Below are 71,501 nucleotides of genomic sequence, written 5' to 3'. Positions count from 1 at the left end.
ACACCATAGTGTGGTGGTGTGTCCGAACATCATAACTGCACCCTATTGGATATGGTGCATTCCATGATGTTTCTTATCGAATTACCACTATCGTTTATGGGTTAGGCATTAGAGATAACCGCATTCACTTTAAAAGGGGCACCACGCAATTCCGTTGAGACGACACCGTTTAGAGAAACCTAAGTTGTCGTTTCTTAAAAGTTTGGGGTTGCGATGCTTATGTGAAAAAGTTTCAGGCTGATAAGCTCGAACCCAAAGCGGATAAATGCGTCTTCATAGAATACCCAAAAACAGTTGGGTATACCTCCTATTTCAGATCTGGAAGCAAAAGTAATTGCTTCTAGTAATAGGGTCCTTTCTCGAGGAAAAGTTTCTCTCGAAAGAATTGAGTGGGAGGATGGTGGAGACTTGATAAGGTTATTGAACCGTCACTTCAACTAGTGTGTAGCAGGGCATAGGAAGTTGTTCCTGTGGCACCTACACCAATTGAAGTGGAAGCTTATGATAGTGCTCATGAAACTTCGGATCAAGTCACTACCAAACCTCGTAGGACGACGAGGAGGCGTGCTACTTCAGAGTGGTACGTGATCCTGTCTGAGATATCATGTTGTTGGACAATACTGAACCTACGAGCTATGGAGAAGCGATGGTGGGCCCATATTCCGACAAATGGTTAGAAGCCATGAAATCCGAGATAAATGGATCTTTGAGAAGAAGACGGACGTGGACGGTAATGTTACCGTCTATGAAGCTCGACTTGTGGCAAAGAGTATTTCCACAAGTTCAAGGAGTTGACTACGATGAGATTTTCTCATCCGTAGCGATGCTTAAGTCCATCAGAATCATGTTAGCATTAGCTGCATTTATGAAATCTGGCAGATGGATGTCAAAACAAGTTTCCTTACCAGTTTTCGTACGGAAAGGTTGTATGTGATACAATCAGAAAGGTTTTGTCGATCCTAAGGATGCTAAAAGGTATGCTAGCTCCAGCGATCCTTCCATGGACTAGAGCAAGCATCTCAGAGTCAGAATATACACTTTGATGGGGTGATCAAAGTTTTTGGGTTTATACAAAGTTTGTTAGAAACTTGTATTTACAATAAAGTGAGTGGGAGCGCTACAACATTTCTGATAAGTATATGTGAATGACATATTGTTGATCTGAAATGATGTAAAATTTCTGGAAAGCATAAAGGGTTGTTTGAAAGGAGTTTTTCAAAGGAAGACCTGGATAAAAGCTGCTTACATATTGGGCATCAAGATCTATAGAGATAGATCAAGACGCCCGATCATACTTTCAAAGAACGCACCCCTTGACATGATTTTGAAAGAGTTCAAAATAGATCAGCAAAGAAGGAGTTCTTGGCTGTGTTACAAGGTGTGAGTATTGAGTAAGACTCAAGACCTGACCACAGCAGAAGAGAGAGAAAGGACGAAGGTCGTCCCCTATGCTTTAGACGTAGGCTCTACAGTATGCTATGCTGTGTACCGCACATAAAGTGTGCCTTGCCATGAGTTGGTCAAGGGGTACAATAGTGATCCGGGAATGGATCACATGACAGCGGTCGAACTTATCCTTAGTATCTAGTGGACTAGGGAATTTTCTCGATTATGGAGGTGAAAAGGGGTTCGTCGTAAAGGGTTACGTCGATGCGAACTTTGACACTAATCCGGATGACTCTGAGTAGTAAACCGGATTCGTATAGTACAGCAATTATTTGAAATGGCTCCAAGTAGCGCGTGGTAGCATCCACAAGATGACATAATATTCGTAAAGCACACACGGATCTGAAAGGTTCAGACCCATTGACTAATAACCTCTCTCACAAGCATAACATGATCAAACCAGAACTCATTGAGTGTTAATCACATAGTGATGTGAACTAGATTGTTGACTCTAGTAAACTCTTTGGATGTTGGTCACATGGTGATGTGACCTCATGGTGATGTGGACTAGATTATTGACTCTAGTGCAAGTGGGAGACTGTTGGAAATATGCCCTAGAGGCAATAATAAATAGGTTATTATTATATTTCCTTGTTCATGATAATCGTTTATTATCCATGCTAGAATTGTATTGATAGGAAACTCAGATACATGTGTGGATACATAGACAACACCATGTCCCTAGTAAGCCTCTAGTTGACTAGCTCGTTGATCAATAGATGGTTACGGTTTCCTGACCATGGACATTGGATGTCGTTGATAATGGGATCACATCATTAGGAGAATGATGTGATGGACAAGACCCAATCCTAAGCCTAGCACAAGATCGTGTAGTTCGTTTGCTCAGAGCTTTTCTAATGTCAAGTATCATTTCCTTAGACCATGAGATTGTGCAACTCCCGGATACCGTAGGAATGCTTTGGGTGTACCAAACGTCACAACGTAACTGGGTGGCTATAAAGGTGCACTACAGGTATCTCCGAAAGTGTCTGTTGGGTTGGCACGAATCGAGACTGGGATTTGTCACTCCGTGTAAACGGAGAGGTATCTCTCGGCCCACTCGGTAGGACATCATCATAATGTGCACAGTGTGACCAAGGAGTTGATCACGGGATGATGTGAGTTACGGAACGAGTAAAGAGACTTGCCGGTAACGAGATTGAACAAGGTATCGGGATACCGACGATCGAATCTCGGGCAAGTAACATACCGATAGACAAAGGGAATTGAATACGGGATTGATTGAATCCCCGACATCGTGGTTCATCCGATGAGATCATCGTGGAACATGTGGGAGCCAACATGGGTATCCAGATCCCGCTGTTGGTTATTGACCGGAGAACGTCTTGGTCAAGTCTGCATGGTTCCCGAACCCGTAGGGTCTACACACTTAAGGTTCGATGACGCTAGGGTTATAGGGAAAGTATGTACGTGGTTACCGAATGTTGTTCGGAGTCCCGGATGAGATCCCGGACGTCACGAGGAGTTTCGGAATGGTCCGGAGGTAAAGATTTATATATGGGAAGTCCTGTTTTGGTCACCGGAAAAGTTTCGGGTGCTATCGGTAATGTACCGGGACCACCGGGAGGGTCCCGGGGGTCCACCAGGTGGGGCCACCGGCCCCAGAGGGCTGCCTGGGCCAAGTGTGGGAGAGGACCAGCCCCAGGTGGGCTGGTGCGCCCCCCACAAGAGGCCCAGGGCGCAGGAAGGGGGGAAGGGGGAAACCCTAGGCTTAGATGGGCCTAAGGCCCATCTAGTGGGGCGCCCCCCTCTCTTCCCCCCTTGGCCGCCCCCCCAAACCCCATCTAGGGCTGGCCGCACCCCTTTGGGGGGAACCCTAGATGGGGGCGCAGCCCCTCCCCTCCCCTATATATACTTGAGGTTTTGGGCTGCCATACACATGAGACAATCTCCCTCATAGCGCAGCCCTACCCCTCTCCCTTCTCCTCTCCCGCGGTGCTTGGCGAAGCCCTGCAGGATTGCCACACTCCTCCATCACCACCACGCCGTCGTGCTGCTACTGGACGGAGTCTTCCCCAACCTCTCCCTCTCCCCTTGCTGGATCAAGGCGTGGGAGACGTCACCGGGCTGCACGTGTGTTGAACGCGGAGGCGCCGTGGTTCGGCGCTTAGATCGGAACCAACCGCGATCTGAATCACTACGAGTACGGCTCCCTCATCCGCGTTCTTGCAACGCTTCCGCATTGCGATCTACAATGGTATGTAGATGCACTCCCCTTCCCCTCGTTGCTAGATTACTCCATAGATTGATCTTGGTGATGCGTAGAAAATTTTGAATTTCTGCTACGTTCCCCAACAATAGTTAACCGACCTCAATAGACGGCAGAAATGCCAGCCCGCCGCACTTTGATAGATACAAGGAGGGAGAAGCGATACAGGCTGCTGGATTACTAGAGATAGGTGTCGCACGGAAGCCAAGAAATATGGTGATAGCGTGGGTTAGCCATGTACTAGTATGATGTAACTACACTGGGCTGCCGTGTTTCGTACTCTTCCAGTCCACTGTGGAGATGATTGGTTAATTTTATATCACTGAATAATATTTAATATTATGAGTGCAGACACTCCACCACGAGGTTCATTGCTCCTTCTCGGTCGTCCGGAATCTATGTTCTTCCACTCTATTTTTTTACGTGAGCTTTGTTCATCCTTTTGCCAACACGCGAGACATCTAGCATCAAGGTGCATGTGTTATGCAAGGATCGTTCCATCTATATGAAGAACACGTGGGACTGGAACTACGAGACGGACATGTACCCAGGAGTGGACGTACGAACCTGAGTAATGTAGCGCAATAAGTGAAGTAGAAAGGCACAAATGGTATGAACATGCGTGGTATATAGGGTGTGTTTGGTTGCGTTCTCGTCTCAACATAGTTGTTCCCTCTTCATGCATGCTCAACTCAACACCCCTCTTCATGCATGCTCTCTTCATGCATGCTTCTAGTGTATTTGTGCTAAACTAGTGTGGACTCATGCACCCTCCATACACTCTACCAAACACCCAAAAGTAGGTCGAGAAGGGAACTCTTGGGCGGCATTTGTCTCTTACTACGTAATACCACTAAATGTTGTACGTGCAATGCACGGTGATGTTATGGAGTACGTGCCTAAGTACTCTACTACTACTATATTAGTTGGAGGCACATATTAACTTTTATATTTGTTTACGTGTATGCCCCGAGACCTTCCAACTAGACGTGTCTTTCTCTCCAGGTCGCACTTTGTATCGTTTTTTTGAGGGAGAACGACAGTGGGAGAGGCTCCCACTGACTTTGTATTACTCACAAAGGAACAATTACATATGTGTTACAAAGGGTTTTGTGGCCCCCCGGCCATGCTAGCTATCCACGGTCTTAGTGGCCCAAGTTTACAATGTAATTAGACAGGAAAGGATGAAGATCCTCCCGGCAGTTATGTGTTAGCAGCTCCAAGAGATGCTTGAATCTAGCTAGCCATGCTCCATGGGAGTGCTGAATCCCTCTAAAGTGTTGATTGTTTCTCTCCATCCAAAGACTCCAAGCACCCAAGAGAAAGATATCCATGAAGAGAGGTTGTCTCCAATTACCCCTACCTCCATGCAGAAGAGCCAGTCTGTTGTCAGCTATCGGCCATGTCACTCCAACTACATCCCAGCAGTGTTGACTAAAGGGGCAATTGAAGAATAGATGTTCCACCGTTTCCTCTGGAGGGTTTTGACAGAACATGCATGCATAGTTGCCCCCCACGACAACAAAATGTCTGCGTTTGAGCATATTCCTGGTATTCAGACGATCAACTAGGAGTAGCCACCCAAACATCTTGAATTTGATCGGGCTTTTAGCTTTCCAGAGCCATCCAAACGCCTCATCTGCCACAACCTGTTTGTAGCAGTGATTATAGAACTTCTTGGACGAAAAACGCCCGAGCAAGCATTCCCAGACATCACAGTTATCGGCGGCCAACCGATTTTGCGGCAACCCCTCCTAGATCTCTTTGATTTCTTCTCTCGCCTGGGTCGAGAGAGGTAGACTAAAAATCGTGGATGGGTCAGTTGCAGTAAGAACCTTAGTAATGGAGTCGTCCTCATTCAAACAAAATGAAAAGGCTCGTGGGTACATATCCATTAATGGGGAATCTTGAGTATTATCAAACCAAACATCTTTCCAGAACAGAGCACTAGAGCCATCCCCGGGGGTGACTTTAGTGATCCCTCGGAATATCCCACTGAGTTGCATCACATCTCTCCACCAGAAAGAACCCACCGCCTCAGATGCATGCGGTATCTTGTTTCTGTAGTAGGCATCCCAAACAAGCTCCACCCAGGGAACATCTTCATGATTATAGAATTTGAAAAGATATTTTAGGAGGAGGGCTGCATTCTGTGTTTTAAGATAAATAACACCAAGGCCTCCGCAGCATTTTGGGCGGCAGACAAGCTCCCAGGCCGCAAGAGAGTTATTTTTGACCCCGTTGTCAGAGTTTTTAGCCCAGAGGCAATGTCTACGCAGCTTGTCCAGATGTTCAATCACCTTTGGGTGTATCTTGATCGTGCACATTGCATATATCAGCATCGAAGTCACAACTGAATTGACCAAGGTCAGTTTAGCTCCGGATGACATCAGTGACAACGCAGTGGATGTCTTCCGCTCAACTGCATGAACCAGCGGCATAAGATCAAGGACACTGGGCCTCGTCGTGCCCATTGGCAGGCCGAGGTATGTGAAGGGCATGGAACCAACAGAGCAACCAAAAACCCCAGCCAGTTCACAAGCACGTCGGTGATCAATGTTAATGGGTATGAGAGTTGATTTCTGAAAATTGATCCAATGGAAGTAGCATAATCTTCTAGGATAGCTTTCATACGGGCAGCCTGCACGGGACATGCCTGCATAACTAAAATCGTGTCGTCAGTGTATTGGACAACCGGGAAATCACCCGCCCTGTCACGAGAGAGAGGAAGATCAAGCAGCCCTCGAGTAAAAGCATCGTTAACTGCTGCTTGGAGGAGGTCAGCCGCAAGGACAAAGATCAACGGTGAGAGAGGGTCCCCCTGGCGCACTCCACATTTACAGTTGAATTTTCGACCAGGGACTCCATTAAGGAGTACAGAAGAAACCCCAGAGCCAAAGATCGTGTTCATCCATCCAAGCCATTTGTCATCAAAACCCATGTGTTTCATAATTTCCATCATGGGGGCGTGCTCAATAGTGTCAAACGCCTTGGCAAAGTCTAGCTTGAGGAGGATGTTTTCCCTCGCTGAGGTATGGCATTGATGGATGTATTCAAACGACCACGCTAGGCAATCCTGAATAGTCCTCCCTTTGAGAAAACCGTACTGATTTCTGTGTATGATCTTGAGGATGACTTTCTGTAGCCGATTTGCCAAGATCTTAGTGATGATTTTCAGACAACAATTCAGTAAAGTAATTGGTCTATAATCATTTGCAGTTTCTGGAGAAGAGTTCTTTGGGATCAATGTGATATACCCCTCACTAATACTGGTTATATCTAGCCCTTCGGCATGAAATGCATGACACAACTCATAGAAGTCCGACTTGATGATCGGCCAGCAGCTCTTAAGGAAGCAACCATTAAAACCATCAGGACCTGGAGCCCGATCACTCGGCATTTCCTTAATAACAGTGTCAATCTCTTCATTGGAAAAAGGTGCCGACAAGTGCTCCAGTCCCTCAATCCGACGGATGATTCTGGAAAGATCAAAGCGCATGTGAGTGGGTTTAGAGGAACCCAACCGTTCCTTATAGGTTTTGAACAACACCCCTTCCTTGCCAACATGGTCATGCATTTCCACATCGCCATCCCGAAGCATGGCGATAGAGTTATGTCTATATCTCTCCGTGGCCAGAGATTGAAAGAGTTTGGTATTTTCATCCGCAAATCTGAAGTATCTGATCGTGCATCTTTTCCTCCAGTATTCATTCTGAAACTGTAATAATGTCTGCAAGTGAGATTTCAAAATTTTCCGGAAGTTTGATTCCTGGATAAATAGAGATCTTTTGTCCTCGAGATTATCCATCGTAGCTAAAGATTCATTACAGTTTTGAATGATGATTTTCAGCTTTGAGATATCCCTGCTCCATCTCTTGAGATCATACCTCAGAGTTTTCAGTTTTTTACAAATGCGGGCGGCAGCGTTCGGTGCATGGCATGCCTTGGACCAGGAAGCGACCACCACCTCCATAAACCCAGAATGGTTAATCCAAAAGTTCTCAAAACGGAAGAGTTTGGACTTGGGGATAGAGGACTCAATTGTAACCACACAGGGAATATGATCGGACACCGGTTTTCCTAATGGCAAGAACATTGTATTTGGAAACGAAGTGGTCCAGCAAGAGGACGAGAAGAACCAGTCAAGCTGTTCAAGTAAGGGGTCGTCTTGCATATTACTCCAGGTATATGTTCGGCCCTTCACAGGTAACTCCATCAGAGACTGCGCTCTAATGATTTCATTAAAAAGCAACATGTCCGCAGCGTCACCCCCAGGTTTGTTTCTGTTAGTTGTGGAACGGATAAAATTGAAATCACCGAGGATCAACCAGTTCTCATCATCAGGTATATGTAGGTCAAATAACCAATTAGTAAAATCCACCCGACGCTGACCAGAACATGGACCGTAGACATTGATCAATTTCCACGAGTCACTGGACTGTGTAGCAACAAAAGAGATACCCACAGCAAACGAATCAACGTACCAAGGAGTGCCCACAAACACGGAGCTATTCCAGATAATAATAAGACCACCCGAGGCACCCACAGATGGGGCAAACACAAATTTATCAAACCGCTTAGGGCAGAAAGTTTTAATAAACGCCAGATCAAAAGATTCACGCTTTGTTTCCTGGATTCACACTTTGTATCGTTCATACCACTAAGTACTACTACGTGTGGTCTCCGACCCAGATGTGGAAGAAGTGGAGACGCTCTACCACGCTGTATTTTTACGCTGGGCTCTACCACGCTGTTCATGTCCCACTCCTTTCGCTGACGTGTGGGACATCCAGCACGTGCCGTGTTTGGCACCCTTCGTCGTAAGAGTTGAAACGCTAGCATTCATCAAAAATAAAAAATAATTATAAATCAGCAGTGATACTATTTTTTTGCGAACCAATTAGCAGTGATACTATACCACGCGGTTTCCTTGCTCCTCGATATCGGAAAGAATACTTCCGTTCGCCAACATGTGGGACGTCGACCATCCTGGTCCACTTGCCATGCACGCAGAACTCCAAGGGAGAGTCACCCAGGTCGTTGCGCCGCAGTAACAATTACTAATGAGCCGTCAAATCACAGGCCCACTTCCCACTTTGAAGTTGCTCGGACGAAGGAACCATCATGACTTCATTGAATTCCGCTTCTTGAAGAAAACTACTGTACCAGCAGTACTGCTAGCTACAGTAGTTACTCCAACAGAAGCCTCCTTTCGTTCATAGGATAGGAATATGAAAATCATAGGAAGTGAGATGACATGCATCTCAATTCCTATAGAGAAAGAGATGCCATTTGATGCTTAGGATAGGAATTTTTCCATTTAGTCTAGGCTAATATACTGGTAATTTGCTCTAAAAACTACAGTAGTAACTAGTAGTATTGGTACATGCTCGTACTCAGACACAGACACACACACTAACTACTAGTACTACTACTTCTCACATGCTGGCCAGACACCGTCGTTCTCCTTCCCGGCTTTGTCGGCGACACCCCACCATGCTTGGATCTCCGCCGACCTCTCCGCAGCAGCGCGTGCGTCCTTTTCTTTCTTGCGGCGGCGGGCCTCTCTTTTCTTGAGTGCTTTCTGACTTTTCCGCTCCCTCTGTGCGGCTTTGGCCGCCTCTTGCCCTACCGCCCATTCGGCCTTGGCATCTTCAAATTCCTCCCACATAGTTGTGAGGTCACGAGCGGAGATGAACTCGGCACGGCGGGATGCCGTCGCTTCCCTACCATTTTGTGTGCGGTCGTGGGTGGCGAGGAACTCGGCGCGGCGGGATGCCATCGCTGCCTTACCGGTTAGTGTGCGGCGCGGTGGCATGAACGACGCTTGGTGAGAGCTCTGGGGTGGAGTGGCCGGACAACCGTATAGTGCATTGGTTTGTCAAGAGCTCAAGGACAGAAGACGAAGCAAATTTGGATTCCCCTTCAATCCTGGTCATTTATTACCGAGTAAAATGCATTGGCGGTCATCGAACTTGTCTTGATAGCTCACTTTGATCATTGTATACGAGATATGGTGATTATACGGTCACTGGCTCAGCGTATAGCTCCGTATTTGTCTGGTTGACCAGTCAAACAGTCCGCATGCGCCTCATCAGCTCGTGTTCTTTATCTATCTACGCGGGCCTACTTGTGAATGGAGAAAGAAATACTGTAAAAACCAAAATTATGCGTATGTGGGGAATCAAACCACGGACTCGTCGCTGCAACGCACCCTCGTCAGCCAAATGAAAATGAAATACTTCGTGTCAGACACTCACGCTCACGCAGTCAAAGAACGCTAATGCATGCACGTCGCCCTCTAAATCAAAGTCCTGCTCATGGCACAACGCAAACGGCAAGCCCATCACCTGCGCGCCCTGGCGGTGCCTGACATTACTGTTTAGACGTTTGATGGAGGCCTACGCGAACGCCGAGCATGTATTCACCTGGCTCAACACCAACGGTCATACTCGGACCGCCTTGCTCATGTATATCGTCCATCACAACGACAATCTATAAAACAGCCTAAGCTAGAGAGGGTACTATGGTAGTATGGTACGGAGTATGTACTATCGTGAGCGACCGATCTTAGTGCCACTACACACCGAAACCCCTTCCATCGCTAGCGCGCGCTTCCCGCCTGAAACGGTCACCGTCTCTCCAGAATGTCAATGCCGCATTCACCGGACCTAACTGCAGGTGCAATTGGTGTGTCACTGACATGCGGGCCAGATGCCCGTTGGGCCCACATGTCAGTAACCCAAACGCATCTGCAGTTAAGTCACTGAAGCAGCGTCTGCATTCACGCCCGACGAACCTACTCCGGCGCCAGTTGTCCATCCGTCTGCCGCGGCTCATTGCCATTCGCCTGCTATATTAACTTGAGCCCCAGCTCCCAGCCATAGCCAAAGACCCACACTTATTCTCCTCCGGTCCCTTCCTTCTGTCGGCACCACTTCAACCATGGCCTCCTAGCGCTCTGAAGCTCTCTTGGACGTACAGTCGCAGGAGCAGACGAGGAACATCGGCGGCTCCGCTCCGGGCGCGCTCCAAAGCTCTCTTCGACGTACTGTCGCAGGAGCAAACGAAGGAGATCGCCGGCACCCCCCCGGCCGCCCTCCGCTGCCACGACCATGAAGCCGGCGAGCGTGCGCGGGCGCAGCCGGCAGCGAGGAAGAGTAGTACACGGTAGGTCGCCGCCGCTCTGGAGGAGGAGGTTATCGAGGCGGATGAGGAGGAGGCAAAGGCAATGGCCGGCTTTCTCGGGTTCATGGCCGGACATGGTGGTCGGGTGCCGGCGATCGTTTAGATTAGGTTTACAGTAGGTTTTAGTACGGTTTGTGCGAAATATGTAATGAATTTCATCCAGTTTGTAGGAAAAGTTTTCAAATGTAATGAATTTCATCCGGTTAATTTGAAATTTGCTTTGTTTGCACGAATTTCGTTTGGTTAGTTCATATAGTTGTCGAAAGGTATGCGGGCAGCATCGGATGGCATCCATCAGTGTCCTCGGACAGATGTCGGTGTAAATTTGTGGGCCAGCGCTGGAGATGCCCTAACTATCATGCTATAATCGCTAACAATCCTCCATTATTTGGCAGGGAACAGTTATCCCTCGATCAAAATCAGATCCGCGGTGTTTCGCACTCCTCCCGCGTAAGAGTGTAAACTCTTGCTTACATAAAAATGGAGCAAGTGGACGGCACTGTAGCACGTCATCACTCGAACTAGCCCGCCTAACGAGCGGGAAAGCACCGCCCTCATCATTTTGTTCTGGATTTCTATCGATCGATCGCGCGAAAATGTTACGCTTCACAAGTTCTAAAGGAAAAGGCGGCACACTTACGACTCGTACGCATCGCAACCCCGACAGTCCGGCTCGCACGCCGCTCACCAGAGGGGACACGCGTTGTCTTGCAATTTCACTGACATGTGGGACCGTAATTGAATAAACCGTCGATAGCCGAAATCTAATTGCTCGGTGGGCGTCGGCTGAGAAGAGAGAAACGGGGGAGGGAGAAGAGATCGCCCGCCCGCCGCGCACAGACTCCAAGAAATATATGGTGATAATGTGAGGTGGGCCATGCTGGAGTCCGGACCGCTTCCGGAGCCCGCTCTGACCGCCCTGGCCCCTCAAGATGCTAGCTACCCGCCGCATGCATGCATAGCAAGTAGTACTCCTTATGTGGAGGAGAGAGGGGCATTGACAAAGTCAAGGAGTGGGCTCTGCAAGAGCCCGTCTCTACACGTGCTCCTAGGTATAAAAAAAAATTCTAAAAAAAGGCATAAAAAACAATTGTGTCTTAAAAAAAGAAAGGTAAAAAACATTTGAGAGGAAATAGATAGAGAGAAAGTGAGAAAAAGCTGTAACCTGGGCATTACATGAGGAAGGAGGGAGTGGTGCACATGCCAAGTTCACTGGGCTACCGTGTTTCACACTCCTCCGTCGTAACAGTGGGGACAATAGCTTTCATCAAAAATAAACAATGAATACTCGTTGCTCGTCCTCTATATCGGAAAGAATACTTTCATTCGCCGACATGTGGGACGTCGACCATCCTGGTCCACCTGCCATGCACAAAATTATCCTGGTCTACCCCGGTCGTATCGCAGGCCCAACCTTTCCCACTGTAAGTTGTTCGGACGAAGGAACCATCATGACTTCGTTGAATTCCGCTTCTTCAAGAAAACTTACTGTACCCGCAATACTGCTACCACACGCGAAGACTGGACGGCACTGTACCACGTCATATCACTGAAACCCACTAGGCCAAACTAGCCCGCCTAGGTCATCTACTATTTTGGAACGGAGGGAGTACGTCTCTGCACTGCTATGATTTTGTGTTGCACGTTCTCTGTACTTTTGCTACGATTTTCCTACCCTATGAACCAAATGAGGCCTGAATGTATGTTGACTATTGTCTGATCGATCGCTAAGCCTACAATTTTAGGAGCTAGGGCTATTGGTCGATCGACGAGGGATAAGTATAAGCGTACCACGAGCTCATCAGCCCCAACGTTTCTCTTCGGTGAGTGTTTTGCAAGTACTATAGCTCGCACAGTAGCTAGCCTACTAACACCAAGAATCATCAAACAAGCCCTGCTGATATGATAAACAGTTCAAACTTACATCTAAGCATGCCATATATTACATCAAAAGCTGGTGAGGATACATCTGTTTCCATAACTCGGAGAGGGTTCGCATGATTCATCGCATGATTCACTATCAAACAAAAGTAGCAAGATCCGCCCACACAAGACAGTGCACTAGCCCTAAGATGGTTTGATAACACGCATCGTTCTGGTAATTAAACACAGGGCAATGCAAACTACCCTGAAGGATTAGCGCGACCAACTATTTCTTGTCATCGATCTCTCGGGCAATGACCACAGCACGGACAGCGGCATGGGAATCGATTTCTGGGGCGATGTCCACAGGACTGACCGCGACATCGGAATCGATCTCTAGGGCGATGTCCACAGGATGGACAGCGGCATCGGAATCGATCTCCGGGGCGATGCCAACAGGACGGGCCACGACATCGGAATCATCAAGGACGTCCACCGGCACCTGCACAACCCTAACATATTAGCAAGCACATTGCAAATAATCAAAAACCACAACTATGGTAATAAGCCATTATTTTTTACCTTGTGCAGCTCACCGGGGGATCTCATCCCTCCGGGGGCCATCTCCTCGTCCTCGATGGGGGCCATCACCTTGCCAGGGGAATACTGCTTCTCAACGGCGACTATCTCCTCAAACTCGGTCTTGAGCCTCACATAGGTGGCAATCAGAGTTCCTGGGGTAGGCACGGTGGGGCCCTTGCTGTTCTTCCAACTTTCTTTGAGGAGTTCGTCCGCCAACGTCCTCAACTCTTTGGCCAGTGCTTGTTTCTTGGAGTTCTTCGTCTCCATGGGTTGGCCCGCCAACATGGTCAACTCGTTGGTCGGTGCTCGCTTCCTGGAGATCGCTGTCTCCAGTGGGTTGTCCGCCGGCAACTCTTTGCCTAGTGCTCCAGGATCCATCAATGAACTGACAAACAAAAAGCAATCGAAAGGAAACCACAATCGCAATGAAAACGGGAAAAGAATAGGATGTGAGAATCGGTCGGTGCTTCGCAAAAAGAAGATTCTTGGAATGAAAATATAGCAGCATAACTGATTCGCCCACCTTTCCTTTGTCGGTACAGAAGAAAAATGGCAGAAGTTAGTAGCCTGGAGTGAGGTTTTCTTCAAGAAAGGGAAGAAAGGGCTTGAATGAGCGGTCCAGTGAAATGATGGTTGCTTTGTCCAGTCCAACTTGGAGGCCACCTTACCACTGCTGGTAAAGGTGTGGGTTTTGTGATATGACGGGTCATGACGGCCACACCGGGGTGACAGGTGAGTCTCGACTGTAGCACCTCACTGTGATTTGGTGGATGGCACGCGGGCCCAGATGCTTTGAAATGTTCCGCATGTAGATAGAGCGGCTAGTCATATAGGAGTGCTCAATATTGCGCACCGCGACCAAGGCAGAGAGGAAAACGAGAGAACTACGTAATTAATGCATGAGTTTAATAGGGTAGTTTTGTAAAGTACGAGATACATTCCTCCAATCGCAAAATGCCTTGGTTCATGAGATTTGAGATTTGAGCCCTATAAACCGGAAGGGAGGGAGTACTGCACACGGTGTAGTCTAGTCACTTGTTGAAATCTCTAGAAAGGCAAATACTCCTTTCCAGTTTACAGGGCTGTACTACTCCCTCCGTCTAGGTGTGTAAGTCATCTTACGAAAACCAAATAGTCCCAAAACACTTAGGCGCGGTGCATTAACTTCTACCTTGTTTCTTGTTTCTTGACATATCAACCAATAAGAGATGAGAGGTGTGCATGCTTTTAATGACTTGCAATGGCTAGTTCATTGCATGCAATGCTATTAATTAGCAAATAAACATTGGTGACCCCAGGAGGAAACGGTGCTAAGCGCGTGGACCTATGCAGAATGAGTATCAACCAATGGATAATGGAGTTTAATTGTTAAACAATAGCAATTTTGTCTCATGCAAGAGCCTGGCTAGTACTCCAAGGAACCGCACCACGCGAGCGTTCGCAACTGCCATGTTCGGGTTGCGCTTGGCTCTTCGCCTCTTCGAGAAGACGAACAATGATGTTACTCCTACTTCTACAGTATCGAATCCACTGCTGCATGTCCGTCCACCTCGTGCGGGAGGGATAGCGTGTAGCGAAAGCTTCTACTTACTGCTCCTGCCTTTGCGTCTATGACAGGTGGGCCCAACAGGTGGTTGGCCCTCCTGTCATGCAGCCAAAGGCAGGTGCAGTTAAGGCACCGGAGCTCAGTCCGCGAGGGAGAGGGCGTTGTAGTAATCAAATTTCTCGGTCTTGTACGAGTTGACGCGACACATCAAAGCACTGCACTCGATATAAGTCTTTTTACACATTTAAATGGGCTACTTCGTATGTAGGAGTAGACATATTCTGCTTCGTATGTAGTCACTTGTTGCAATCTCTAAAAAGACTTATATTTGGAAACGGAGGGAGTACAACGCATGCATGCGTGCCGTGACTTTCCTTTTGATACTTGCATGTGTTGATTTGATGCACCTTGCCAAATTTTGACTATAAATTTAACTAACCAAATTTTCATGCATGTCACAAAAAATTACGGGGCTGTTTGGATTGTGACTATGTTTGTCTTATGTTGCCACATTATTTTTCCCACACTTGCCACACTTGCCTAACCTGAGTTGCTCAAATTGTTAGACACACTTTGGCTTGCCTAAGGGAATCTTGCCATAATTTTTGTGTCTATGACATGTGGGGTTCACTGCTAATAAAAAATTCTTGTCTTAGGTGTGGCTAATAAAAAAGACTTATATTTAGGAACGGAGGGAGTAGAAAATATAAATAATAATGCATGTTGGGGCAACCCACGTTTCCGCTAATTTTAGCCGTGGGCTTGTTCACAATTTTTACGAGGGGGTGGTTGTTCATTTAATGGAGGGACTTGTAGTACCAGACTTGAACGATACAAAGTGCGACCTGGCACACCGTAACACCACTTGGAACAAGCGGGTAGCTATCTCAAAAAACAATCAACAACTAAAAAAACCGCGACCTGGCATGTAGTAGTACACAATTTTAAACGATTGTTTTGATGGAGTGAAAAAGGAAAACTACCCCACTACGTATATATAGGCCGGAGCCTCCGCGCTTGCTTGCTAGGGTTGCTCTATTCACACACTCTCATCCTCTCCAGATCTAAACAAGATAGGGGTAGTAACACTGTCTTTCTCCCTTCAAAAAACACTGGCTTTCTATCCTCACCGCTGGTTACAGATCCGGACGTATCCCCCTCCGCCGGTGAAGGGGAGGAGGGGCAGCGTTTAGGCCGTCGTCGACAGCGAGGGAGGAGACCCACTGCCGGCCGCACCATTATCTCTGGCCGAGCGCCGGCGCGGGAGGTCCTCCGATCCCTTCGTCGTTGCCTGTGGGCGGATCCGGCCTCCCGCCGCCCACCTATCCACATCCCGACGACCTTCAGGTATATCTTCGTTCGAAACCGCCTTAGCTCTACTTCCCCAGCTCGCTACGTCGCTGCATGTGCATCATTTTCTACCTCTCAGCCCCTCTCGATCGGATGGTCCAACGTCACATATTTTTTTCTTCTATTGTTAGAGGTAAAGCTACTTCATGGAGTCGAATCTTGTACTCCCTCCGTCCGAAAATACTTGTCATTGAAATGGATGTATCTAGATGTATTTTAGTTCTAGACACATCCATTTTGATGACAAGTAATTCCGGACGGAGGGAGTACTTGGTTCAAACAAGAAATAAAGTGGGGGTGGGGGAATTTAGTATGTACATCGGACTTGGTACAAACAGGAAGGAAAGGGGGTGAAAGTAGTACAGACTGGTCATCCAACCGGTCTCTTGGTCGAAAAGGGAAATATAGGGGTAACGTTGTACACAGTGGTATGACCAGGACTAGATTTGCTATCCACACATAGGAGTAGGTGGCTAGAGTGAACAAAAATGGGACCAACCCAGATATGTTTCTTGGATGTTTGTTTCTCGGGGCAACAAACTATGAATCACCACTTTATGCCCCTGTTTACGTACATGGTGCTGGACTGCTGGTGCACCCACTGTCCCATGCCCTTATACCAAATATTAGTTGTTCTTAATCTAATGTCCCTGGTAAAAATGAAGCCATGCCACTGTTATAAGCCATGACAAGTTTAGCCAAATGTTTTTGCCTGTAATTGTTTGAGACTCTGACTGTTTCCTCTGTGCCTTTTTGTGCAAACAGGGATATCCAATTCACCTGGTTGCTGTTGTGACCTTTTGGTGCACTGCACAAAACTCTTCTTAAAAGAAGTGACTTTTGTGTTGTTTAACTGGAATGTCAGAATGGAACAGTTGGTTCATTTTGGTGGAACTGCACAAAGGGAGATCTGTGTTCCAATCCTCATCATCCATATTGGCGCCATAACCTTCCTTTAGGTAAGAATGATATTTAATGCATGTGTTCATCTCTATTTTCCGACTGCCATGAGAAAATAATGCTGTTTTTTACTAGTACACTTGTACTCCCTCACTGACAAAACCAATTCTGAATTAGAAGGCCAATCATGTACTTGGTTTCACCAACTGGTGAGGAGAAAGAGAAACAGAGCATGAAGAGGAAGAAGAAGAAGAAGAATAAACAGTGCCAAGGCGATCTTGCTGAAGCCAGAGGCCTCAGTCGAGGCCATTCAAGGGCTCCGGCAACGACTACCTTACATGTGAGACGATCCTCCAGGGAGCCCTTCCACTTCTGCTGTCTCACTTAATTAATTAGGAGTACTTAAGTACCACTAATTTATTACTGCCTAATTTTCCTGTTGGAGTTAAACAAATCTTTAGTAGGACCCTATGCTGAATCATGTACGTGTGTATGTTTGTCTATGGAGGTGAATCATGTGGTGGAGCAGGGAGGGAATATTATTAGTGTCATGACATAATAGTGCTATTGTTTTGCATGTCAATTTATTGCCATTGGTTCAATGAGGCAATGTTTTGCGTATTGTCCATCATGAATTTGATGCTACTATTTGAGTAATATGCTAATGTCTTCCTATCCTTTCTCACTAAGCTAATGAAGGTTTCACCTTGTTCCTACTTGTGCAAACAGGGATCATGTTGTGCCAATCATACATTTTAGTGGAACTACACAAGACAATACAATGAACTGTATCCCAGCCAGTGCTTTAACTCTGCTGGAAGTTCTTGATAATCTTTCGATATAATCTCAGCACTGGTAAACAAGAGTGATTTCAACCATACATTTGAAGTGCACAAAAATATATACTATTGTGTGATTCCAGTGAGTGCTTTATCATCTCTTATGGGACTACATGAATAAGCTTTTTTTCTCAGGTTGGTACGGGCCTAAGGCCTTCATCCATATTAGTTTGCTGTCATCTCTATTTGTATCGTGCTACTGTCATGAGAAACTCCTTTATCTTTGCACGTTAAAGTTTTGCAACCTATGATAAATGGCAATGCTTTGAGTGTTGAGTTGAGCTAATTGGCACTGATTAAATAAACTAATACCTCTCTTTAAGCAAGACTACTATGTTGCTAACTTTACCCATTAAGATAATGAGGGTGCTTCTATTTGTTAGTGTATGTTTCATCAACTAGTCCCACTATTACAGTAATCTCACTCTCTCAATATATGTGCCAACAGGGATGCTCGATTTTGGTGGAACTGCACAAAAACTTTGGGTGCTTCATTGCCTCGACAGCTTCCGTCCTTTCCTGTCAGTCGCTAATCTCCGCTTGCTTTCTTCCTTTGCTGTCAGTCGCTTGGCTTATCTCGGCTTCCAGTCAAAGGAAATAGTAATTGATATGCTACCTCACACAGGTTGGTACTGGTCTTTATCCTGATTATTGTGCCTGTCATATGTATTGGTAATTTGGTATTGTGCTACTGTTTGCCGATTTCATAAAGGAGTAATTTGGAGCCTGAACTCGCAGGCAAATCATTACATCGGGTGATTTCAGTAGAACTGCACAAAATGATCAGATGGACAGGTACTTATGCTGCTGCTATGTACTCCAAAGTTCACTCAGACAAGCATCGATGTTGACAAGAAGTGCCTATATTCATTCGAGTATCAACCGGCGTCAACCAATTGTCAAACTCCAAGTATTAGGAGAGTGAACGCCAAAAATATTGCTTGGTGCATAGCCCAGAAAAACGCAGTCCAGTCTTTGGTCCCAACTTGTGCCTTTTGGTTATCGGCACATATGGTAGCGAACTATATGGCATGGAGTCTAAAGATTCCAGACAAGTTGGTTGACGCGTATATTCATCTGGCACTTAATCAGTCTGCACGCCAAGGATGCTCCATTTCAGTTGAACTGCACAAAAAATTGGGTGGTTCATTTTCTCAACCGCCTCCTTTCTCGTCTGCAATGTAGAATTTTGGCGAGATACAGGACCAAGATGAGCCAGTAAACTAGTTGGATGAAAGTAGTGGCCAAGTTGCTCAAACCTCCCTCGGCACGAGGCCACTATTTGAGGATAAACCTACAAGCAAAGTTCAGATTGTCTGTGCTGCCTCTTATGTACTCGAAAGTTTACTCGTACAAGAACTAATTTTAGCAAGAAGTACCTCCGATTGAACACCATTTACCAGTCTGTACCCTAGGTAATTAAAGTTCGTCCATGGATCATATTGGCTGTGATCTCAATCATTTGGATGCATAAACATACTGAACATGTGTATATCTGAATCTTTTTGTGAATTATGTATGAATATTGTCGTGTGATCTATCAATCATTTGGATGCATAGATATGCTGAGCTTGTGTATATATGAATCTTTTGAGTTGTTGATAGTGAATGTTGGCTATGAATATGAACGTGTCCTGTGAACCTGAGTTTGATATGAATGTTTACCTTTTCTGTTGTATTTGTGTGTGAACTTGTTAGTATGCCTACTGTGGGGTATAAAACGCAGGTCTCTTATAAAGTAATGTTGTGTCCAATTTATGTTTTCCCTTCTAACCACATTATATATATTTATATTATTACTATTATCGTATATTTTATAGAGACTTATATATACATTATAAAAACATCCCACGTGTTATTAACTTATAAAAGTAAATGTTTAACGGAAGTTGGCAAGGAAAATCCTGGTTGTTTTTGACTCACAGGCAAGGAAAATCCTGGCGATTGCGTACAAAAGCTTGCGAAGATTTTAAGGACCAATTTAATAATAACACGCTCATTTTTATTTTGAGCAATAACTCGCTAATTCCTTAATTATATATATAAATGTGCCTCTCCGGTTTATTCTTTGATATTAATTGCTCCTTCTAACATAACATTATATATATAACGAGCCCACCTAATACGTGTATTTCAAGGAAGTACAAATGGGCTGGGATTTCTTAGAAAATATAAATGGGCCTGATTGACGCGAAATTATTTGTTCACCCAGCCCAGCAATTGGACTGTACATTCTAGAAAACATGGGTTAAATATATGCCACATTTTTGTAGGCTGACATATGGGCCAATAGGTCGAAGCCTACGCAGGGCGTTGTCAACTTGGTCAACAAATGATTGTGTCATCCACAACCATTGGATTTATATCCAACGGCCGGCATGTAACTTCAATCCCTCGTCTTCTTCCTCCAGCGTCGCCGGGACCGCCTGGTCCGGCCTCCGGCGGCTAGCGGCTCTGCTTAGCACGCATCGCTGCGAAGCGCTACCCCACCACCGGCCAGGCTATCCCTCCACCCCTCGACACCTCCTATTATTCTCCACAGACTACAGCCCCACGCCGCAACAGAACCAGTTATAACCCTTCTCCTCCTCTCAATCTGCGACTCCACTGCCGCGTTTTCCCATCTCCGAGTCGTTCCCGTCCGGGACCTCGCCTTCGTCCACCGCCTCGCTGCGTCGGTGCGGCGTGGTCAACAAACGAGAGTCATCGGAAGAGGACTGTACGTGGAGAGCCTGACGGCTGGGACCCACGAGGTCCATGGTCGCACGCAAGGAAAGTTCCTCCTTATTAAGCTGGAAAAAATGTTTCCTCCACCTGACAGCTGGGACCCACCGGTTGTATCTTCGCACGGAAGGAAGTGCCTCCTTGTTTTGCGAAAAAAATTATTCATCCCATTGACAGCTGGGACCCGTCAGATTTGGTGACTGACTTGTGGGCCTACTAAGCGGACGTGTACGCACGGCTTTGTGAACTTAATCAACAAATGATTCTAGCAGCTGGACCGTTGGATGTTAATCCAACAGTCGTGCTCCTTCTTCAACCTCTGTTCTTGCTCCTGTCTCCCGTGGGCGACACCGCGGCTGTGCTGCCGCGCACCCGAACCAGTGAAGTTTCCCACTCCTCTCCATCTGCGACTCCACTGCCCCGTCTTCCCCATCTCTGAGTCATTCCAGTCTGGGTGCGCTCGGCACGGTGTGGTCAACGTGGTCAACAACTGAGAGTCATCGGAAGATGACTATACGTGAGAGGCTGACAGTGGGGACGCACCACGCCCATGGACGCATGCATGCAACGCAACGCGGCGAGGTCAACGTGGTCAAGGAACGACTTCCATCGGAAGTATACTGTACGTGGAGAGTCTCAGCTGGGTCCACGGCCGCAGCAAGTAAGTGCCTTCTTATTACGCGGAAAATAATGATTCCTCCAACTGACAGCAGGGACCCGCTGGACGGGCCACCGTATTTTACGAAAAAACGCTTGCCCCCTGACTGCTGGGACCCACCTGACAAGTCCGAGGTGAGGCGGAGGACACCGATGCCGGCGTTTAGCGTGTACCGCAGATGGCGGCCGGCATCGTCTAGTTAGCTAACAGTAAGTTAGTACTTGTACGCTACTAGAGTATTAGTGGAAGTAGATAGTTAACTTGGCTATGATGGTTGTCAACATGGAAGTTCAGTACTCTATATGTGGATCAGACCTGTTACTTTGCTCTGAATGTTGAACTTTCCGTTTGAACATATGGAATGGGCTGTTATTTTTTTAAATGGGTTGTATTTGTCCTCCACGGGTTTAGAGGCTGACTTGTGGGCCTACCAAGTTGACGCGTACACAACCAGTAGATGATTGTACGTGGAGAGGATGACAACAGGGACCTGCCAAGGTCATGGCAGTACGCAAGCAAAGTGCCTCCTTATTTCAATCCAATAAAAAAAATGGCTCCTTGTAATGGATTTCTGACATCTGGGTCCCATGCCATTGTCAACGTAGTCAATAAACGAGAGAGTTGCACAACGAGCGGCTGACATCAGGGACCCAGCAACTCGCCCAGTTATTTTTGTTTTGGGTTAATTTGATAAATGCCACACCAAATCTGGTGTTTCTAAGAAATGCCATTGCAATTTCCAAACTTTGAAAAATGCCATTTCATGCCATCCCCAGTGGCATTTTTCGAAGTCTGGAGTGGCGTTTTTCAAAGTTTGCAAATTGCAGTGGTGTTTTTCAAAGTTTGCAAAAATTGCAGTGGCATTTTTCAAAGTTTGGAAATTGAAGTGGCATTTTTATGAATCGCCATATTTGTTGTGGCATTTATCTAATTTGTTTTTGAGACGAAAGCAGGGTGTCAACTGGGCTGTGCGGGGCACTCTGGCATGTCTAGACAGCCTTCTCTTTTATGTTTACCACAGACCAGCCCAGTAGTTTTTTTTTCTTTCTGAAAATGGCTAGCCCAGTTTTTTTGTGATTTGCCAAGTAAGTCGCTTTGTCAGGCCTATTAGGCTTCAAATCTTTCAAGACGAGGAGAGCTTCATTCGGCTGGACGAGAAAATGGCCTATCAGTAATGAGAAATGGGCTGTACATTTTTAAAACACATCAAACCGGCAATTACTTTCAAATTTCTTTTTTTCATTTCAAGATTTTAAATTGCATTAATTATTATGCGTGGACAATTTGTTGGATTTTATATTGATATACATTTATTTTTAAAATTAGTTTGAATGTGACTCGAAATTTCGGGATTAAAAATAGTTCGGACCGCACCGAAATATGCAACATTTCGTATAATTTTTTAACCGTGGCCACAATATGGGCTGTAATGCTAACAAAAAGAATATGGGCTCCAAAAAAACCTTTAGAATTAGCAAATGGGCTGTAAATTATTAGAAATAATGGCAGATGGGTTGTATGCTGTTTTCCATAGATTTGAGGCTTTCCTAAAAAAAGGTTGATGCACAAGCAGTGACTGTTGGATGTCCATCCAACGGCCGTCGTGCTTCTTCAATCTCTGCTCTTCCTGCTCCAGCCGCTCAAACAAGCGCCGGCGGGACAGCCTGCTCCCTCCTCCCCGCGGCCGGCTGTGCTGCCGCGCAGGCTTCACCGCCCCACCGTACTCCCATCGCTGGCCTAGCCATCCCTCTACTCACCCACACCTTTTGTTATTCTCCGGCGACAGCAGACGAACCAGTAAACCCTCGTATAGTCGTACTCCCCTCCGCGTGGGAAACAACTGCCGAGTCTTCCCTGCCTCCGTGTCGTTCCCTTCCTAGGCCTCGCCGTTGTCCACCGCCCTGGTGCTCCCGGCGCGGCCTGGTCAACGTGGTCAACGACCTACATGCATCTGAAGTGGACTGTACGTGGAGAGGCTGACAGCTGGGTCTACGGCCACACGCAAGGAAATGCCTCCTTATTACGCACAAAATAATGATTCCTTCACCTGACATCTGGGACCGTATGACGTCAACTTAGTCAATATGCACGATTCTAGCTCCAGTGACCGTATGATGTCCATCCAACGGCCGTAGTGCTTCTTCAACCTCTGGTCTTGTTGCTCCAGCCGCCCAAAGCAGCGCTGGTCGTGCTGCATGCTCCTGCCTCCTGTGACCAGCTGTGCTGCCGCGGAGAACTCACCGCCCCCTACTATTCCCACCGCTGGCCAGTCCCTGTGGCGACGGCAGCCTCACACCGCAGCCGAACCAGTGAACCCTCGTACTCCTCTCCGCGCGGGCTTCCACTGCCGCATCTTCCCCGGCTCCGCGTCATCCCCTTCCTAGGCCTCGCCGTCGTCCACCGCCCTGGTGCTCTCGGCGCGGCGTGGTCAACGTGGTCAAGGAACGGCTTCCATCGGACGTGGACTGTACATGGAGAGGCTGACAGCTGGGTCCACAGCCGCAGCAGGAAGTGCCTCCTTATTACACGCAAAATAATTATTCCTCCACCTCACAGCGGGGACCCACCGGACGGGCCACCGTATTTCGCGAAAAAAACGTTTCCCCTGACTTCGGGGACCCACTAGCTACATCTTCGCACGCAAGGAAGTGCGTCCGGGCAAAAAAAACGATTCGCCCCCCTGACTGCTGGGACCCACCAGCTACATCTTCGCAGGCAAGGAAGTGCCTGACAGTCGGGACCCACCTGGTCGAAACGTACATAGCATTGTCATTCTGGTCGCGAACGTGTACGTACATACTGGTCGATGTAGAGGCGCGCACGTGTCGTAGTAGAGGCGCGCACGTAGCATGTACACGTACGTACAGCGGCCAGTGTGCAAGAAAGAAAATACGGCCACGTACGTACATACGGGCAGGGTCTCGAACGCCTACTCGCGCATACGTACGGCCAGGGCTCGTGTACATGGCTGGGTCGGAACGGAGAAACAGCGTCGTCGTCGTGTTCATGGGGAGCCAACCGGCTGGGTCGGAACGGAATGCGTCGTCGTGTTCATCGGGAGGGCTTTGACGGAACAGCTGATGGAAACGAGGCCTAGCGTACCACAGAACGGAGGAAGCGGCCTTGTGTTCGACCGGCCACGTTTGAAACGGGATCCTATTCATCGGGAGGGGTCTGGCGTATCGCAAAACGGACGAAACGGACCTCCTACGGTCGAAACGGGGGTCCTGTTGATCGGGAGGGGTGTGGCGTACCGCAAAACGGAGGAAACGGACTTGTGTTGGAGCGCTACGGTCGAAACGGGGGTCCTGTTCATCGGGAGGGGTGTGGCGTACCGCAAAACGGGACTCCACGGGATACTGTTCATCTCCACCGTCGACCCCCTCCAGCCTCCACGGGCTACTGTTCATCCACCGTCGACCTCCTCCAGCCTCCACCTGCGACTGTTCATCCACGAGCTCCTGTTCATCTAGCCTCCACCACGCGCTACTCCACCGGCTACTGTTCAACCAGCCCTCTCCACGGGCTCCTGTTCAACTACCCCTCCACGGGCTACTGTTCATCTAGCCCTGCACCGTCTACTGTTCATTTTGCCCTCCACGGGGTGGTCCTGTTCATCCTGCCCTCCATGGGGTCCTGTTCATCCAGCCCCAACCGGCTCGATCGATCGGGGTCCTGTTCATCCAGAGGCAACACCACGGGGTCCTGTTCACCCACCCCCACCGGGAACTGTTCATCCAAACCCCCTAGCAACACTCACTGTTCATCCAGAGGCAGCATCGATCGGCTTCCGTTAGCAGCAGTAGCGAAGGAATCGATCGATCGGGTTCAGTTAACAGCCACCGATCGATCGCTCGGGTTCAGTAACGCGTAGCCTGCAGTGCAATCACTCGGGTTTAGTTAGAGCCCAACGCCTCGCACCCACGCGCGTGCGTGTATGAGAGAAACGCGCATTGCTCGGCCCCGACCACCCACCGTAACCGGGAACACCCCGATATTTTCCTCGCCCTCGCTTCTACCATGTTTTTTTCCGTCATGGACGGCCGAAAGAATGTCATGCAGCTGCGTCTCCGGCCCGCCCAGGACGAAAAGCCCATTTTCTGTCATGATTTTTTGCATAGAAGTAGGACCCCACCACATCTATGATGATACCGGGTTTTGTCACAATTATCGTCATAGAAGTGTCATAAGTATGACAGAAAAAAATTTCGTTCGGCCCAAAATGTCACGGATGTGTCTTTTTGTTGTAGTGTTGCTCGAGATTCGATCGTCAGTATCTTCATACCTAGTTCAATCTCATCATCGGCAAGTCTCTTTAATTACTCATTCCGTAATACATTATCTCGTAACTAACTCCTTAGTTACTTTGCTTGCAAGCTTCTTGTGATGTGTATTACTGAGAGGGCCCAGAGATACCTCTCCAATACACAGAGTGACAAATCCCAATCTCGATTCATGCCAATTCAACAGACACCTTTGGAAATACCTGTAGAGCATCTTTATGATCATCCAGTTACGCTGTGACGTTTGATAGCACACAAGGTATTCATCTGGTATCCGAGAGTTGTATGATCTCATGGTCGAAAGAACAGATACTTGACATGAATAAAGCTATAGCAAATAACTTAAACAGTCTGATGCTAAGCTTATGGTTGGGTCTAGTCCATCACATCATTCTCCTAATGATGTGATCCCGTTATCAAATGACAATTCATGTCTATGGTTAGGAAACCTTAACCATCTTTGATCAACGAGCTAGTCTAGTAGAGGCTCACTAGGGACACGGTGTTGTCTATGTATCCACACATGTATCTGAGTTTCCGATCAATACAATTCTAGCATGGATAATAGACGTTTATCATGAACAGGGAAACGTGATAATAACTAATTTATTATTGCCTCTAGGGCATATTTCCAATAGATTAGACTTAGGGGCATGATCAATGAGTGGTTCCGGCTTGGACACCTTGACACCTCCTCATGGCATCTCATCCACTCCGCCAAAGATTGGTAGGTCGGCCTCTCCGACACCAACATCCCAAACTGCAAGGCGATGGCCACGCTCACAATGCTTACGTCGTGGTCCATCTGGAATGAGAGAAATGCGCTGGTGTTTCGCCACAAGAGTGCCCCTCCGGCGGTCCTCTTCTGCAACATTAAAACCGAGGCGACTGCATGGGTTACCCTCGGCGCCAAAAAGTTGGGAACAACCATGTTGGAGAGTAATGCCCCTTGTAATGTCAGTGTGTTGTAACACAAACAAGCAACTTCTATTCTATCTTAATTAATCGACGAGGCAAATCTTTTGCCTCCATTTGAAAAGAAAAACAACTGGATCATACATAAGTTTGGATAAAATAGCCAGTCTTGCAGTTATTACAGACTTTAAGCAAATAACATGGTCTTATTACATCCATAGTCCAAAGGATATTCATCATGACCAACTAGCTAGCTTTGCACTCCCCCCATTCCCATGGATGTTGGTTACAAGGTTACTCATCATCACTCCCCCACCCCAGCTACGCATGTAAAACTTGCATGATACTCCCTCCGTTACAAAATACTTGAACTAAAACCACCACTAGTTCTGATACTATCTCCCACTTGTGAGTAACACTTCGTTGATCAATCTCCGGATCTACATAACATTCCAATGACTGTTACATATATAAAATTTCACTTTGGTAGATGCACAATATTAATTAGAGCGGTGACTGTACGCTAACGTTATAGCCACAAATCACAACCCAGTAACTTGCAACTTGTGCACGACAACAACAAAAGCTTACATGAGATAAATTATTTAAATTTCCGATTTTAGTAGCATGAGCTGGAAGATTCTGTTTTTCTGTTGCGACTGGAGCTGGAAGAGACTGTCCGCATGCACCTCTGTCCATTAGACGACAGCTGCGAGAGAACTAATGCCGCTCGCTCCAGCTGTGAATTTCTGTTTCAAAACGGACGTCGCTTGCGATATGTCGGGTTAACCCATATATACTATTTTCTCCGTCCCATAAAATAAAAGCGTTTTTGACACTATACTTTTATGCTGAACTGAACAGTGCCGTCTCAGAACAGCTAAACAAGTAAGAGTATTTTTGCTGTGTTGTCCGTTGTGCATGTGAACGCCAATTGGACAAACAAAGAATGCGTGAGCAAGCAGAGAGCAGCTAATTCTAGTAGTACTTAATTAAGGTGCATGCACGCTGCGAAAACTATTCTACACTGTCAGTCTGTCACTGTCGTTTCCTGCGAAATGCATAATATATTCATCTTTATTTGTTAATTTCAACTGGTCACCGTTTACACTACTGTAGCTTGACACATGCAGAGCATGCCATATCGAACAGATGAGCCAGGTCTCCTATGGGTGAGTATGAATATTCTTGTAACCGATTAAAAGTCATCCCTTGTCGTGATCATGCATGGAACGGAGACTCAACGGCACCAGGGATGGATAATCCATAGCCCTACTAAAGATTTCCCGTCAGATTTTCTGTTCATCTAAAAATATCAAGCACACAGATACAGTTTACGGAAGACATCTTTCTCTCCAGAAAAAAACATCTTAAACAAACACAAGTCAATAAATTTCTACCGGTTAGAAAATAGGGTTTAGGGTTTTCCGTGGGTCAAAGCCTCTCCACGTCTTTCTATATATATAACAATCAGCATACAATTACATACGTACAGGGTACGTGTACATGACATGCTAGACCTATTTTAACACTCCCCCTCAATCTGAACTTTGAACTTCTACTCTGTACAAGGTTTAGATTGGTACTAAAACAGTCTAGCATCTGTCTGGTGGCTGGTTTAGTAAACACATCAGCCAGCTGATCGTTAAAAGAAATGAATCTGACCTCAAGAGCTCCAGAAGCAACACGCTCACGCACAAAGTGAAAATCAACCTCGATGTGCTTGGTACGTGCATGGAAAACTGGGTTGGCAGTCAGATATGTGGCCCCTAAGTTATCACACCAAAGAACCGGAACACGCTGCTGAGACACTCCAAGCTCTTTGAGTAGTGACTCTACCCAGATGGCTTCAGCAGCTCCATTCGCCAAGGCTTTGTACTCGGCCTCTGTGCTCGACCTCGACACTGTTGGTTGTTTCTTCGAACTCCAGGAAATGAGGTTCGGTCCAACGAATATGGCGAAACCTCCAGTTGATCGACGATCATCCGGACAACCTGCCCAATCTGCATCAGTGAAGATACTAATGCTAGTAGAGACAGCCTTACGAAATTTCAGCCTTGTGTGCAACGTTCCTTTCACATAGCGTAAAATCCGCTTAACAGCTTCCCAATGAGCATCAGTGGGCTGTGAGAGAAACTGACACACCTTGTTCACTGCAAATGAAATATCCGGACGGGTGAGTGTTAAATACTGCAGTCCATCAACAACACTGCGATACCGGAAAGAATCATCGGTACTGAGAGGCCTTCCAGACACTCGTGCAAGCTGCTCAAAAGTAGACAGCGGTGTGGAAGTAGGCTTACAATTCTCCATGCTCACACGGTGTAAAAGATCCAAGGCATACTTCCGTTGAGTCAATGTCATCCCCCATGAATTGTAGGACGCTTCCAGACCAAGAAAATACTCCAACGGCCCAAGGTCCTTGATAGGAAAACTGACAGCGAGGGCATGAAAGACCATCAACCGCACGTGGAGAAGATCCGGCAATGACAATGTCATCCACATAGACAAGCATATAGATCTGAACATCACGATAGCGGAAGAAAAATAGAGATGTATCTGCTTTGGAGGAGGCAAAACCCAAAGCAAGAAGACGAGCACTGAGCCGAGCGTACCATGCACAAGGGGACTGCTTGAGTCCATAGAGTGCGCGCTGAAGCTTGCACACATGCGAGGGAAAACGAGCATCCTCGAAACCAGGTGGCTGCTGCATATAGACGTCCTCGGAGAGATACCCATGAAGGAAAGCATTGCTGACATCAATCTGCCGAAGACTCCAACCGCGAGAAACAGCCAAGGCAAGAACCAAACGAACGGTGGCCGGCTTGACAACCGGACTGAAGGTATCACCATAGTCAATGCCAAGCTGCTGTGTGAAACCACGGGCGACCAGACGAGCTTTGTACTTATCAACAGAGCCATCCAGACGGTGCTTGGTCTTGAAGATCCATTTGCTCCCAACAACATTGACACCGCGCGGCCGAGGCACAAGAACCCAAGTCTTGTTGTGATGCAGAGCAGTGAGCTCATCAATCATCGCGGTACGCCAGGCAGTCTCACGGAGAGCATCACGATGAGAGACAGGCACCGCAAGAAACGCACGGCGACGGGGATCATAGCGGATAGTCCCGTCAGTAGGAACAAGAGCACGGCGAGTATGATCGCGGGTGCGGGTAACCATGGTGTGTGTAGGAGCAGCTGGGGGCGTCGCGGTCGAGGGAGCTGGACTCCCCTCGACAGAGGGCGACGCGAGCTGCGGTGGCGATGGCGGAGCAGCATCCTCGAGCACCGGGGCGGGGGACACCGCGTCACCGCGCGGCAAGGAGGCCGCAGAGGGGCCGGGCAAAGCGGTCGGGTCCGTGGATGGGCCGGTCGAGCCGGGCGAGGCGGTAGCCGATGGACCAGCCAGGCCGAGCGATGCGACGACCGAGCCGCGCGACGCGGGAGCCGAGCGGGGAGACGTGCATGTCCCATGCACGTCGATCGCCAAGGAGGGCTGCGCGACGGCCACGTGGGGGCGGCGGGCAGAGGGCGTGCATGCGCCATGCACGTTGAGCGCCGGAGAGGGCGGAGCCGAAGAATCCTATACAGAAGCAACAGGGCCTGGGACAGGCGTATCAGTAGACAAATAGGACAAGTCGTATTTGCGCATATGGTCACCCGTAGCCCAAGAAAACACACATGGTGGATCGGAAAGCAAGTTTGTGTGCATTATATTTGCACAAACTAGGCCAGCAGGCGCACCCAAAAGTGCGAAGAAACTTATAATCGGGGTGCACCTTAAGGAGACGATATATGGGTGTATCTTGTTGAAGAACAGGTGTAGGCATGCGATTAATGAGATAGCATGCCGTAAGGAATGCCTCATCCCAAAAACGCAATGGGAGAGAAGAATGAGCCAGCAAAGCAAGGCCTGTTTCAACAAGATGACGGTGTTTGCGTTCAGCAATGCCGTTTTGCTGAGACGTGTGTGGGCAAGACACACGACGAGAGATGCCAGTGCGTTGGAAATAACGATGCAACCGGTGATACTCACCACCCCAGTCGGACTGAACAACTATGATTTTAGTGTGGAGAAGACGCTCAACATGAGCCTGAAAGGCATAAAATACTTGCTCAACGTCAGACTTATGCTTAAGGAGATAAATCCAAGAGAAGCGAGAGTAATCGTCAACAAAGCTCACATAATATTTATAACCTCCGGAAGAAGCAATAGCTGGCCCCCAAACATCAGAATGAATTAACTCAAGAGGCATAGTGGAAACATGATGTGATAAATGATAAGGCAATTGTCGACATTTAGCACGCTGACAAGCATCACACACGGAAGTCTGACGTTCATAAGAACACACTAAATCATTATTCCTAACAATGTTGTGAACAATATTATTCGAGGGATGACCGAGACGCTGGTGCCACTGGGACGGGGTGGTCTTGACACTGAGGGACGCTTGGCGGGTGGAGGATGATGACGCGCGCCCGAACGGGATGGGGTAGAGTCCACCATGACATCTACCGTGAAGAAGGATTTTCTTCGTGGCCGTGTCCTTGACAAGGAAAAAGGAACGGTGAAATTCCACAAAAACATCATTATCAAGGACGAGACGATAAACGGAGAGAAGATGTTGATGAATGTGTGGTAGACGAAGAATATTGCGTAAACGAAGGGATGAACCGGGTATAGTGGAATGACCAATATGCGAAATAGACAAACCTGCACCGTTTGCCACTTGCACTTGATCCTTCCCGCCGTAGCGCTCGTGGAAGTGCAGACGATCAAGATCATTCGTCAGGTGGTCCGTCGCACCGGTGTCCAGAATCCAGTGTGGCGGCTCATGGGAGGAGGATGTGGACGCGGAGTTGGCGGCGCGGTGATCATGATCAGAGCGGCTGCGACAGTCGCCGGCCTCATGACCCCAATTCTTGCATATCTGGCACCGGGGACGCCAGCGGCGGTTGCGACCACCCCCGTTGCCACCTCCGTTTCCTCCTCCATTGCGGCTATTGCCGCCGTTGTTGTTGTTACGACCAGAGGGGTTGCCCTGGCTGTTGCCATAGCCGCCCGAGCTGGGCGGGAGGGAACCGGCGGAGGGGCGGCCGCCGCTCGGGCGGCCAGAATCGGAGGCTCGGCCGGAAGTGTTGTTGTAGACCGGCCGAGACACGGCGTTGGCGGAGGACTGCCAATCCTCGTGCTCAGACTGCTGCTGTTGAAGGGCCTCGTAGTGGAGAACGCTGGAGTAGAACGCGGGGAACATGATTGGCACGCCCGCGAAGTTCATGGAGGCGGCGATGGGGTTGAACACCGAGCCGAGCCCGGTCAGCATGTAGTCGATGATCTCATCATCGCGAAGAGGAGAGCCGACGACGGCCATCGAGTCAGCGAGGGCCTTGACCTTCTGCATATACTCGCCGGCGGGACGATCTCCCTTGCGCAGCGCCTGAATCTGGCGCCGAAGGTTGCGCACGCCGGCGCTGTTCTCGGCGGCGAACATGGTGTGCACGGCCGCCCAGGCGGCGGCGGCCGACCTGCAGCCAATGAGCTGCGCGGAGATCTTCACGCTCGTCGAACCGAGGAGATGCCCGAGAACCTTCTGATCCAGCGTCCACCATTGCTCGTAGTCGGGGTTGGACACGGTGCGGGCGCCCTCGCCGGTGCCTGTCGTCACGGTCGGCGCCGGCACGGTGGCCGAGTCGTCGAAGAAGCCGTGGAGGTGAACTCCGGCGAAGTTGGGAGGGCAAGAGCCCTCCAAAGCATGAAGTTGTTGCGGTCAAGCGAGACCGTGATGGGCGGAAGGACAGGGGTGGGAGCCATCGCGGCGGGTGGGGCGATGACGGGGGCGATCGGGACGAGCGCGGAGGGGGTGGTGAGCGTGAGCGCAAAGGAGGGGGTCATCGTGGGTGCCGGCGCGGTGGACATCGCGGCGGCCGCGAGGAAACTGCGGCGGCGGGAGGAGAGGCGGCGGCGGCTAGGGTAGGCTCTGATACCAAGTTAGAAAATAGGGTTTAGGGTTTTCCGTGGGTCAAAGCCTCTCCACGTCTTTCTATATATATAACAATCAGCATACAATTACGTACGTACAAGGTACGTGTACATGACACGCTAGACCTATTTTAACATGTTCACCGCCGAGAAATAGAGGAGAGGCGGCGGCGGCTAGGGTACATGACACGCACAGACCCATAAATATTTCTCAGAATCCAGGAGGCCCCTGAGTGACTAACGTAAAGTGAGTGGAATAGAAAAATATATTCTGGAATACCAAATGCCCCTGGAATAAAAATGCAGTAAGCAAACCTCCTGAGTCCCCTATGGATGCTAGGGAGGGATTCAATTTTGTCAAGGACGCCGATAACGCCTACACGTGTGGGCGTTAAAAGGTCTGCCCACACGTTTTGTGTGGTGTCTAAAAGAATCAGTTTACACGTCTACATGTGGGCAAAACAAATAATGCTCACACACCTCTTTTTTCCTCACGGTCCCTCTCATACGCCTACGTGTAGGCAAAATAGATAACGTCCACATGCCTGTACATCAGGCCTCCTACCTCATGGTCCCACACGTCCCGCGTGACAGTCACCACGCGCCCCACAGTTGCCATGGTTTGGACCCTCTTCCATGTTCGTTTAACTGTAGTTGTCATGTCGCTGGACTACAGTTGCCATCTCGGACAACTACAGTTGCCATCTCGGACAACTACAGTTGCCATGGTTGCTCAACTGTACTTGCCATCTCAGGTCAAGTGCCAGATGCCATTTTTGGACAACTGCAGTTGTTGCCATGTATGGTCTGGTTTACTATAGTTGCCATGATTTGAAAACTTTAGGGGTTGCCACCTACTAATACTAGGTAGTTGCCATGTACGGTCTGGTTTACTACAGTTGCCATGATATGAAAACTTTAGGAGTTGCCACCTACTAACACTAGGCAGTTGCCGTGTAGCGCTACAAAGAGACATGGCAAAATAACATGTTCAGGTAAAGAGAGAGTTGCCATCTGCTTACAAGCACACTAGGGCAGTTGCCATGTACCCTGCAAAATACATGGCAACTGACATGTTCGGGTAAAAGAGAGAGTTGTCATCTGCTTACAAGCACACTAGGGCAGTTGCCATGTACCCTGCAAAACACATGGCAACTGGCAGCTTTGGGTGTGGGCGAGGAGACGGGCGTGTGGGCGAACTGATAAATGCTCACACACCAGTCCCTGTGCGTGAATGAAAACTGACGTGTGGGCGAACTGCTAAACGCCCACACACCGGTCCTTCCGTGTGGTGAAAATGGACATGTGGGCGACCGGATGAATGCCCACACATCAGCCCAGTCCTACGTGGCACCACAAACATGCCAAGATTCGTGCAACCACAAACGAATGTGGATCCACGCGTGTGGGCGAGATGCAAACGCACACACGTATAAGCGTTAGTATTTCCGTATGCTAAATCTCCTTGAGCTGAATTTTCTCATCAAAGAATTTTCAAAACTCTTTTTGTTTTGTTTCTCGGAGGCCAAAAAAAGAGCATCCTGATTCCTCAATCTCATTAGATGTAGCAACCCATTTCTTTTCAGCGTCCCTTGTTCCAAATTTTTTTTAATCTGTGTTCATTGCATGAAGAGTAACTGAGACTTTGACATATGGAATTAGCACAACTCAAAAAGATAACTGCACCTTTCCGCAAGTATAACTATATCTCATACAAGTTTGGAATAAAATAATAGTCACTTCCCCGTTCCAGGCCCTAGATCTTGGTTGCAAGGTTACTACTCATCATCGCTCCCCCCTAGCTATCCATGTAAAACTTGCATGATACTCCTCCGTTCTAAAATACACCCTTTGTCAGGAAATATTTGTCATCAAAATGAATAAAAAAATATGTATCTAGACGTATTTTAATTTTAGATATATCATTTTTTATCTATTTTGATGACAAGTATTTTTAGACGAAAAGAGTACTACCATCTCTCACTTGTGAGCGACACTTCGAACGATTAATATCCGGATCTCATAACATTCCAATGATTGTTACATATTAGAGCAGTGATCGTACGCTAACGTTGTTGCCATAGATCACAACCCGGTAACTTGCAACTTGTGCACGACAACGACAATCAATTATTTTAATTTTTCGGTTTTTGTAATGAAGGGAGCATGAGCTGGAAGATTCTATCTTTCAGAAGAGACTCCCCGCAGGCAATGCACCTGCGTGACTGTGCCCATTAGATGAGAGCTGCAAAAGAGGACTAATGCCGCTTGCTCCAGCTGTGAATTTCTATTTCTGTAGGGACCAGTAGCATTATCGATCATCACTAGTTCACACGACCCCCGCGTCGCCTCTCTGGCGGCTCGGGGGAGACAACCCTAGCCGCCGCAGCTTTCTCCCCCTCATCTTCTCGTCCCGCCGCCGCCGGAGGGCTCATCCCAGCGAAGCTCGGGCTGGCCCAAGGAAGGTGGCGGTTGGGCAGCTTTGGGCGCGGGGCGCGGGCGCGAGGCGCCGAGCTGCAGCGAGGTGTCCTTCAGATCTACGCGGTGACGCGGCGGAGGCATGGAGCTGCGGGTGGCGGTGCTGCGGCGTGGGCTCCGCGCCAGGAAGCTGGGGCGACGGCCCCAGGGGCTCTCGACGGTGGTGCCGCCGCTACGGCTGCGGGGGCAGCGTGGTGGCCGCCCGTGGTGCCTGCTCACGGCGGATCGGGGCGTCCCCTGCTCAGATCTGGTCCGGCAAGGCTGGTGGTGGCCTGGGCGCTCGTCGGCGGCCCTGCTCGTTCGGCGTGATGCTGGGACGTCGTCGGTGCTGCGGGCGTGGTGGATCTGGAGGTGGTTCAGATCGATGGCTGGCGGTGTTGCTGGGGGCGCGGGCGGCGGGCGGCCTCTGGCCTGGAGCGGCCGGAGGCCCGGAGGTGGGTCGGCTGGCGACTGTCTGCAGTCAGGTTGCGTGGTGGCTCCTTGCCGAGATGGTGGTCCGCAGTGGCATGGTCGGGGCACGGCCTTCGGGTTGCTCTGGCTTGCGTGCTGGCAGCGCTTCGGCTGGTTCTTGGGCGGTGTAGCAGGTGGCGTCTGCTGCTCTGGTTTGGTGGTGGTGTGTTGGAGACGCCGTCTCCGGCATAGGTGCTCGGCTCCCTGACGAAAGTCATGCTCGACTTCGGTCTGGGCTGGTGGCGAATGATGCCTTCTGGTGTGATTTTGCCTTGTTGGAGGCGCCATCGAGGGGATCCGACACCTCTCCCTGCTTCGAGTTCTTATCTCCCGGTGAAAACCGTGTGTAATGGTGGCGCCATTGGCGTCATTACTTTGTTGGAAGCATTGCCTTGGAGTCAAGTCGGATGCCGGGAGCACTTGGTAGTGGTGGTGCGGTGGATCTGAAGCGGGCGGCGGATTGGTATGCTTGGAGCCGTTGGTGGTGCATCCGTCTGGGGCCGGTCGTTGGTCGGCAGGAGTGTGGCAGGAGCTCCCCTCGGTGGCATGTCCATCGGAGGCGATGGTGGTGGCACTTGGAGCACACATGACATGCTTGCAGCATCATGCGAGTCAGGTTGGGCGCCCTCTCTAGGATCGGAGAGGCACATGTTTGCTCCTCTTTCGTTGGACATGTCGTTTCTCTCCGGCGGCGGTCGCCTTACATGCTCGTGGCGGTTCCTGTATGTCCTGTTGTGCTCGAGCCTAAGTGTGGTGTGCTCTTTGTAAAGGTTTTAGCTCGGTTTCCCTTAATTAACCGAGCATCGGTTTCTTTACCGCTTCTTCTAATCAATCGAAATACGCAGCTCTCCTGGGTCTATTTCAATAAAAAAATCTATTTCTGTAATAACATCGATTATTTCAATCTTGTGCTGAGCAGTGCCGTGTCAGAACAGCTAAACAAGTGTTTTCGCTGTGTTGTCCGTTGTGCATGTGAACGCCATTTGGACAAACAAAGAATGCGTGAACAAGCAGAGAGCAGCTAAATTGTACTTACTAGTTAATTAAGGTGCATGCACGCTGCGAAAAACTATTCTATACTGTCACTGTCGTTTCCTGCGAAATGCATAATATATTAATCTTTATCTGTTAATTTCAACTGGTCACCGTTTACCACTGTAGCTTGACGCATGCAGCATCCATGTCAGCAAGGTCTCCTATGGGCGAGTAGGAATATTCTTGCACCCGATTAAAAGTAGGACCATGTGTCACACCTAGCAATTCCGAATGTTTTTTATGATAAATTTAGTGGTATAAGGATGACAACTTTAGTTGTAAGCATAACAACTTTATTTTCAGATGGCAAATTTTAGTTTTTTGTTTGATTGTTTCTTTCTTAGATGATAATTTTAGTTGTAGAAAACATTGACCGGATTGTTTCATGCCACACGTGTGAGATTTATTATTTAGGTACAAGTAATCTCTTGATGTGTTCATGCATGGAAGGAACGGAGACTCAACAGCATCAAGGGCTGGATAGTCCATAGTCCTACCAAAGATTTCCCATTGGATTTTCCACTTCATCTAAAAACATCATAGCACACAGATACAGTCTACAGAGGACACCTTTTTCTCGAGAAAAATCTTAAATAAACACAAGTCAAAGAATTTCTACTCACAGCTAAGCTAATCCCGTTCACAACTTGGTCTTGAACGGCACATAGTTCTTGAGCGACTGGGTGATCCCCTGGATGGAGGCGACGGTGACGGCCACGGTGACCACGAAGCACGCGAAGCTCAGCGTCTGCAGAGCCACCCACTTCCTGGAGTACTTCTTCATCTTGCTCTGCGAGATGTACATCTCCACGGGGAAGTAGACGGTGAGCGGCCAGAAGCCGAGCGCGCCGAGCAGGCCGAGGATGTCGTTGAAGAATGGCAGCGAGATGGCCAGCACCGTGCTCACGATCACGAACGCCGTCCTCCACACCAGCCGGAACATGTTGAGGCTGAACTTGCCCGAGAAGGGGTGGTACTGCCGGACGACGAACTCCGAGTTTGGCCACCGCCCCGCCGCCCAGCTCTCCACGGCGGCGTAGATGGGCTGGCAGTACACCTGGTAGGCGCCGACGAGGTGCACCACGATGCACACGTTGGCGAAGTCGATGAGCCAGTAGGGCTCGTAGAAGCCGAAGCCGGTGAGCATGTTCCCCGGCGCGTCGTTGCCGAAGGCCGAGTAGCCGAGGCAGCCGCAGAGCATGTAGAAGGCCGTGGTGGTGGAGACCCCCATCAGGTTCGCCTTCCTCATCGTCTTGTTCTCGGCCGGCGGCGCCTTCACCGTGTCCTGCACCATCAATTTCCACATACATCGACGCCATTATATTGGTGACCGTGACTTTGTGAGCACAAACTACAAACGTGTACTGAATCTTTGTGACATTCATACCTGGATTTCTATAAGAACCATGGAGTATGAGTAGGCGAATGCGATGTTGCCGAGCGCTTGCAATGTCAGCCATATCTTCTGGGCCGAAGTGACGTCGACCCCAATTTGAGTGCCACCGATGGTTGTCTTGCCCGTAGGACCTGCCAATTGCCAGTTAGATCGAACATGCAGACACAAAGTTGCACCGGGCAAGAGAGAATGGGTTAATGCATTGATCTCTTTCCTCTTGGTGGGATGGTTCTTGATCCTACCTGTTATGGTCTGCGCCAAGGAGAGGCCGACGCCGATGGTGGCGTAGGAGAAGGACATGACGGCGGCGAGGATGGACAGCCAGGCCATCTCGTGGAGGTTGGGGAGCTGGGAGAAGACGATCTGGGAGATCCCGAACACGACCATGTACATGGTGGTGTACACGCCGCAGTCGGCCGAGTGGCCTTTGCTGTGGAAGCAGTTGGCCTTGTACAAAGCCCTGTTGGATCATCCCCCAAAACCACAAAACAGTGAGATCAACTGATTATCATAAACGGCATACCATGAATTGACTGAAAATTACTGCATCAGAGCAAGGTCGTCTGAGTCTGACTTACGCGGCACTGATGGATGCTGTAATGGTGTACCCGATCGCAGTCCCAACAAGATTGACGTACTGACAGAGGCCGCAGAACCACACCTGACCTTTACCTACATGATGATCGAGCAGGTAGATAAACAAGATGATGCAAACATTGCCTGAACTCGCGGAGAATTTAATGGCGCGCTCACGCAGCAGGCGTGGGGTGGAGGGGGAGGTGTGTGCGTACCTAGGAGGGACCCGACGGCCTCCATGTAGGTGTAGTTCCTCTTGCCGGTGACGGCGTCTTCGCTGCGGTAGCAGTCGCCGAGGAGCACGGAGGTGTAGTACGTGATGAGGGCGAAGAGCAGGAGCGTGACCGGGCCGGCGACCCAGCCCAGCTGCGCCACGGACCAGGGCAGCGACAGCACGCCGGAGCCGATCACCGCCGTGATCACGTGCGCGCTCGCCGTCCACACCGTCCCTGCCCAACCAAACCCGCTGCCGGCTCAGCCAAGAAAGTCAAGATTGATGTCGAGAAGGAGGGAGATGGATCGGTTTGGCTTGCCTGTCCGCCTGGGCTTGCCGTCGTCGTCGAGGGAGTCGTCGGCGGCGACGACCCGCCGCCGAGGGTCCCCCGCGGGCGCCGGAAGCCCCCCGATCTCGACATCGCCGCCGCCGCCGCCGGTGCCTACCCGGGCCATCGTCTGCGCTGGACTGGTGCTGCGTGTGAACAGCCAGCGATCGATGCGCCAGGCGGTCTTATAACGCAGCGATTTACTCCTTTACTTCTTCTTGGATGGAATCGGCCCAGTTGCCCAAACCGGCTGGCATATATCGGTTTGCGCCGAATCCAGACAGATTCACAGGAGCCGCGTCCAACTTGGCTATTTGTAGGTTTGGAACCGAAATTACTATGCGGACGACAGTATCCCGGCCGAATGGTGGACGATGTTGGATTGAACGGCGTTGTTTAATTTAGCTCTACTCATGTACGGCTTGATGTGTTACATCGTCTGAAAATCGTCCACCGTTGTCGTCTGTGTAGCAACGTTCGTTTGGAACCTGCTCGTGATCAACGTTAGTTACACGCGTTTGTTTTTAAAATTCGATTGATGATTGGTTAATCCCGGATTCCGTTGTTAGTTTTTTTTCTGAAAAGATTCTAGTTGTTAGTTAGTTAGGGCCACGCGGCCCACGCCTTCGGGTCTCTGAGCCGTGTGGGGAACTCAACCAAAAAGATCGATACAGTTTTTGCTAGTTTCAGATTTAAAAGATCATAACGATCAGATGACTTGATTATACTTCCTCCATCAGTGTCAAAAACGTTCTTATATTTTGGGACGGAAGGAGTATCTCTATAAAGAGTCAAAAAAAAAGAGAGAATGACTACATCTGACGACTGTTCTGATGCGTTGACAAAAATGCTGGATCAACGGAGAAGATGCGGCCCGCCATATAGTGACACGCATGCCATGTCTTCGTCACAGAGTCCGCGGGCTACATCAGCTGCATTGCTTAGCTCATGAACCGCCGCTTGGAGGAGGAAGAGTTTCGTTCTTCTTTTTTTCTGAAACTGGAGGAGAAAGAGTTGACCGCGCCAACACACGGCCGCTGTCTGCCATGTGAACACGGACCGGCTGATAGCTAGTACTCCCTTCGTCTCAAAATTCTTGTCTTAAATTTCTCTAGATAAGGATGTATCTAACACTAAAACGTAACTAGATATATCCGTATTTAGACAAATTTAAGACAAGAATTTTCGGACGAAGGGAGTAGTATAATTAACTAGTCTTGATGTACGTAGCGTGTACGTGCTACGTAGCGTCCCTGATTGCGAACTCTCCAAACGCATTCACATGCATGTTGCTCTCACTTTGCTATTTGCCGACGTGTGTAGTCCACACAATGATAGTACTTCTACTTCAATCAAACATACAAAGTGAAGACATGTTAAGAGCAACTCCAGCAGATGTCGCAAACCAACCCATCTCATAGAAAATGGTTGTTTTAGAGTTCTGAACATCTCTACTCATAAGAGGGGGAGTTGATAGTCTGGTCTCACTCCCATCAATCCCTCGGCAAACTCTATATTACACCTGCGAGCGTCTTACACACGACATTTCGCTCAAGCACAATCAATTTAGGCTGGCCCATTTGACGCGTGCATTAACTCAATCAAATCGGCATTTTGCCAAAAACAACTCCATGCATTAACTCATTCAGATCGAATCTTGAGAAAATCACAACTAAATCCAAGCTTTGCTTGCCTCCTATTACTCGTACCCGAATCAAATCAAATCTTGCCAAGACATCAACTATAATCAAAGTTGGCCGGCCCATTTGACATGCACGCATTTTTTTTGTTTTTTTCTCTATGTTTCATTTTTTTGGTTTTCTTTTTTTGTTTCTTTTTTGTGCGACCAATAGGTTTGTTTTTGCTCGGCATACTATCAGAATCAGCACAGACTTGTACATCATGGTGAATTGGTAGCGCCGCCTTCATTCTGGTTAAACCTCCCATACAGATGTTTTCTTTCCCATCAATTTATTTAAACTGGTTTTAGCCACTAATCTGTTTCATCCGATTTTTATCTGCCAATTTTAGTAATGTTGTTATGGAAAGGAGTCAATCAAGGCCATTCCTAATAAACCTTTAAATACATGTATGGAAAGAAATCAATGTTTGATAACACAAGGCACATTTATGGAAAGGAATCAATGTCAAATGCATCATGGATACATTCTTAAGTTATTTGATTAAAGAGTTAATAGCTCTTGATATTTTATTATGATTGTCGATGTATCTATTTGCATATCACTCTCAGAAACATTTTTTGTTAGGAGTAAAAAAATAAAGAATAAAAGGAGAGTGATTTAGCGGTAAAAAGAAGTCGCCAAGGCAGCCTGGTGTGCAAGAAGATTTTGAATATGTATGCGAGATACAATTAATGTTGAATTACTAAAATATATATGCCCTCGTTGCAACGCACGGGCAATTAACTACCAGGAGTGGTAGGTTACTTGAAGTGTCAGTATTATGTTTTGCTACAACAATTGAGCTGAATCTATCATTGACGTGAGATTATGTGGGGTGTCCACTTGTCCCGCCAAAAATTATATGGAAACATATGGTCCTCCTACTTATATTATGCGACAGATGCAGATGTCGATCTGGATGGGGGTTGCAGTTGTTCTCAGTTACGGCTGTCAGAGCGAAATAATTTTCCTAGTTTAAAAAATGTGACAAGTTGCATCATTAGAGATGGATTTGCAGCAGATTGCATGAGCCAGCAATTCACATTTTTTCCATCAAGTCGTACAGTTTTTTAGTTAAGATAGAAGGCTAAAATGTATTGCTTGGTCGCTTCAAGAGTTAATAACGGACACAGTGACATATTAGTTGCATGCTCAACAATGGACATCATATTTTTGTGGAATGCACGACATTTAATTGTATGTTACAAGGTGGAAATGGCTCAGGAGCCATTGGATTCGCCTTCTTTGCTCGGGGGCATCACACGCGGCGCACGCCTTCTAACCCTTGATGGGGGTGGCGGATCGGCACGAACACGGGGGGAGAGGATCAGGGCAGAGAGTGGGGTGGTTGGCGGGGGACTCCTCCTTGGCGGTTCGTGGAGAAGTACAGTGTGAGGGAGAGAGGGCGCCATGGCGAAGGTAAGGTGGGCGTTGTGACGCCCCCGATTCAATCGTACACTAATCATACACACAAATGTGTATGACCAAGATCAGGGACTCACGGGAAGATATCACAACACAACTCTAAACACAAATTAAAATAATACAGGCTTCATATTACAAGCCAGGGGCCTCGAGGGCTCGAATACAAGCTCGATACACAAGAGTCAGCGGAAGCAACAATATCCGAGTACAAACATAAGTTAGATAAGACTGCCTTAAGAAGGCAAGCACAAAAGAAGCAACGATCGAAGAGGCAAGGCCTCCTGCCTGTGACCTCCTAACTACTCCTAGTCGTCGGCGGTCTCCAAGTAGTAGTATCCGTCGGCGGTGGCATCTGACTCCAAGGATCCACTAAGTATGCATTGGTATCAAAAGGGGGTAGCAAAGCAACCATGAGTACTCATCCAAAGTGGTCGAGGCCCATATCTATTCTCGCGTGGTGGTAGCAAAGCAACCGTGAGTACTCATCCAAAGTACTCGCAAGCATCAGATCTATACTAAGTATGCATTGGTATCAAAAGGAAGGGCTGTATTTGTGGACTGAACTGCAGAATGACATAATAGGGGGGGGCCTAGCCTATCGAAGACTAGCATCTTCAAGCAGCTCCAAGTGTCTTGCAGCATGTAGAAGAGTAAAGAATAGCAGTTTATAATTAACAAACATGTTGTAACATTAACGCCCAGAGATCCTTCCTCGACTCCCTACGAGAAAGCAATCCCGGAGCAACATATCTCAAGTATCCATTTCTAGTTGTAATAGATCAGGATATAAGTCTGAACGTCCATTACCGTGGACACGGTATTCGAATATATATCTTCCCTGCAGGGGTGCACCACGTTTTCCAACACGCTCGATCACTTTGGCCGGACACACTTTTCTGGGTCAATGCCCGGCCTCGGAAGATCAACACGTCGTAGCCCTACCTAGGCTCAGCAGAGAGGTCCCCGCCGGTCTAAATCCTAAGCACTCTGGGGTCTGGGCCCATCGCCCGCTGCACTCCGGGTCGTTGTGTGCAGGGTGAATACCAGCGCCGCCTCGGATGGCCAACACGATCCGACCATGCCACAATGCTGAACTGGACGTCTGACAAAGCTTCGGCTGATACTACGTCGTCGAGGCCCATATCTATTCTCGCGTGGTGGTTAGTGCATAAAGGCAAAGGCCAACTCAGAACAAATACCCAAACCATAGTGTATTATTAGCTTGCGGAGACGAGCAGAGACTCAGGATAATGTGACCCCGTCGCCCCGTCTCGAGGAAATACAGCAAGGACTAGCCCAGCCCACTCGGCGGCGGCCTGCCGGCCCGGCCGTGCCTCCTAACCATCTTGCGGGTGCTCTCCGGGCCCGCCTGACTTTCCCAAGGGCCTCAAGTAAAGTCAAGGTAACCGTGTGTCCAAACATCAAGGGGAAAACCCAAGGAATCACCCTCGGAGGATTCCACTCGATGTAATCATCAAGGTGAACGTAAGAGGGACCACCCTCGAGGTTCACACTTGAGGTGTTGAACGACAGAGCCGTATCGGGAATGGTGAAAGAGGAAATCACCCTCGATGACCACGACCGAATAGCTACACTATAGAATTATCATCACGAGTGCGTTACGAGGGATCACCCTCGGCACTCGATAGTAGCTCTGCAGAGTCGAGCAACAAAAAGGGGCGTGATGTGATGTGAGGTGTCGGGCTCTCGTCGTCGATCACGTTGATCGAGTCGTCGATGATGAAGCAGGGGCAACAAGGACAAGGTGGGGGTCACTGATGGATCACTATCCAACCTATACTAAGCAGTTTAGGATAAGCAGGTAGGTAACAATAAGCAGGTTACAAAAGCAGGCTATGCATCAGAATATGAGCAATCAAATACAGTAGCAAAATCTAATGCAAGCATGAGAGAATGGAATGGGCGATATCGGGATGATCAAAGGGGGGCTTGCCTGGTTGCTCAGGCGAGAAGGAGGGGTCGTCGGTGACGTAGTCGATCACAGGGGCATCGGCATCGGTCTCGGGGTCTATCGGAGAGAAGAGGGGGAAGAAACAGTAAATACAGAGCAAACAGATGCATGACAAGCAATAAGCAGCGCTAAGTGTGTTTCTAACGCGGCACTACACGCTACCGACAAAGGGGGAAACATCCGGGAAAGTTTTCCCGGAGTTAGGCATTTTCGGACAGACAAACCGAAGGGGAAAAGTTCCATGTTCGCTATGCTAGGGGCATGTGACAGATGAACGGGGAGCGCATTCGGATTCGTCTCGTCGTTCTGAGCAACTTTCATGTATAAAACTTTTTCATCCGAGCTACAGATTATTTTCTATGATTTACCAAAGTTTTAACTCATTTTCGGAAATAACAGAATTAAGTTAAATAGATAAAAGCCATTACTGTGTCAGCATGATGTCATCAGTCAACAGTCTGTTTGACTGGTCAAACTAGCACGTGGGTCCCGGTTGTCATTGACTAACACTAATTAACAGTTTAATTCATTAATAAGTTAATTAGGTCAATTAACGGGATTAATTAAGTTAATTAATTAATTTTAATTATTATTACTTTTAATTATTATGTTAAACCCTTTCATTTTCATTTTTAGGGGCTGGGCCCCACGTGTAAGTGGCACCGGAGGCCATTCGGGGCGGATGGCTTAACGGGCGCGGGCGTGCGGGTGCCGGGGAGCGGGCGCCCATGGAGGCCGAACCTGGGCACGGATGGCACCAGGGGCGGCTCGTGCTCCGGCGGCCGGGCGCGACCTCCGGCGAGGCCACCGGTGGGCGCGCGGGCATGGGCGGAGGGCCGACCAGGGGGCGGCCGCACGGCGAGCAGCAGTTGCGGCAGCGGCCGGAGCGCTCGGCGACGGTCGTGAGCTGCGGGCGGCGTGGGGTGCAATGACGATGCGACGAGTAGAGGCAGGACGCAATCCGGTGCGGCGGGCGCTCGGTCAGGCGGCGACGGCCACTGAACCGGCGACGGGGGAGAGAGAGGAGGGCGGACGGGGCTCACAGCGGAGCGTAGGGAGGCGGAAGTGGGCTCGGGGAGGCGGACGGGGAAGCGACACCGACGAGTTGGTGGTGAGCGTGAGCGGCGACGGTGCTGCGTCGGGGCTCGGGGCGCCGCGGGGTCGAGCCCCCGATACAGCTCTTGTCGAGGGGGCGGGCGCCGTGCGGGAGGAGACGGAGAGGCTGGCGGTGGCGTCGGGCGGCGCGGCTGGGGCCGCGCCGGGGATGGGCGCCGGCGGCGGAGGCGTGGGATCGGGCTCCTCCCCCATCCAGGCGAGTGGGGAGGGAGAAACGAGGGAGAGAGTGGGGGTCGTGGGTGGATCTGGGGGAATATGGGTATAGGGTTCAGTCGGGTGTGGCCTATAGGCCAGGGGAGCGGGGGAGTGAGGGGGATCGTGCGGGGGAAAATATCTCATGGAGCTGACGAGGAGGAGAGGGGGGGACTCGGTCTTATCCCCACGCGGCGTGGGCTAGTAGGCCAGCTGGGCCAGTTGGCCCAGTGGGGGAGGTCTTTTTTTGTTGTTGTTTTCTTTTTGTTTCTCCTTGTTCTTTTATTTACTTTTGCCTTTTGATTTAATTTTGATTTTGAAACGGAATGTGATTGAATCATCACGAGGTTAACAACAGAAATCGTGGTGACATGGCATCATTAGCATATGATTACTGTAGCATAATTATCCGGGCGTTAAAATTCTCCTCCACTAAAAGAAATCTCGTCCCAAGATTTAGCAGGTAGAAGGAAACAAAGCGGGGTATTCATCACGCAGGCGATCCTCGCGTTCCCAAGTGGCTTCGTCTTCAGAGTGATGCGACCACTGGACCTTGAGGAACTTGATCGCCTTCTGACGTGTGCTACGTTTCGCTTGGTCGAGAATGCGGACTGGATAATCTTTATAGGAAAGGTCCTGTTGCAACTCAAGCACTTCGTGATCCACTGCTCGGATTGGGTCCTTGAAGCAGCGGCGGAGTTGAGACACGTGGAACACATCGTGAACCTGAGAAAGGTTCGACGGTAGTTCCAACTGGTATGCCACTTTTCCACACCTTTCGAGAATAGTGAAAGGACCAATATAGCGAGGAGCTAGCTTGCCCTTGATCCCGAAGCGGTGCACCCTTCATTGGTGTGACCCGAAGATAAGCCTTTTCACCAGGTTGATAGACCATGTCTTTATGATGACGGTCATAATTAATCTTTTGACGTGACGGAGCAGTCTTGAGATTCTCGCGAATGACGCAGACTTGTTCTTCGGCGTGTTGGATAATATCCGGACCGAAGAGTGGACATTCCCCAGTTTCTGACCAGTTCAGGGGGGTTCGGCACTTTCATCCATATAACACTTCGAAGGGAGCCATCTTCAGACTAGCTTGATAGCTATTGTTGTAAGAGAACTCAGCATACGGGAGAGATTCCTCCCATTTCTTGCCGAAGGAAATAACACAAGCTTGAAGCATGTCTTCGAGAACTTGATTGACGCGTTCAACTTGTCCCTGAGACTGGGGGTGAAAAGCGGTGCTGAATGACAGATGAGTTCCCATAGCTTCTTGGAAACTTACCCAGAATCTTGAAGTGAATAAGCTGCCACGGTCTGAGCTGATTACCAGCTGAATACCATGATGTGAAACAATTCTGGACATATAGAGCGTTGCCAACTGACTAGCAGTGATCGTTTCTTTGACGGCCAGAAAGTGTGCAACTTTAGAAAGCCAGTCAATGACAACAAGAATAGCATCATTACCTTTCTGCGATTTGGGAAATCCAGTGACGAAGTCCATTTCAACATGGTCCCATTTCCATTCAGGAATAGATATAGGTTGCAGAGTTCCAGCAGGCCTTTGATGCTCTGCTTTGATACGACGACAAACGTCACATTCAGCAACATAACGAGCAATGTCTTTCTTCATGTCTGACCACCAGAATCTCTGACGAATGTCTTGGTACATCTCAGTACTACCGAGATGTATAGACAATGGAGTGTCATGAGCTTCTTCCATAACTTCCTTAGTCATATCCAGGTTTTTCTCCTTACACGGCACCACTAGGCGGCCTTTGAAGTACAAAGTGCCATTATCAGCAACAGTGAAGAATGAGGGATTTCCTTCTGTGAGGTAGTGTTTAATCTTCTCAACTTGAGAGTCATATCCCTGCATTCTCTTGATGGAGTCCAAGAGATCTGGTTCGACAGCCAGGGTATTGAGGGAACCCTGGGAAACAACGCGGAGGTTCATCTTGCGGAATTCTGGAGGAGGGGGTGCGAGTGCACCAGGAGGAACAATATGGAGGTTCAGCTTCCTGAATTCTTCAACAAGCGAGGGCTGAACTTTGTGAACCTGGAGGTGGTTGCAATATGACTTGCGGCTCAAGGCATCAGCCATCACATTAGCCTTGCCTGGTGTATAAGAAATACCCAAGTCAAAGTTTGCGACGGTCTCCATCCATCTCTGCTGACGGAGGTTCAAATCTGGCTGAGTAAACAGGTACTTCAGACTTTGGTGGTCGGTGAAGATCCCCCAACGATTACCAAGAAGGTAATGTCGCCACTGTTTCAGTGCATGTATGACAGCAGCAAGCTCGAGGTCGTGAACTGGGTAGTTCTCTTCGTGAGGGCGCAATTGACGAGAGGCATAAGCAATCACTCTGCGCTCTTGCAGTAGGACACAGCCAAATCCTTGTCGTGAAGCGTCGCAGTAAATGACGAAATCCTTCTTAGTATTGGGAGGAGCAAGCACTGGGGCAGAAGTCAGCTTGTCTTTGAGCGCTTGGAAACTTTCCTAACACTTTTCTGTCCATTGGAACTTGACGCCCTTGTGAAGCAAACCAGTTAGGGGCTTGGCGATCTTGGAGAAGTTCTCGACAAATCGACGACAATAGCTGGCGAGTCCGAGAAAACTTCTGACTTGTTTGACATTCTTCGAAGGAGTCCAATCGAGAATAGCCTAAACTCGTTCGGGGTTGACGGCAAAACCATCCTTGGAGATGACATGCCCAAGGTAGGTCACTTCGGGAAGCCAGAATTCACACTTGGAATACTTAGCATATAGTTGATGCTCTCTAAGTTTTTCCAGAACAAGTCGAAGATGTTCAGCATGCTCTTCTTTATTCTTGGAATATACAAGGATATCATCCAGATAAACCACGACGAATTTGTCGAGGTATTCCATGAATATATAGTTCATCAGGCGAGAGAATGTCGCTGGAGCATTTGTCAAACGAAAGGACATGACAGTGTACTCATATGAACCATAGCGGGTAACGGAGGCGGTCTTGGGAATATCCTCTTCATGAACCCGAATCTGGTGGTAACCCAACCTCAAATCCAGTTTAGAGAATACTGAGGAACCAGCAAGTTGATCATACAGATCGTTGATTCTGGGAAGCGGATACTTGTTCTGAATTGTTGCTTGGTTGATCGGCCGGTAATCTTGGACCAAACGATTCATACCATCCTTCTTCTTGACAAAGAGAGAAGGTGCTCCCCAAGCAGAGGAACTAGGACGAATGAATCCCTTATGAAGAGATTTGTCGATTTCCTCCTTAAGTTCAAGGAGTTCATGTGGCATCTTGTATGGCCGCTTGGCAATAGGAGTAGTGCTTGGTTTCAAGTCTATGACGAATTCGATAGCTCTAGCAGGGGGTATTCCTGGAAGTTCTTTTGGGAAGACATCTTTGAATTCACGAACAACTGGAATGTTCTCTATTCCCGCAAGAGGTGAAGCATTCAATGCATTCAGAACATATATCTGATTCTCGGCATCCTGAGCTGCTCGGGCTGAGTATTGGACTGTCTGGCCGGAAGGGTGAGTGAGCTGGACTGTCTTGGTAGCACATTCAATCAAAGCATTATGGGTTGTCAACCAATCCATACCAAGAATGATATCTATGTTGGAAGGCCCGAGTACAATGAGAGAAGCCGGAAATAATAGACCTCCAATTTTGATTTGGTTGCGAGGGTGCCACTTGGATCCCGGAGATTGAACTGCTAAAGGAGTGGGTAATTTCTCCATGTATAACTCATGTGATTGAGCAAATTGTTGGGACACAAAAGCATGTGATGCTCCTGAATCAAAGAGAACAGAAGTTGGCACTAAATTAATGCAAAGGGTACCCATCACGATTTTTGGGGACTCACGAGCTTCTTCAATCTTGACATGGGTGACCTGACCACAACTTATTGCAGGCGTCCTGGCATTACAACTTCTGGGATGACGGTTTCAGCTGCTCTTCTTACGACTAGCAGAAGGACATGATGCATTTTGCGGCTGACCACCCTTTATGAGGAGGAGCCATAACATTGGGTTGTCCACCCTGGATCGTTAGCTATCTCGGCGGCGGAGGCACACGAGGTGCAACATAAGACGGTCTTGCTGTTGGAACAGGTCGGTGATGAACATTATGTGGGATCCAGACTCGACGTTTCTGAGAAGGCTGACTCGAGGATGGGCCAACATCTCGAGTACGCTTGAGCGACTCCTGGTACTCAGTCAGACCAGTTTCAGTTCGGAAAGCTTGGCTGACAAGCGTCGCAAAGTCTGCGCAATCATGAGCAACAAGTGTGAGCTTTATATTGGGACGCAGTCCTTCACGGAATTTCTCCTGCTTGCGAGCGTCAGTGCATACGTCATCCGCAGCATAGCGAGATAATTCAAGGAATTTCCTCTGATATTCATCCACAGTCATTGTGCCATGTGAGAGTTTGCGGAACTCCTTCTTCGGGTCCATCAGACCTTGAGTAATGTGCCGTGCACGGAAGGCTAACTGAAATTCCTGCCAAGTGGTTACAGTCTCTGCAGGCAGCATACCCCTGTGGCTTTCCCACCATTGAGCAGCTGAACCCTTCAGGTGAAATGTCGCAAAGGTGACATAACTAGCAGGGGCAACATTAGCTGACTCCATCTCAAACATGATGTCACGAGGCCAATCATCAGCATCCATAGGATTGGTGGAGTTGCGAAAAATGGACGGGTTGAGGCGCACAAATTCTTGCAGCGTTATTGGGGCAGGCTGTTGATGAGCATTCTGGTTTGGAAACAGAGCCATTACCCCAGTCATAAACTGACGATTCAGCTCAAACTGCTGCATCATTGCGGAAATATAGGGTGGAGGTGGAGGATCGTCAGCCATCCTGCTAAAAACATCAGGGAGCAGTTTTAACAAGAGGTTGGAGCAGGTGTATGGAGTCATTCATGATGTAACTTGAACAATGAGCAAAGGCGCAATATGTACAGAGTAGTAGTCATTAAAGACATACAGATACATATACAGAGCCAATTACACGTTGTTAGTATGAGTTCGAACAAGAGAATCATCCTAGACATACTAGGCGGCACGCTTGCACGCGATGGAGGGATACAACAACGGGACATAGCAAAGGCTACATCAACATTGGAGAAAACCACTAGAGCGAGGAATCTGCAGGGGACGATGCAGGGTGCCCTCGATAAAAGGATCCTGCGGCCCGTGAACAATGTGAAGCAGACCCTGGCTCTCAACTCAAGAAAGGCGTATTACAAATCTCCGGATGGATGTGATCACGAGAACCTAGGATAGAGTTAGCAAAATCATTTAACCCGAATAGAAGAGAGAACAGAGTCCCAGAGTATAGACGAGGAGTAAAAGATCCTAATACTATCCATTTGGCGACGTGGGCCCGTAAGCCACACAGCCATGTTAGTAAAACAGTTTTTCAAAGACTAGACTCGACTTTGGCCAAGGAGTTGGAAAGGGGGTTCCTACAGGCAGTCGGCTCTGATACCAACTTGTGACGCCCCCGATTCAATCGTACACTAATCATACACGCAAATGTGTACGACCAAGATCAGGGACTCACGGGAAGATATCACAACACAACTCTAGACACAAATTAAAATAATACAAGCTTCATATTACAAGCCAGGGGCCTGGAGGGCTCGAATACAAGCTCGATACACAATAGTCAGCGGAAGCAACAATATCCGAGTACAGACATAAGTTAGACAAGACTGCCTTAATAAGGCAAGCACAAAAGAAGCAACGGTCGAAGAGGCAAGGCCTTCTGCATGGGACCTCCTAACTACTCCTAGTCGTTGGCGGTCTCCAAGTAGTGGTATCCGTCGGCGGTGGCATCTGACTCCAAGGATCCACCATCTGGTTGCAACAACCGGAAAGAAGGAAGAAAGGGGAAAAGGGGGTAGCAAAGCAACTGTGAGTACTCATCCAAAGTACTCGCAAGCATCAGATCTATACTAAGTATGCATTGGTATCAAAAGGAAGGGCTGTATCTGTGGACTGAACTGCAGAATGCCAGAATAGGGGGGAGGCCTAGCCTATCGAAGACTAGCATCTTCAAGTAGCTCCAAGTGTCTTGCAACATGTAGAAGAATAAAGAATAGCAGTTTATAATTAACAAACATGTTGTAACATTAACGCCCAGAGATCCTTCCTCGACTCCCTACGAGAAAGCAATCCCGGAGCAACATATCTCAAGTATCCATTTCTGGTTGTAATAGATCAGGATATAAGTCTGAACGTCCATTACCGTGGACACGGTACTCGAATATATATCTTCCCTACAGGGGTGCACCACGTTTTCCAACACGCTCGATCACTCTGGCCGGACACACTTTTCTGGGTCAATGCCCGGCCTTGGAAGATCAACACGTCGTAGCTCTACCTAGGCTCAGCAGAGAGGTCCCCACCGGTCTACATCCTAAGCACTACGGGGTCTGGGCCCATCGCCCGCTGCACTCCGGGTCGTTGTGTGCAGGGTGAATACCAGCGCCGCCAAGGATGGCCAGCACGATCCGACCATGCCATAATGCTGAACTGGACGTCTGACAAAGCTTCGGCTGATACTACGTCGTCGAGGCCCATATCTATTCTCGCGTGGTGGTTAGTGCGTAAATGCCAAAGGCAAACTCAGAACAATTACCCAAACCATAGTGTATTATTAGCTTGCGGAGACGAGCAGAGACTCACGATAATGTGACCCTGTCGCCCCGTCTCGAGGAAATACGGCAAGGGCTAGCCCAGCCCACTCGGGGGCGGCCTGCCGGCCCGGCCGTGCCTCGTAACCATCTTGCGGGTGCTCTCCGGGCCTGCCCGAGTTTCCCAAGGGCCTCAAGTAAAGTCAAGGTAACCGTGTGTCCAAACATCAAGGGGAAAACCCAAGGAATCACCCTCGGAGGATTCCACTCGATGTAATCATCAAGGTGAACGTAAGAGGGACCACCCTCGAGGTTCACACTTGAGGTGTTGAATGACAGAGCCGTATCGGGAATGGTGAAAGAGGAAATCACCCTCGATGACCCTGACCGATTAGCTACACTACAGAATTATCATCACGAGTGCGTTATGAGGGATCACCCTCGACACTCGATAGTAGCTCTGCAGAGTCGAACAACAAAAAGGGGCGTGATGTGATGTGAGGTGTCGGGCTCTGGTCGTCGATCACGTTGATCGAGTCGTCGATGATGAAGCAGGGGCAACAAGGACAAGGTGGGGGTCACTGATGGATCACTATCCAACCTATACTAAGCAGTTTAGGATAAGCATGTAGGTAACAATAAGCAGGTTACAAAAGCAGGCTATGCATCAAAATAGGAGCAATCAAATACAGTAGCAAAATCTAATGCAAGCATGAGAGAATGGAATGGGCGATATTGGGGTGATCAAAGGGGGGGCTTGCCTGGTTGCTCAGGCGAGAAGGAGGGGTCGTCGGTGACGTAGTCGATCACAGGGGCATCGGCATCGGTCTCGGGGTCTACCGGAGAGAAGAAGGGGAAGAAACAGTAAATACAGGGCAAACAGATGCATGACAAGCAATAAGCAGCACTAGGCGTGTTTCTAACGTGGCACTACACGCTACCGACAAAGGGGGAAACATCCGGGAAAGTTTTCTCGGAGTTAGGCATTTTCGGACAGAAAAACCGGAGGGGAAAAGTTCCATGTTCGCTATGCTAGGGGCATGTGACAGATGAACGGGCAGCGCATTCGGATTCGTCTCGTCGTTCTGAGCAACTTTCTTGTATAAAACGTTTTCATCCGAGCTACGGATTATTTTCTATGATTTACCAAAGTTTTAACTCATTTTCGGAAATAACAGAATTAAGTTAAATAGATAAAAGCCATTACTGTGTCAGCATGATGTCATCAGTCAACAGTCTGTTTGACTGGTCAAACTAGCACGTGGGTCCCGGTTGTCATTGACTAACACTAATTAACAGTTTAATTCGTTAATAAGTTAATTAGGTTAATTAACGGGATTAATTAAGTTAATTAATTAATTTTAATTATTATTACTTTTAATTCTTTTTTAAACAATTTTATTTTCATTTTTAGGGGCTGGGCCCCACGTGTAAGTGGCACCGGAGGCCATTCGGGGCGGGTGGCTTAACGGGCGCGGGCGTGCGGGTGCCGGGGAGCGGGCGCCCATGGAGGCCGGACCTGGGCACGGATGGCACTAGGGGCGGCTCATGCTCCGGCGGCCGGGCGCGACCTCCGGCGAGGCCACCGGTGGGCGCACGGGCATGGGCGGAGGGCCGACCAGGGGGCGGCCGCGCGGCGAGCAGCAGTTGCGGCAGCCACGCTCGGCGACGGTCGTGAGCTGCGGGCGGCGTGGGGTGCAACGACGACGCGACGAGTAGAGCAGGGAGCAATCCGGTGCGGCGGGCACTCGGTCAGGCGGCGACGGCCACTGAACCGACGACGGGGGAGAGAGAGGAGGGCGGACGGGGCTCACAGCGGAGCATAGGGAGGCGGCAGTGGGCTCGGGGAGGCGGACGGGGAAGCGACGCCGACGAGTTGGTGGTGAGCGTGAGCGGCGACGGTGTTGCGTCGGGGCTCGGGGCGCCGCGAGGTCGAGCCCCCGATCCAGCTCGTGTCGAGGGGGCGGGCTCCGTGCGGGAGGAGACGGAGAGGCTGGCGGTGGTGTCGGGAGGCGCGGCTGGGGCCGCGCCGGGGATGGGCGCCGGCGGCGGAGGCGTGGGATCGGGCTCCTCCCCGATCCAGGCGAGTGGGGAGGGAGAAATGAGGGAGAGAGTGGAGGTCGTGGGTGGATCTGGGGGGATATGGGGATAGGGTTCGGTCGGGTGTGGCCTATAGGCCAGGGGAGCGGGGCAGTGAGGGGGATCGTGCGGGGGAAAATATCTCAGGGAGCTGACGAGGAGGAGAGGGGGGGACTCGGTCTTATCCCCACGCGGCAGAAAAAGGAAAGGGTGAGTCGTGGGGTGGGGTTTTCGTGTTGAGCCAAGTGTTGGAGATAACATGATGGATAGTCCGGACAACCACATTCCCTGTGAGGGAGGGGATCAGGGCGGAGAGCGGAGCGGGTGGCGGATCGACACGAACATAGGGCAGGGGATCAGGGCAGAGAGTGGGGTGGTTGATGGGGGACTCCTCCTTGACGGCCCGTGGAGAAATACGGTGTGAAGGAGAGAGGGCGCCATGGCGAAGGTGAGGTAGGCGTCATCCGATTTTAGAAGAGAGCACTCCAGCGAGAAATGTATCTCTAGGAGAGGAAACCGAGCGGGAAGGGAAGGGTATGACAGGAAAAAAGAAAGGGCACGTCGTGGGGTGGGTTTTTGTGTTGGGCCCACATGTCGAAGATAACATAATGGATAGTCGGGACAATCACATTTCTTCCCCACATATGGTCTGGATTTGGGGGAGTCCGGATTATCTAGACGATTGAATTTTGGGGAGCCTATTAGCCTCCCATTTGATGTCCGAGCATGCCCGGATGTATGAGAAAGAAATGAGCTTCAACTTTGAAGACCACCTTAATGAATTGTTTGATTCACTTATATGCATTGTAGTCTATAGCAATGCACATGCGTTCTACTAGTATACTTAAAATGCGGGCATACACATTTTTGGGAGGTTCACTAAAAAAATGAGCCACTCAAACCTCAAACGTCAAGTACCCATGTACATCTCTACTCCTAATGGAGCAGTTGGTGAATAGTCCGCGCGGTTTATTTTCGCTGGTTTATTTTCGTCATCCCCCAACAACCGTTTTTTTCGTCATCATCCCATCTGTGCCAAAAAACCTTTGCCAAAAAAACCCGCTCGCCCAGAGCAGATCGATCTCCTCCGCCGACCAGACCTTCGAACGCCCGATCTCACCCCATCGCACGCCCGATCCACCCCTACTCCCCCTCCCCGGCCGATCCATTCCGGTGCCGCGGCCGATCCACCCCTACGCCCCCTCCGCGGCCGATTCACCCCAATGCCCCCTCAGCGGCCGATCCAAACCTTCGCCGCCGCGCTTGCAGGAGGCGGCTATCTGATGTGGGATCGGGCGAGGTGACGGGGCCGCGATCCCGATAAAGATACGCCGGCGATCACGACCCCGATCCGACGGCGACCCCCTTCTGGACACGCACAGGGTCTCGACAGGCGCTGCTCCCCTTTCAGTAGTAAGTAATGCAAGTTCATACACAATTGTACCCTTCTGAACACGCACAGGGTCTCGACAGGCGCTGCTCCCCTTTCAGTAGTAAGTAACGCAAGTTCATACGCAATAGTTATTACACAAGGTCATACAGAAAATCATATCAGGAGTCGGCGACTTGAAGGACGTGGACTGGGAGACCGAGACGCTCAGGATCGGGCGGCGATCCACTTCTGGACGCGCCCAGAATCCAACTTCTGCTGTACGATCCCGCGTGTCGTGTTCGCCGGAGAGATGCCTTAGCCAGCTTCCATTTGCAATGACAAAACACAGTTTCCTTTGTTCAAGCCATCCTCCCACACCACTCGCCCTCTTGAGATGGTCACCTCTACCATTCCCTACACCAATCAGACAGAAACATCCACAGGTTGGATATCGAGTATTATGTCGGATTAATAGTTGTGAGTTGTGGGGAGCCAACCTTTCCTTTTCTGCCCTCGTACACGTTCGTGTCGGACCTCGAATGGTGTGTGCGCGTGCCCATCGCGAAGCTCCTCTTGGGGTTCAGGATGATGATGTCTGCATCAGATCCCTCGAGGATTGCTCCTTTGCGAGGGTATATGTTGAAGATCTTGGCACTGAGAAGATTAGAGAGTAGTATGCATCATTATACTTTAAAACTGTTTGCTTCTTGTTTTGTTTTTCTGATTTTGTTTTGATGTAGCTATTGAATTTCTACACTACCATTCTATGCTTGTCACTCTCACATAATCGGTGACTGTGATCTTGCCGGTCTCCTGTACATATATTGAATGAAGTCAGAAAACAGAAATACCGGCAATGGAACCAACTTAGTACCCATCACGAAAAACAACATTTGAAATCAAAACTTACCACCATGCTATCCCAAATTATATGCATCCTTTCTTCAATACCTGGGATCAAGTAATGAAAAGAGAGATGCCTTAGCCAGCTTGCATTTGCAATGACACAACACAGTTTCCTTTGTTCAAGCCCTATGGCTTACCATTTACGCCATTGGGAATCTTCCTGAAATCATCAGAACCAAAAGCTTTCTGAGTGGAATTGAAGGTGCAATGATCAGTTCCCACAAGCTGCATAGGAACAAAGAACAGTTCAGTGCTTATTCAAGACATGTTTCCATCTCCATAGTAGACACGAACAAACAATATTTTCAGAAAATAATATTCCTTTTATAATTTACCACCTTGAACCATCTTCAAGCAGAGGCTAAACACCAGCTTGAAGCGCTTTATTTTAAAGACTACACAACTTCACACTTCAGGAAATTAAGGTGGGATTCTGGATTCAAGCGTGTCACCTGTAATCTACTCCTAATGGAGCAGTTGGTGAATAGTCCGCGCGGTTTATTTTCGCTGGTTTATTTTCGTCATCCCCCAACCATCGTTTTTTTCGTCATCATCCCATCTGTGCCAAAAAGCCTTTGCCAAAAAAAACCCGCTCGCCCAGAGCAGATCAATCTCCGCCGCCGACCAGACCTTCGAACGCCCGATCTCACCCCATCGCACGCCCGATCCACCCCTACTCCCCCTCCCCGGCCGATCCATTCCGGTGCCGCGGCCGATCCACCCCTACGCCCCCTCCGCGGCCGATCCACCCCTATGCCCCCTCCGCGGCCGATCCAAACCTTCGCCGCCGCGCTTGCAGGAAGCGGCTATCTGCTGTGGGATCGGGCGAGGTGACAGGGCCGCGATCCCGATAAAGATACGCCGGCGATCACGACCCCGATCCGACGGCGACCCCGTCTGGACACGCACAGGGTCTCGACAGGCGCTGCTCCCCTTTCAGTAGTAAGTAATGCAAGTTCATACACAATTGTACCCTTCTGAACACGCACAGGGTCTCGACAGGCGCTGCTCCCCTTTCAGTAGTAAGTAACGCAAGTTCATACACAATAGTTATTACACAAGGTCATACAGAAAATCATATCAGGAGTCGGCGACTTGAAGGACGTGGACTGGGAGACCGAGACGCTCAGGATCGGGCGGCGATCCACTTCTGGACGCGCCCAGAATCCAACTTCTGCTGTACGATCCCGCGTGTCGTGTTCGCCGGAGAGATGCCTTAGCCAGCTTCCATTTGCAATGACAAAACACAGTTTCCTTTGTTCAAGCCATCCTCCCACACCACTCGCCCTCTTGAGATGGTCACCTCTACCATTCCCTACACCAATCAGACAGAAACATCCACAGGTTGGATATCGAGTATTATGTCGGATTAATAGTTGTGAGTTGTGGGGAGCCAACCTTTCCTTTTCTGCCCTCGTACACGTTCGTGTCGGACCTCGAATGGTGTGTGCGCGTGCCCATCGCGAAGCTCCTCTTGGGGTTCAGGATGATGATGTCTGCATCAGATCCCTCGAGGATTGCTCCTTTGCGAGGGTATATGTTGAAGATCTTGGCACTGAGAAGATTAGAGAGTAGTATGCATCATTATACTTTAAAACTGTTTGCTTCTTGTTTTGTTTTTCTGATTTTGTTTTGATGTAGCTATAGAATTTCTGCACTACCATTCTGTGCTTGTCACTCTCACATAATCGGTGACTGTGATCTTGCCGGTCTCCTGTACATATATTGAATGAAGTCAGAAAACAGAAATACCGGCAATGGAACCAACTTAGTACCCATCACGAAAAACAACATTTGAAATCAAAACTTACCACCATGCTATCCCAAATTATATGCATCCTTTCTTCAATACCTGGGATCAAGTAATGAAAAGAGAGATGCCTTAGCCAGCTTCCATTTGCAATGACACAACACAGTTTCCTTTGTTCAAGCCCTATGGCTTACCATTTACGCCATTGGAAATCTTCCTGAAATCATCAGAACCAAAAGCTTTCTGAGTGGAATTGAAGGTGCAATGATCAGTTCCCACAAGCTGCATAGGAACAAAGAACAGTTCGGTGCTTATTCAAGAGATGTTTCCATCTCCATAGTAGACACGAACAAACAATATTTTCAGAAAATAATATTCCTTTTATAATTTACCGCCTCGAACAATCTTCAAGCAGAGGCTAAACACCAGCTTGAAGCGCTTTATTTTAAGGACTACACAACTTCACACTTCAGGAAATTAAGGTGGGATTCTGGATTCAAGCGTGTCACCTGTAATCTACTCCTAATGGAGCAGTTGGTGAATAGTCCGCGCGGTTTATTTTCGCTGGTTTATTTTCGTCATCCCCCAACCATCTTTTTTTTGTCATCATCCCATCTGTGCCAAAAAGCCTTTGCCAAAAAAACCCGCTCGCCCAGAGCAGATCGATCTCCGCCGCCGACCAGACCTTCGAACGCCCGATCTCACCCCATCGCACGCCCGATCCACCCCTACTCCCCCTCCCCGGCTGATCCATTCCGGTGCCGCGGCCGATCCACCCCTACGCCCCCTCGGCGGCCGATCCACCCCTATGCCCCCTCCGCGGCCGATCCAAACCTTCGCCGCCGCGCTTGTAGGAGGCGGCTATCTGCTGTGGGATCGGGCGAGGTGACGGGGCCGCGATCCCGATAAAGATACGCCGGCGATCACGACCCCGATCCGACGGCGAACCCCTTCTGGACACGCACAGGGTCTCGACAGGCGCTGCTCCCCTTTCAGTAGTAAGTAATGCAAGTTCATACACAATTGTACCCTTCTGGACACGCACAGGGTCTCGACAGCCGCTGCTCCCCTTTCAGTAGTAAGTAACGCAAGTTCATACACAATAGTTATTACACAAGGTCATACAGAAAATCATATCAGGAGTCGGCGACTTGAAGGACGTGGACTGGGAGACCGAGACGCTCAGGATCGGCCGGCGATCCGCTTCTGGACGCGCCCAGAATCCAACTTCTGCTGTACGATCCCGCGTGCCGTGTTCGCCGGAGAGATGCCTTAGCCAGCTTCCATTTGCAATGACAAAACACAGTTTCCTTTGTTCAAGCCATCCTCCCACACCACTCGCCCTCTTGAGATGGTCACCTCTACCATTCCCTACACCAATCAGACAGAAACATCCACAGGTTGGATATCGAGTATTATGTCGGATTAATAGTTGTGAGTTGTGGGGAGCCAACCTTTCCTTTTCTGCCCTCGTACACGTTCGTGTCGGACCTCGAATGGTGTGTGCGCGTGCCCATCGCGAAGCTCCTCTTGGGGTTCAGGATGATGATGTCTGCATCAGATCCCTCGAGGATTGCTCCTTTGCGAGGGTATATGTTGAAGATCTTGGCACTGAGAAGATTAGAGAGTAGTATGCATCATTATACTTTAAAACTGTTTGCTTCTTGTTTTGTTTTTCTGATTTTGTTTTGATGTAGCTATAGAATTTCTGCACTACCATTCTGTGCTTGTCACTCTCACATAATCGGTGACTGTGATCTTGCCGGTCTCCTGTACATATATTGAATGAAGTCAGAAAACAGAAATACCGGCAATGGAACCAACTTAGTACCCATCGCGAAAAACAACATTTGAAATCAAAACTTACCACCATGCTATCCCAAATTATATGCATCCTTTCTTCAATACCTGGGATCAAGTAATGAAAAGAGAGATGCCTTAGCCAGCTTCCATTTGTAATGACACAACACAGTTTCCTTTGTTCAAGCCCTATGGCTTACCATTTACGCCATTGGGGATCTTCCTGAAATCATCAGAACCGAAAGCTTTCTGAGTGGAATTGAAGGTGCAATGATCAGTTCCCACAAGCTGCATAGGAACAAAGAACAGTTCGGTGCTTATTCAAGGGATGTTTCCATCTCCATAGTAGACACGAACAAACAATATTTTCAGAAAATAATATACCTTTTATAATTTACCGCCTCGAACAATCTTCAAGCAGAGGCTAAACACCAGCTTGAAGCGCTTTACTTTAAAGACTCCACAACTTCACACTTCAGGAAATTAAGGTGGGATTCTGGATTCAAGCGTGTCACCTGTAATCTACTCCTAATGGAGCAGTTGTTGAATAGTCCGCGCGGTTTATTTTCGCTGGTTTATTTTCGTCATCCCCCAACCACCGTTGTTTTTTCGTCATCATCCCATCTGTGCCAAAAAACCTTTGCCAAAAAAACCCGCTCGCCCAGAGCAGATCGATCTCCGCCGCCGACCAGACCTTCGAACGCCCGATCTCACCCCATCGCACGCCCGATCCACCCCTACTCCCCCTCCCCGGCCGATCCATTCCGGTGCCGCGGCCGATCCACCCCTACGCCCCTCCGCGGCCGATCCACCCCTACGTCCCCTCCGCGGCTGATCCAAACCTTCGCCGCCGCGCTTGCAGGAGGCGGCTATCTGCTGTGGGATCGGGCGAGGTGACGGGGCCGCGATCCCGATAAAGTTACGCCGGCGATCACGACCCCGATCCGACGGCGACCCCCTTCTGGACACGCACAGGGTCTCGAGAGGTGCTGCTCCCCTTTCAGTAGTAAGTAATGCAAGTTCATACACAATTGTACCCTTCTGGACACGCATGGGGTCTCGACAGGCGCTGCTCCCCTTTCAGTAGTAAGTAACGCAAGTTCATACACAATAGTTATTACACAAGGTCATACAGAAAATCATATCAGGAGTCGACGACTTGAAGGACGTGGACTGGGAGACCGAGACGCTCAGGATCGGCCGGCGATCCGCTTCTGGACGCGCCCAGAATCCAACTTCTGCTGTACGATCCCACGTGTCGTGTTCGCCGGAGAGATGCCTTAGCCAGCTTCCATTTGCAATGACAAAACACAGTTTCCTTTGTTCAAGCCATCCTCCCACACCACTCGCCCTCTTGAGATGGTCACCTCTACCATTCCCTACACCAATCAGACAGAAACATCCACAGGTTGGATATCGAGTATTATGTCGGATTAATAGTTGTGAGTTGTGGGGAGCCAACCTTTCCTTTTCTGCCCTCGTACACGTTCGTGTCGGACCTCGAATGGTGTGTGCGCGTGCCCATCGCGAAGCTCCTCTTGGGGTTCAGGATGATGATGTCTGCATCAGATCCCTCGAGGATTGCTCCTTTGCGAGGGCATATGTTGAAGATCTTGGCACTGAGAAGATTAGAGAGTAGTATGCATCATTATACTTTAAAACTGTTTGCTTCTTGTTTTGTTTTTCTGATTTTGTTTTGATGTAGCTATAGAATTTCTGCACTACCATTCTGTGCTTGTCACTCTCACATAATCGGTGACTGTGATCTTGCCGGTCTCCTGTACATATATTGAATGAAGTCAGAAAACAGAAATACCGGCAATGGAACCAACTTAGTACCCATCGCGAAAAACAACATTTGAAATCAAAACTTACCACCATGCTATCCCAAATTATATGCATCCTTTCTTCAATACCTGGGATCAAGTGATGAAAAGAGAGATGCCTTAGCCAGCTTCCATTTGTAATGACACAACACAGTTTCCTTTGTTCAAGCCCTATGGCTTACCATTTACGCCATTGGGAATCTTCCTGAAATCATCAGAACCGAAAGCTTTTTGAGTGGAATTGAAGGTGCAATGATCAGTTCCCACAAGCTGCATAGGAACAAAGAACAGTTCGGTGCTTATTCAAGGGATGTTTCCATCTCCATAGTAGACACGAACAAACAATATTTTCAGAAAATAATATACCTTTTATAATTTACCGCCTCGAACAATCTTCAAGCAGAGGCTAAACACCAGCTTGAAGCGCTTTATTTTAAGGACTTCACACTTTAGGAAATTAAGGTGGGATTCTGGATTCAAGCGTGTCACCTGTAATCTACTCCTAATGGAGCAGTTGGTCAATAGTCCGCGCGGTTTATTTTTGCTGGTTTATTTTCGTCATCCCCCAACCACCGTTGTTTTTTCGTCATCATCCCATCTGTGCCAAAAAACCTTTGCCAAAAAAACCCGCTCGCCCAGAGCAGATCGATCTCCGCCGCCGACCAGACCTTCGAACGCCCGATCTCACCCCATCGCACGCCCGATCCACCCCTACTCCCCCTCCCCGGCCGATCCATTCCGGTGCCGCGGCCGATCCACCCCTACGCCCCTCCGCGGCCGATCCACCCCTACGTCCCCTCCGCGGCCGATCCAAACCTTCGCCGCCGCGCTTGCAGGAGGCGGCTATCTGCTGTGGGATCGGGCGAGGTGACGGGGCCGCGATCCCGATAAAGTTACGCCGGCGATCACGACCCCGATCCGACGGCGACCCCCTTCTGGACACGCACAGGGTCTCGACAGGTGCTGCTCCCCTTTTAGTAGTAAGTAATGCAAGTTCATACACAATTGTACCCTTCTGGACACGCATGGGGTCTCGACAGGCGCCGCTCCCCTTTCAGTAGTAAGTAACGCAAGTTCATACACAATAGTTATTACACAAGGTCATACAGAAAATCATATCAGGAGTCGGCGACTTGAAGGACGTGGACTGGGAGACCGAGACGCTCAGGATCGGCTGGCGATCCGCTTCTGGACGCGCCCAGAATCCAACTTCTGCTGTACGATCCCGCGTGTCGTGTTCGCCGGAGAGATGCCTTTGCCAGCTTCCATTTGCAATGACAAAACACAGTTTCCTTTGTTCAAGCCATCCTCCCACACCACTCGCCCTCTTGAGATGGTCACTTCTACCATTCCCTACACCAATCAGACAGAAACATCCACAGGTTGGATATCGAGTATTATGTCGGATTAATAGTTGTGAGTTGTGGGGAGCCAACCTTTCCTTTTCTGCCCTCGTACACGTTCGTGTCGGACCTCGAATGGTGTGTGCGCGTGCCCATCGCGAAGCTCCTCTTGGGGTTCAGGATGATGATGTCTGCATCAGATCCCTCGAGGATTGCTCCTTTGCGAGGGTATATGTTGAAGATCTTGGCACTGAGAAGATTAGAGAGTAGTATGCATCATTATACTTTAAAACTGTTTGCTTCTTGTTTTGTTTTTCTGATTTTGTTTTGATGTAGCTATAGAATTTCTGCACTACCATTCTGTGCTTGTCACTCTCACATAATCGGTGACTGTGATCTTGCCGGTCTCCTGTACATATATTGAATGAAGTCAGAAAACAAAAATACCGGAATGGAACCAACTTAGGACCCATCGCGAAAAAAAACATTTGAAATCAAAACTTACCACCATGCTATCCCAAATTATATGCATCCTTTCTTCAATACCTGGGATCAAGTAATGAAAAGAGAGATGCCTTAGCCAGCTTCCATTTGTAATGACACAACACAGTTTCCTTTGTTCAAGCCCTATGGCTTACCATTTACGCCATTGGGAATCTTCCTGAAATCATCAGAACCGAAAGCTTTCTGAGTGGAATTGAAGGTGCAATGATCAGTTCCCACAAGCTGCATAGGAACAAAGAACAGTTCGGTGCTTATTCAAGGGATGTTTCCATCTCCATAGTAGACACGAACAAACAATATTTTCAGAAAATAATATACCTTTTATAATTTACCGCCTCGAACAATCTTCAAGTAGAGGCTAAACACCAGCTTGAAGCGCTTTATTTTAAAGACTCCACAACTTCACACTTCAGCAAATTAAGGTGGGATTCTGGATTCAAGCGTGTCACCTGTAATCTACTCCTAATGGAGCAGTTGGTGAATAGTCCGCGCGGTTTATTTTCGCTGGTTTATTTTCGTCATCCCCCAACCACCGTTGTTTTTTCGTCATCATCCCATCTGTGCCAAAAAACCTTTGCCAAAAAAACCCGCTCGCCCAGAGCAGATCGATCTCCGCCGCCGACCAGACCTTCGAACGCCCGATCTCACCCCATCGCACGCCCGATCCACCCCTACTCCCCCTCCCCGGCCGATCCATTCCGGTGCCGCGGCCGATCCACCCCTACGCCCCTCCGCGGCCGATCCACCCCTACGTCCCCTCCGCGGCCGATCCAAACCTTCACCGCCGCGCTTGCAGGAGGCGGCTATCTGCTGTGGGATCGGGCGAGGTGACGGGGCCGCGATCCCGATAAAGATACGCCGGGGATCACGACCCCGATCCGACGGCGACCCCCTTCTGGACACGCACAGGGTCTCGACAGGTGCTGCTCCCCTTTCAGTAGTAAGTAATGCAAGTTCATAGACAATTGTACCCTTCTGGACACGCATGGGGTCTCGACAGGCGCTGCTCCCCTTTCAGTAGTAAGTAACGCAAGTTCATACACAATAGTTATTACACAAGGTCATACAGAAAATCATATCAGGAGTCGGCGACTTGAAGGACGTGGACTGGGAGACCGAGACGCTCAGGATCGGCCGGCGATCCGCTTCTGGAGGCGCCCAGAATCCAACTTCTGCTGTACGATCCCGCGTGTCGTGTTCGCCGGAGAGATGCCTTAGTCAGCTTCCATTTGCAATGACAAAACACAGTTTCCTTTGTTCAAGCCATCCTCCCACACCACTCGCCCTCTTGAGATGGTCACCTCTACCATTCCCTACACCAATCAGACAGAAACATCCACAGGTTGGATATCGAGTATTATGTCGGATTAATAGTTGTGAGTTGTGGGTAGCCAACCTTTCCTTTTCTGCCCTCGTACACGTTCGTGTCGGACCTCGAATGGTGTGTGCGCGTGCCCATCGCGACGCTCCTCTTGGGGTTCAGGATGATGATGTCTGCATCAGATCCCTCGAGGATTGCTCCTTTGCGAGGGTATATGTTGAAGATCTTGGCACTGAGAAGATTAGAGAGTAGTATGCATCATTATACTTTAAAACTGTTTGCTTCTTGTTTTGTTTTTCTGATTTTGTTTTGATGTAGCTATAGAATTTCTGCACTACCATTCTGTGCTTGTCACTCTCACATAATCGGTGACTGTGATCTTGCCGGTCTCCTGTACATATATTGAATGAAGTCAGAAAACAGAAATACCGGCAATGGAACCAACTTAGTACCCATCACGAAAAACAACATTTGAAATCAAAACTTACCACCATGCTATCCCAAATTATATGCATCCTTTCTTCAATACCTGGGATCAAGTAATGAAAAGAGAGATGCCTTAGCCAGCTTCCATTTGCAATGACACAACACAGTTTCCTTTGTTCAAGCCCTATGGCTTACCATTTACGCCATTGGAAATCTTCCTGAAATCATCAGAACCAAAAGCTTTCTGAGTGGAATTGAAGGTGCAATGATCAGTTCCCACAAGCTGCATAGGAACAAAGAACAGTTCGGTGCTTATTCAAGAGATGTTTCCATCTCCATAGTAGACACGAACAAACAATATTTTCAGAAAATAATATTCCTTTTATAATTTACCGCCTCGAACAATCTTCAAGCAGAGGCTAAACACCAGCTTGAAGCGCTTTATTTTAAGGACTCCACAACTTCACACTTCAGGAAATTAAGGTGGGATTCTGGATTCAAGCGTGTCACCTGTAATATTCCTGATGAAAGAGCAGCTTGAAGTGCTTTATTATGCCCTGCTTCCCGGATTGGAGGACTCATCACATACCTAGAAGCAAGATATGAAATAAGAGGAACCACAGCTACATAAACATATACTGATTGTGTGTGTTCTATTTACTTTGAAGCAGTTGCAAAGTCAGGATCCCAAAGCCAAGAATCATCAAGGACTAGCCCAGATACCACAGGTTCCCCGATGACTCTCTGACCTGCAAAGTTTGAGCTTACATCAACTTATAGTTGTTTCACAATTTGACACGCGTTGAAAATTTAAATCAACTTAGTACTTAGATTTGGGGTATTATCAATCCCGTGGGACCACTTAGTTCTGAAGCCCCAACAAGTTATTCTGGGACCGATCCAGTCCTGATTTTTTTTGTACAAAGCCGAAACTAGCCAATGTTCTGAAAGTAAATGTTCATAAAATAACTCTGTCTTAATTTGCATTGATGAGGAACTTGTTTGAACCAAATGGCCAGGCACCATACCTTCTCTTTTAGCCTTGGCAATCTCTTCCATTGCATCAGTACTCATCACATGAACAACATACAACGTTGTATTGACGAATTTTGCTAATCGAATTTCCCGTGAAGTTGCCTCGCCTTCCAACTGCAGAAAAGAAGAGAAAATTTGGCACCGAGGATGTTCGTCATGAACAGAATAGTCCAAGAATGCAGAAGAGAGTATGCACCCACCATGTTCCTTGACCATCACTTCCATTTCCCTCGAAACCTCATCATTCCACTTGGTAATGGCCATGTGAAATCCATAGTCCATAGCAGCCTTTTCTGCTTTGTGTTCGTAGGATTCCAAGCCCGCAGTCAAGTTCCCGTTCACTGGAATGACAAAGTCGATGTGCATAGAGTAGCTTAGGAGCTGTTTACGCATGTTGCTGAACATGTTTAGTTGCTGTACATGTTTGCATAACTGATTGTGCTGCTTTTACTTACTTTGATTGCTTGGTTGTGTGGCTTGTTCTGCTTACTTTGCACTGCCAAGAAGCAGCCTGTCCAATAAGCATAGTCTCCAAGTTGTCTCCAAGTTCACGAACGAAAGTGCATGAAACATAACAATTAAGAATCAGTCTGTTTACATAAAACCTCCCAACACGGAGGCCAGGAGTTGGATCCTGGGCGCGTCCAGAAGGGGATAACAAAATAAATGATTGACGGTAGACAACTTCAGTATGAAACATAACAAAATAAGATCATTAAGATGGTAGACAACTACAGTTCACAAGCCATTGTTAATAGTATGAATTCTTTGCTTGTAGGTAAGTATGGGGAATCCACAAAGCAAATCTGCGGAACATCCAACAGCGTCAGGTGTACCTAGAGGTAAATTTTTGACTAAAAAACTTGCCGCACATCTCAAGCTATATCCCGATTGTGATTTCCTTAAATGACGTTGTTTCAGATAATTTGGATTGGACAAATGATGGTGAGAACAAACTGAGTACCCCATTTATGACAGTTGGATTGTCAATTTACCATGATTTAATACTATTTATTTATCGAATTGATCTCGCTTACTTGTATGAATGACACTCAGATGGGCTGACACTTGAACTGTCTGGACAACCGATTCTTCCGGATATTGAACTTGTGGGTACTGAAGGTGTAGGATATCAGATGGCTGGGACAAACGTTGTTGATAATCACCCTATTAGTCCAGGTATGAGGCTGTGCGGATAGAGTACTCATCATTTTATTCTCTTATGTTCGTGACTTCAATCTCAGTTACTTGTATGAACCATGCTCCAGGCCACTCGATACCTGAACAGACCGCAGACCCGGTTGTTCCCCAACCCACTGATGGTGATATCACATGTGTTCAGCGGCCTCCCGGTCTGAACTCAGGTGAGCAAAAAACATATTGAAAAGGAGACCCGGCAATCTCGGTTATTTATCATGCTTATAGAGGTTGTGTTGCAGACATTCAAGAACAGTCTAAGAACAATAACATTTAGCTTTTGTTTTGTTCCAGATGTTCTTGATGTGTGTCCTATTGATGGAGGAATACACCTGTACACTATGTCAACTGCTCAAGATTTATCCCAAACCGTTTCAACATCCGAGCACATGACTATAGGATCTTTCGAGAATATCACCAAACAAACTAAAAAAGGTATCTTATCTGATGAAAAAAGGGAGCAGATAAACGCCAAGAGGCGAGCTAATTATCGGCGGAAGAAAGAGGAGGAAGCAAAGAAACTTGAGCATGAAAGTCAAGCTTACCTTTCAACATCCGGTATAATTGTTTGATTTTTAATGAAAACAATGTGCATTCCTGCTTTGACTACTCTCACAGCTTGTGTGACGCCCCCGATTTGACCGTACACTAATCATGCACGCAAATGTGTACGATCACGATCAGGGACTCACGGGAAGATATCACAACACAACTCTAAAACATAAATAAGTCATACAAGCATTATAATACAAGCCAGGGGCCTCGAGGGCTCGAATACAAGTGCTCGATCATAGACGAGTCAGCGGAAGCAACAATATCTGAGTACAGACATAAGTTAAACAAGTTTTGCCTTAAGAAGGCTAGCACAAAAGTAGCAACGATCGAAGAGGCAAGGCCTCCTGCCTGGGACCTCCTAACTACTCCTGGTCGTCGTCAGCGGCCTGCACGTAGTAGTAGGCACCTCCAGTGTCGTAGGTGTCGTCGTCGACGGTGGCGTCTGGCTCCTGAACTCCAACATCTGATTGCGACAATCCGATATAAGAAAGGGGAAAAGAGGGAGAAAAGCAACCGTGAGTACTCATCCAAAGTACTCGCAAGCAAGGAGCTACACTACATATGCATGGGTATATGTGTAAAGAGGCATATCAGTGGACTGAACTGCAGAATGCCGGAATAAGAGGGGGATAGCTAGTCCTGTCGAAGACTACGCTTCTGGACATCTCCATCTTGCAGCATGTAGAAGAGAGTAGATTGAAGTCCTCCAAGTAGCATCGCATAGCATAATCCTACCCGGCGATCCCCTCCTCGTCACCCTGTTAGAGAGCGATCACCGGGTTGTATCTGGCACTTGGAAGGGTGTATTTTATTCAGTATCCAGTTCTAGTTGTCATAAGCTCAAGGTACAACTCCGGGTCGTCCTTTTACCGAGGGACACGGCTATTCGAATAGATAAACTTCCCTGCAGGGGTGCACCACATAACCCAACACGCTCGATCCCAATTGGCCGGACACACTTTCCTGGGTCATGCCCGGCCTCGTAAGATCAACACGTCGCAGCCCCACCTAAGCACAACAGAGAGGTCAGCACGCCGGTCTAACCCTATGCGCGCAGGGGTCTGGGCCCATCGCCCTATGCACACCTGCACGTTGCGTACGCGGCCGGAAGCAGACCTAGCCTAGTGGCGTTCCAGTCCAATCCGGCGCGCGCCACTCAGTCGCTGACGTCAAGAAGGCTTCGGCTGATACCACGACGTCGGGATACCCATAACTACTCCCACGTAGATGGTTAGTGCGTATAGACCAAATGGCCAGACTCAGATCAAATACCAAGATCTCGTTAAGCGTGTTAAGTATCCGCGAACGCCGACCAGGGCCAGGCCCACCTCTCACCTAGGCGGTCTCAACCTGCCCTGTCGCTCCGCCACAAAGATCCACTTGCGGGTACTCCTACGAGCCGACCCGACTTTAATCATCACATGTGTCATGTATATGGTATATAAGTATATGCCCGTGTTCACCGCCCAGGTGATCACGGCCCGATAGTATAGCACAGCAGACGGACAAGAATGTAGGGCCACTGATGGAAATCTAGCATCCTAGACTAAGCAGTAGGATAGCAGGTAAGGGGAACAACTGTAGCAACAATGACAGGCTATGCAACAGAATAGGATTAATCGAAAGCAGTAACATGCTTCACTACTCTAATGCAAGTAGTAGAGAGTAGAGTAGGCGATATCTGGTGATCAAGGGGGGGGGGCTTGCCTGGTTGCTCTGGCAAGTAGGAGGGGTCGTCGACTCCGTAGTCGAACTGGGCAGCAGCAGTGTCGGTCTCGTAGTCTACCGGAGAGAAGAGGGGGAAGAAACAGTAAATACAATGCAAACATAAGCATGACGATGCGTGACATGTCAATGAGCGGTGCTAGGGGTGTCCTAACGCGACAGTAGGTGGTACCGGTGAAGGGGGGGAACATCCGGGAGGTATTCCCGATGTTTCGCGTTTTCGGACAGACGGACCGGAGGGGGAAAGTTGCTAGTTCGATAGGTTAGGGAGGTGCGGTGGATGAACGGACTGCGTAGTCGGATTCGTCTCGTCGTTCTGAGCAACTTTCATATAGAAAACATTTTAATCCGAGTTACGGATTAAAAGATATGATTTTCTAAAGGTTTTATTAATTTCTGGAATTTAATTAATTATTTAATTTAATTCGAAATTTGGATTAATGACATCAGCATGATGTCATGCTGACATCAGCAGTCAACAGGGGTTGACTAAGTCAAACTGACATGTGGGTCCAGTGGGACCCACCTGTCATTCACTATTTAGATTAATTAGGGTTTAACTAATTAATTATTATTTAATTAAATTAAACAGGATTAATTAACTTAATTAATTTATTTAATTAATTAATTAATTAATTAAAATTATTTTTATTTCTTTATTTATTTATTTATTAATTTTTATTAATTAATTTAGTATTATTATTCTTACTATTAATATTTTATTTGTTTAATTATTTATTAATTAGTTTATTGTTTTATTATTATTATTATTATTATTATTTATTTATTTATTTTTATTAGTAAACGTTCTGGCGCTGGGGGCCCGTTTGTCATTGGGCCAGGGGGTCGGGCCCAGTGGCCAGTAGCTCAGGTGGGGCTAGGCCCACCTGGCGGTGGCCCAGAGGGCGAGGCCCACTGGCAGTGGCCCAGAGGGCACTGCGGCTACGGGCGCAACGGCGTAACGGCGTCCGCCCGAACGGGACGGCGAGGGAGCGCGGCGGACGAAGGCCGTCGGGGCGCGCGCGGGCGAGGCTCGCCGGCCGGAGCAGCGCCGCAGCAGGGGGCGGCAGAGGCGGCCACGTGCGGCCACGGGCGCGTACGGGGGCGAGGTGCGGGGCGAAGCCAGAGGCCAACGCCGGTGGGAGGCAACGGCGGCGCGGCTCGCGCGGGCGCGCGTCGGTGCGGTCGGGCGTGGGGAAGAAGCTGCGAGGGGGGGCGCGGGGCGAGGCCACGGGCCTGCCCGCGACGGCGAGGGCGCGAGGACGAGGGGGGGGCAGGCGGGGCGTGGCCGACGCGGGCGCGCGGTCGTGGCGCGCGCGGGCGAAGGCCGTGCGGGCGCGCGTGCGTGGCCAGGCGCGGCGGGGCGCGTCTGGGCGCGCCGGAGCGCGAGCGGGGCGGCGGTGACCGAGAGGAGAGGGGCGGGCGACGGAGGCCGGTGGCCTCACCGAGGGATGCAGGGTCACGGCAGTGGGGGTCGAGGGGGAGACGGGGGCGACGGCGATGCGGTGTCGAGGCGCAGGCCGGCGAGGAGGAGGAGGCAGGCCGGCGAGGCAGTGCTCCGGCGAGGCGAGGGCGCGGGGTCGAGCGCGACGGCGACGGCCTCCTCCTCGATCCAGATCGGGGGGGAGGGAGGTGAGATATTTCGGGGGGGGAGCGAGTGGTG

The 71,501-nt window shown here is 48.9% G+C and overlaps 3 protein-coding genes across 3 annotated transcripts; all 3 read right to left on the bottom strand.

Annotated features, from left to right (window-relative positions):
- Positions 1–36,977: 36,977 nt before the first annotated feature.
- LOC123165690 (amino acid permease 8) lies at positions 36,978–39,277 on the bottom strand. Its single transcript, XM_044583383.1, has 6 exons — positions 38,973–39,277; positions 38,655–38,888; positions 38,442–38,535; positions 38,106–38,323; positions 37,855–37,994; positions 36,978–37,752 (listed from the first exon to the last, which is right to left on the bottom strand). Exons 1-6 carry the CDS (start codon positions 39,106–39,108, stop codon positions 37,108–37,110), a joined length of 1,467 nt encoding a protein of 488 aa, XP_044439318.1. The 5' UTR covers positions 39,109–39,277; the 3' UTR covers positions 36,978–37,107.
- Positions 39,278–56,206: 16,929 nt separating this feature from the next.
- On the bottom strand, positions 56,207–62,178 carry LOC123170978 (uncharacterized). Its single transcript, XM_044588667.1, has 19 exons — positions 62,099–62,178; positions 61,915–62,002; positions 61,782–61,822; positions 61,632–61,684; positions 61,369–61,525; positions 61,217–61,285; positions 60,107–60,194; positions 59,974–60,014; positions 59,824–59,876; positions 59,561–59,717; positions 59,409–59,477; positions 58,301–58,388; positions 58,168–58,208; positions 58,018–58,070; positions 57,755–57,911; positions 57,603–57,671; positions 56,494–56,581; positions 56,361–56,401; positions 56,207–56,263 (listed from the first exon to the last, which is right to left on the bottom strand). The coding sequence occupies exons 3-19, from the start codon at positions 61,806–61,808 to the stop codon at positions 56,207–56,209; spliced, it is 1,308 nt and encodes a 435-aa protein (XP_044444602.1). The 5' UTR covers positions 61,809–61,822; positions 61,915–62,002; positions 62,099–62,178.
- Positions 62,179–62,896: 718 nt separating this feature from the next.
- On the bottom strand, positions 62,897–66,754 carry LOC123170977 (dihydropyrimidinase-like). Its single transcript, XM_044588666.1, has 8 exons — positions 66,355–66,754; positions 65,988–66,075; positions 65,837–65,915; positions 63,714–63,801; positions 63,581–63,621; positions 63,432–63,484; positions 63,169–63,325; positions 62,897–63,085 (listed from the first exon to the last, which is right to left on the bottom strand). Exons 1-8 carry the CDS (start codon positions 66,752–66,754, stop codon positions 62,897–62,899), a joined length of 1,095 nt encoding a protein of 364 aa, XP_044444601.1.
- Between the last annotated feature and the right edge of the window lie 4,747 nt (positions 66,755–71,501).

The sequence above is a fragment of the Triticum aestivum genome, chromosome 7D (genome assembly GCF_018294505.1).
Source record: "Triticum aestivum cultivar Chinese Spring chromosome 7D, IWGSC CS RefSeq v2.1, whole genome shotgun sequence".
Classification (NCBI taxonomy): Eukaryota; Viridiplantae; Streptophyta; class Magnoliopsida; order Poales; family Poaceae; genus Triticum; species Triticum aestivum.
The sequence above is the reverse complement of the archived record's forward strand: the minus strand, read 5'-3'. Positions and strand labels throughout refer to the sequence as shown.

Excerpts from the sequence above, each read along its gene's own strand:
- LOC123165690 (XM_044583383.1), bottom strand. The coding sequence starts at position 39,108 with ATGGCCCGGGTAGGCACCGGCGGCGGCGGCGGCGATGTCGAGATCGGG. Across the intron at positions 38,324-38,441 it reads ACAGCATCCATCAGTGCCGC|GGCTTTGTACAAGGCCAACT; the intron begins GTAAGTCAGACT and ends ATGATCCAACAG. Across the intron at positions 37,753-37,854 it reads TGGTTCTTATAGAAATCCAG|GACACGGTGAAGGCGCCGCC; the intron begins GTATGAATGTCA and ends TTGATGGTGCAG.
- LOC123170978 (XM_044588667.1), bottom strand. The coding sequence starts at position 61,808 with ATGCATATAATTTGGGATAGCATGGTG. Across the intron at positions 59,877-59,973 it reads TAATTTGGGATAGCATGGTG|GAGACCGGCAAGATCACAGT; the intron begins GTAAGTTTTGAT and ends ATATATGTACAG. Across the intron at positions 57,912-58,017 it reads AGAGTGACAAGCACAGAATG|TGCCAAGATCTTCAACATAT; the intron begins GTAGTGCAGAAA and ends TAATCTTCTCAG.
- LOC123170977 (XM_044588666.1), bottom strand. The coding sequence starts at position 66,754 with ATGCGTAAACAGCTCCTAAGCTACTCTATGCACATCGACTTTGTCATT. Across the intron at positions 65,916-65,987 it reads GACTTTGCAACTGCTTCAAA|GTATGTGATGAGTCCTCCAA; the intron begins GTAAATAGAACA and ends TCTTGCTTCTAG. Across the intron at positions 63,086-63,168 it reads ACGAGGGCAGAAAAGGAAAG|GGAATGGTAGAAGTGACCAT; the intron begins GTTGGCTCCCCA and ends TGATTGGTGTAG.